Below are 51,112 nucleotides of genomic sequence, written 5' to 3' on the forward strand. Positions count from 1 at the left end.
GTATAGGAGTAAATTTCCAACATAAATTTAGTTGTACCATAGAGATGGAGAGAAATGGGTCCGGTTTCGAAATCGTCTCGGAAAATAACGCCTCCCTTCTGGTTGACGCCTGATAACGTCACGCTCTCGGCTTCAAGTTCGTCTAGCAACGTGATAACGTTATATTTTTTTCAAATTTCATATACTCTACAAGGAATAACGTCAATTTTGCGTGCCACAATACCAGTTGCTGGACATAGGTGATAAATCCGCTGGACCTTCAATACAAGGGTTTCTTGTCTTGTAAACGTTCCTCTAAGTAAACGCGAAACCGTAAGAATGAAATAATGTAGTCACGCTAACTACGGCTAATAATAGTTCGGCAAATGTGTGAATTTGACAAAAGTGTTATAGTGAAATGTTAAAATCAGGTACGCGAAATGAACGCAGCCCATGTCTTCGGGTGGTGCCATCCAACGGAATTCGATTCTCCGTTCGTCCGTCGGTTGCCGTTTTGCATACGAGTGCAAAATTGTGCACATTTTCCGCTGCTGGTACTACGTGGCAAAAAAAAAAACGAGAAAATGTGTCGTAGATTTGATAGGATAAACTGAAGCTGGTTCGTTTACTTGTTTGCCGGCCGAGCCACTCGTAGTAGAATAGACTCCCTTGATAAGCGCTGAATCGAAATCTTCAGTCAATCGCACAGTGACTACGCGAAACGAGATCACAATTACAACAAGCAATATTATGCAATACACCAATATGAAAAACTGAAACTTTTGGGAGTATACAAAAAAAAATTGTATGAAGTGCCTTGTGACAAAAAAAGGTGCTTAAAAGAATGCTGTCGATAAAAGCAAATCTTATTTTACCTTTATACACTTGGCCACCGGTGTAAAACCGTGGATTTCCGGACGGTCCTACCTGAGCTATTTGCGTTGTCGGTTGGCTTGCATCCCAAACGTCTGGCTACCGGGCAAACTGTTTGCAGGGGAAGAAAAACGGTGATGAATCAACAGCGTTGGATTGTAGGCTGTTGATTCTGTTCGAGACCTAACAAAATAAAAACCAACAAGCTAAGGCTTCGACATATTGCCGTCATAGCTGAAGCCGACGGCTCTGCGTAAACCGCAGATATATTCGAACCAAATGTTCTACTCAACTTCTGAAACACGAATAACACTGAACAGCATTCGTAAGAGTTTATTTGGTACAATGTTATTCATGAAAATAATTTCTTGGTAGTCGGGACTGATATAAATTAGGAGGGCGGATGAGTGTTTTATCCGATATCTGGGGGTCCAGTCCCTACCGGTTAATGGAGTTGTCTAATAGGATTGATCGGTTAAAGTAAAACTAACCTTTGACTCTTCCGTCGGAGCGGCTCTCAAATGTCAGCTGGTACGCACACCCAAATATTACGATTCAATAAGCATTCTTTCAACACAGAGAATTCTGTTGAAAAGGTAATGTCTTTGGTTTGAATGAAATCCAGTGTTATCAGGAATGTTGGTAAATTTCAACATTCGATGATGGCTTATGGCAAGCTTAGTGTACCCATAGGTATGCTTTATTACGGTACCGTCTGGACAAGTGTCTGTGCTCTCGTTACAGGCCCTAGACGTTTTTCCTTATGTAAGGTTCGAAATCTATTCCTTACTTATAATTATTGGATAGCGATGATGAACTGTATTGTTGCACTGTGTTCGAGTATTTTACAAAGACCAAATTGATAATTGACGAAAGGAGACTTACGGAGACAGTCTGACCGAGATGGCAACTGAAGCTTGGAATTAGACTGAAGCTAGAAACACACTGACTGAAAGTTAAAGGTGGACTCGCTGGTGGCTAGAAGTAGACTGACTCAAAGCTTAAAACACACTGCCTGAAAGTTAAAAGTACACTACTGACAATCTGGAAACAGGGCAACATTTATACGGAGAAGCAAGGTCATTTAGGATTAGGTGTCCCAACGGGAATAAATATTCTGCGTGTAAATGTAACACCTATGCGAAGAATTGGCAAGTTTGAAGGCCAGAGCCATCGGCAGATGACCTGTTGGCGGAAGAGAGGGGAGGAGGGTTGCAAGCGTGAGAACGAGAGGGGAAGGTAAGGAGTACGGTTGGCCGTTCCTTACATAGTATCCCAGGCCGAAAGATTGCGTCCCGCAATCTATAAAAGAGGAATATTTGGTCAATGTTGGATCGGGCAAACAAAGGTGCGATATTTTAAATTTTTTTTTTTTTTTTTTAGAGAACGTGTTTTCCGCAGCAGGCGAGAATCCAGAGGTCCATGAATGCGAACATCTACCCGGTAGCCGTAATGCCAGAAACGTCTGTAATATAACCAGTCCAGGGTTGAGAAGTCCGTAGTTGCTTGAGCGTTGAACTCGGCGTGGTCTCTTCGGATTCAGACGTCTTCTTTAGTTCGTTAGCTCTTGTGGCTGACAGGGGGGTGTCTAAACCTTGAACACCTTGCCTATCAGAAAGGGGAGATTTGTGACTGGGACAGCGTCTATTTCTTAGCACACTGTCGCGGCAGTCCATAGAGGGATGCGCTCCGGCTGGCGGAGGATAATATAATATTTAGTTCATTTTTTTTTGGCGCGCACCGATAATAACCAAATGCGATATTAGACCTGTAAAGTTGGCTTGAGGGAAGGATAAAGAAATTAGGAAAAAGAATGTGTAGGTATTATCAGAGTCTTCTAAAACAGTAAGTGCAATATTCCACCGGCCATGGATAAATCTTCTTTCGTTGATGGGTCTTCAGTTACTTGTGCAGATGAAAAGTGTGGGCGCTAGTAAGTTATGTTGAGTTGTGCGATGAGGGTGTCGAATAATTGGTCAGGAATCGGCTGTTGGAGAGGGCTGGTGAAGTCATACGAGTATTTAGTGTAGAAAAAAGGTATAATAAAGATAATCTGTTAGTTTCATCTTCGCATTGGGCCTCGGGCGGGTTAGTGGATCATTGAATTGCTGAGTGCTGTAGCAGTTTTGTGTTTTTGTGAACCTTGTTTCTGGTTTCTTGAATTTAGAGCAATATTTTTGTATGATAGAATTCATGGAGACATTGCCAGGAATATCGTCGGCTTGGTTAGCAATGAATTTGGTTGAAAGAATGTGAGGTGGTTCAAAATTCTCGGCAGATGGCGTGGTTGTTGCAGTAGAACGAACAGCCGTAGGTTCGAATGAAGAGTTTTTCTGTGAAGAGGTAGTTTCTTCGATATTGCTACGTCGTCGGTTGCACTGTGTTTGAAAATCTTCGGTTGAAGAAATGGCAATATTACTCTTGATGTTCTTGGGGCAGGCTTGATCTTCGTTTTGGCAGTAGGACAGGGCTGTTAAATCTTTTTGATTACGCGATACGGTAGCGCATTTAATGAATGATTCGTCTTCCTGCAGTGCTAAGACGTCATTTGAGGGTTGATCTCCTATCGTTTTTGGAAGTTCAGGTGTAATTGTTGGAATGAAAAGAGCTTCAGTGGTAGTAATATTGGGATCTTCTGGAGTTAGTCTCTCGCTGAGTATGGAATTTCCATGAATTTTTGCTGGTACTTCAACGTCAGCCTGCCGTGCAGAAATGTCTCTCAAAATTTGTCCAAATTTCTTCAATTGACGTGTAATTTTTTCGTTCCATACTGTTTTAATCAACGTCGCATTTATCTTGATAGATTTCTGCATTCTGTGAATAAATTAGCGTTTTCCGACTAGATGGCGCTATAGAATTGCTAAACGTTAAGGATGGCACTGGTAAAAGTCTCTTCAGGCGTTCGGGGTTCGAGGTTCACTGTCACCAAATGTAAGGTTCGAATGATCTATCCCTTCACTGTCACCAAATGTAAGGTTCGAAATCTATTCCTTACTTTTAATTGTTAGATAGTGATGAGTGAATTGTATTGTTGCACTGTGTTCGAGTATTCTACAAAGACCAAATTGACAATTGACGAAAGGAGACTTACGGAGACAGTCTGACCGAGATGGCAACTGAAGCTTGGAATTAGACTGAAGCTAGAAACACACTGACTGAAAGTTAAAGGTAGACTCGCTGGTGGCTAGAAGTAGACTGACTCAAAGCTTAAAACACACTGCCTGAAAGTTAAAAGTACACTACTGACAATCTGGAAACAGGGCAACATTTATACGGAGAAGCAAAGTCATTTAGGATTAGGTGTCCCAACGGGAATAAATATTCTGCGTGTAAATGTAACACCTATGCGAAGAATTGGCAAGTTTGAAGGCCAGACCCGTACGAAACGGTAAGCTTGCGTTTTGGCGATGCCAAAATCCTAGCTTCATCAAGCTTCCCGGTCGCTAGCTTGCAGATATCAAGCTAGGGATACGTCTAGGTTAGCTTGAGTTTTGGGGGGTGGCTTCGGCGCCTTAAAATTAAACTAGCGCAAGCTGTGAATTCGCAGGCTTGCCTTTTAGCTTACAAAAATGAAGCTACTGAAATAAGTGAAAGCTAGAAAAATGGTAGTTAGGAAAATTTATATTATTTAGCATAAGAAATGCTTAAAACAAGCATGAGTTATGATAGGACTTTAATCTCAAATAATAAATTTTCTTTAAAAAAATTAAGAAATAATACTTAAGTTTGAAAATAAAAAACATTTAGCATAATTGGTGTACTTATTTTTGAGGGAACGAAAGTTGAACTTAATTTCGACTTTATCTTTATGTTTTTTTCAATTCTGTTTGTGATCTATTGTCGAAAAAATTCTAAGTATTTTTCTAGATTCTTATTGTATTGTTCGGAAATATAATTATAGAATGTATAGAATGGTCCAGTGGATAGAACATCCGACTGTGGTGAGGGAGACTCGAGTAAGATCCCAGCCAGGGGCTTCCTTTTTTCGCTTTGCCTAATCTAAGCTAGCGACGCGCGGGCCTAGGTTAATTTGAATTTCCAGGCTTAAATCGTAAAAAATTTAAGCTTGGAATCGTTAGCTTGGAGGGGTTTGGAGCGGTCTCAATCTAAGCTAACTCTAGGCTTGGGTAAGCTTAACGTTTTGTGCGGGGAGCCATCGGCAGATGACCTGTTGGCGGAAGAGAGGGGAAAAGGGTTGCAAGCGTGAGAACGAGAGGGGAAGGTAAGGAGTACGGTTGGCCGTTCCTTACACTTAGATGTGCACATCAACTCTTATATACTGAAAATTTGGGGCCTAAACACCGTTAGTAACGTGAGAAGAGGGCGTGGTTTTCTGGCGCATATGATAAGTGACGTAATGCATTACTTAACTGTACAATATTTAGTGCTCCAGAAATAATGCACATAGCCGAAGCTTCACAGGCAATGCCCGCGCCTTTCAACCTTAAGTGTTAAGCGCTAAAAACTTGAGAAGATAACACATTAGATTAGCAATACAATTCTATCATGTTTCAGGGGCAAATGCTACGTTCATGTCGAGTATACGGATTTCCGCCTTAGGGTCCTTCTGAAGAGAAAAAGAACAGAACACGAGCACGCATTGAAACGTGATTTAGAGCCATAATTAAATAAAAATTGCAAGCGTTCAGTTATATTGGAGACGTAGTATTTGAGGGTATTTTCTCGCTCCGAGAAGACGAACCGCCTTTGCTTGCATGAATGATCAACTTTACTTTGTTTAAATAGAAAACCTTCCATAGTTCCGCGAGTACATCGCTATTTTTCGGCATGAATAAATTCTTCCCTTTGGTATTTGTCCCTAATCCATTGTTCTCTAAGAATCCTGTTATCAATTAAAAATTAGCTAACCTGAGTAAAAAGCAGAAAGATTTTTCTTACTGTGGATCATTTTCTGAAGGTCTGTAACACACCGGTACTGTTCCTCATATTTCCTTTTGGCAACAATATTTACCACTTCTTCTAAATGTTTTATTTGGGATTCTTCCCATTTGTCTAATCTCAGGTGCTTTATCTTGGATATATGGGTTCCCAAGGTACGATGGATCCCAGCAACTGTGTAATAAAACAGTTTTTACAAACCTTATTACTTGCTGCAAACCTGAACGTAAAGAAATACTCCAATATTGAAAGATGCACATTCTGCCACTGCATTAAAAAATAGTAGTCAGGAAGTTGTTTCAGTGGTTGAAACTGGTTATTTCAAACTGGCCTTGACAATTACAGTCAGCACAAACACTGTTACCAGCTTTGTTTACTAACTCCAGAACTCATCTCCCATTGCTGTCAGCCATTTTTCAGCAACATGAACAACAACACTAACATGAATTTGGTGAAAATATAGATGGTGATGCAATACCCTAGAATACCCTGGGCTATTCGTTATTATAACAAATGACGTGGTGTAATCATCGGAAACAATCGATTTGTTCTTTCTGGTGTATGCGTCGTCACCACACTAACAACCACAATTGCCGCGTCAACTGAGATATCCATATTCGGTGGAAAGACTAACGGAAACGCGGATCGTTTCGTACTTCGTTCACATATACACGGTCACACTATTTATTATTCTTGAGATGGCAACCTGAGGACGTCAAAGTCAGATGCATCAGTGCGTCTGCAAAGTTAAGGGTTTGTTGACAGAGGGTCCCAAAGCCACTCCTCTACCTATGGGCGTGCTTATCGTACTCTGGGCGGTACTTGAAGAAACTCGGGAAAAAAAAATTACCTATTAGTACATTACATTCATCAGAAAGTTATTAGTTTTTAAATTTCAATTAACGGTAAGTTAAAACATAATGTTTTGTAAACTTCAACAATCAACAAGTATATTAAGTTGGCCGGTATATCTCAAAGTTTCACAACACAGCGAAGAAATGGGGGGTGGGGGGATTCACCTATAAAGGACCCAATGTCAAGGTGACCATAGCATTATAATATTACACGGAAAGCAACAGGAATTGCTTATATTCTTTTTCTTGTTGTCCTGACATGAAGCGTCAGGTTTTATTTGGGCGTTGCCGCATTGCATAGTTTGCCCAGTTGGTGGGTTGCCTGCCGGTGTCGTCTACTTTGCCGTTGAGTCCTTATATGGATTGTGCATGATATAACGGAATGGTGCACTATAAAGAGGAACGAGATATCTAAGCAAGGATAGTTAAGGATTCGCGATTCAAACCTTTTGTTACAATATCAGACAAATCATGTTTCCTATATCTATGTCTAAGTCTAAGTAACATCCCCTTGGTTACGCTGTTAACTAGAAACATGTTCACCTGTAACCGTTTTTTAAGATAAGGTTTAATTAATTTCAACAATCATACCTTGATACGTGAAATGGGGTAGTTATATTTCTCAGGAACAGTCCGTGATTTCGTTGTTGAATGGAATGCTTAATCCCACCACCTTATCAGTTTTCTGTCAACGAAAATGAGGTGTTTCATGCCCACGGGGAGCGACGAAAAACTTTATTCTTGATGCAATGAAAAAGATTGTAAAAAAATGCAGAGTAATGTAGACGTGATGCAAATAGAATTGCCGCCTTGTTTTCCACACGATGCAGTAAACGGTGGGCGTGAGAAGAGTTGTTTAGTCGAGATTCATGTTGAAGACCTGCGCGTACTGATCTTTGAATAAAAAATCGTAGATCAGACTTGTTCATTTGATTTTCACAATCTTGTGGCATTCGATTTTTGAATTTTTCTTGGTTCCTGTCAAATTTTAAATTATTAAACCTAGAGCAAGTTACGTCTAGTACAAAAACCAGGACAACGCAATGGGAAGTTGTAAAAATACTTAAATTATTTTTGTTTATTTAGGCTATTCCCAAAAACGAATTGAAATCGTGTTTCATAAGCCACATTGTTTTCACTGGTAGCCCTATGTGGTAGGACCATTGAAACTCCTCTTACAAAGTAGACTTGTGCGTTTAGTTCCTTCCCCCCGGTTTTCCTTTTTTAATTTTTTAATTTTATTTGTTTCCCACTTAAGCATTTCTGATGACTATTACTTGCTACTTTGTATACGTTAACTTGCGAGCTAACAAAGCAATTTCCCAAAGTAGTGAGACTTTGAAAACGTATTTTGTTTCGAGCAATCGTAATTATCTATTAAGAACTGAAACACTAGAGTTCGTTGGAAGCATTTTTTAAAACATTTTTATTTCCAAAATCCAAGTTATTTACCGAAATGGCAGCCAATCTGAATTAACCAAAGATTGAGTTTAGGGAAGAAATCGAATGAAAATAGAAGCTGGAGAGGTATAACCATGAAAATGTAAGGATGCTCAGAAACTTGCGTAGTTTGAGAGTAATTGATTCAAATCGCGTCTCATCTAAATGAAGGTACAAATTTCACATCATCCGATATCGCAGCTATTGCGATTTAAAAGACCAGTTTACAGTGTCTGCAATGATCTCTTATTTTCATTAGTTACAAATAGGCGGCATCATGATAAGAATGAAACGTAAGTGACAGATGAAAAACGGATCATTTTTGTGTAAGAAAACCTGTCCACTTAAACAGCACTAAAGTACTCAAACAGCGAAGAGGTTTACAAAGTATCAAAAATGATCCTTGTCATCAATTCTTCCTTCCGTTCGATAGAATCTTGTGAAACCAAATACATGGGCTACAAATTTGGAGGCATCGTGATAACCGAATGAAAGTGGGGGTTGGAGAGAGGTGACAATGGCCATAACGATTAAAAAACTTTTCAACTTTAACAGCATAGTTATTTCTCAACCAATTATGTCATTGCGGTCTCTCTTCACTCGCTAACGTTCACTGTATCATAATCCTACTAACCTGTAGCCAATGCATATCAATTTCCAAAGAAACAATCAAACGGAAATGAAAAATCGATCATTAGCTACAAATAGGCGGCATCATGATAAGAACGAAACGTAAGTGACAGATGAAAAACGGATCATTTCTGTGTAAGAAAACCTGTCCACTTAAACAGCACCAAAGTACTCAAACAGCGAACAGGTTTACCAAGTATCAAAAATGATCCTTGTCATCAATTCTTCCTTCCGTCCGATAGAATCTTGGGAAACCAAATACATGGGCTACAAATTTGGAGGCATCGTGATAACCGAATGAAAGTGGGGGAGGGAAAGAGGTGACAATGGCCATAACGATTAAAAAAATTTTCTACTTTAACAGCAAACTTATTTCCTAACCAATTACGTCATTCTGGGTTACGTCGAGCGCCCTATAGACACCGCGAAAGAGGATCTTGAAATATGAAATTTAACCTCTCCCAGATCAGGTACAATATCAATTGGATCCGATTCAATTTTGGTGACGTCAAGTACACTAGACACCGCAAGAGAGGATGTTGACTGTTCAAATTTAACCTCTCCTAGATCAGGTACAATATCAATTGGATCCGATTCAATTTTGGTGACGTCAAGTACACTAGACACCGCAAGAGAGGATGTTGACTGTTCAAATTTAACCTCTCCTAGATCAGGTACAATATCAATTGGATCCGATTCATCTTTGGTGACGTCAAGTACACTAGACACCGCAAGAGAGGATGTTGACTGTTCAAATTTAACCTCTCCCAGATCAGGTACAATATCAATTGGATCCGATTCATTTTTGGTGACGTCAAGTACACTAGACACCGCAAGAGAGGATGTTGACTGTTCAAATTTAACCTCTTCCAGATCAGGTACAATATCAATTGGATCCGATTCATTTTTGTTGTTGTCAAGTGCACTAGACACCACAGGAGAGGATGTTGACTGTTCAAATTTAACCTCTCCCAGATCAGGTACAATATCAATTGGATCCGATTCATTTTTGGTGACGTCAAGTACACTAGACACCGAAGGAGAGGATGTTGACTGTTCAAATTTAACCTCTCCCAGATCAGGTACAATATCAATTGGATCCGATTCATTATTGGTGACGACAAGTGAACTAGACACAGCACGAGAGGATGTTGGCTGTTCAAATTTAACCTCTCCCAGATCAGGTACAATATCAATTGGATCCGATTCATTCTTGGTGACGTCAAGTGCACTAGACACCGTAGGAGAGGATGTTGACTGTTCAAATTTGACCTCTCCCAGATCAGGTACAATATCAATTGGATCCGATTCATTATTGGTGACGTCAAGTGCACTAGACACCGCAGGAGAGGATGTTGACTGTTCAAATTTAACCTCTCCCAGATCAGGTACAATATCAATTGGATCCGATTCATTTTTGGTGTCGTCAAGTGCACTAGACACCGCAGGAGAGGATGTTGACTGTTCAAATTTAACCTCTCCCAGATCAGGTACAATATCAATTGGATCCGATTCATTTTTGGTGACGTCAAGTGCACTAGACACCGCAGGAGAGGATGTTGACTGTTCAAATTTAACCGCTCCCAGATCAGGTACAATATCAATTGGATCCGATTCATTTTTGGTGACGTCAAGTGCACTAGACACCGCAGGAGAGGATGTTGACTGTTCAAATTTAACCGCTCCCAGATCAGGTACAATATCAATTGGATCCGATTCATTTTTGGTGACGTCAAGTGCACTAGACACCGCAGGAGAGGATGTTGACTGTTCAAATTTAACCGCTCCCAGATCAGGTACAATATCAATTGGATCCGATTCATTATTTGGTGACGTCAAGTGCACTAGACACCGCAGGAGAGGATGTTGGCTGTTCAAATTTAACCTCTCCCAGATCAGGTACAATATCAATTGGATCCGATTCATTTTTGGTGTCGTCAAGTGCACTAGACACCGCAGGAGAGGATGTTGACTGTTCAAATTTAACCTCTCCCAGATCAGGTACAATATCAATTGGATCCGATTCATTCTTGGTGACGTCAAGTGCACTAGACACCGCAGGAGAGGATGTTGACTGTTCAAATTTGACCTCTCCCAGATCAGGTACAATATCAATTGGATCCGATTCATTCTTGGTGACGTCAAGTGCACTAGACACCGCAGGAGAGGATGTTGACTGTTCAAATTTAACCGCTCCTAGATCAGGTACAATATCAATTGGGTCCGATTCATTTTTGGTGTCGTCAAGTGCACTAGAAACCGCAGGAGAGGATGTTGACTGTTCAAATTTAACCGCTCCTAGATCAGGTACAATATCAATTGGATCCGATTCATTTTTGGTGTCGTCAAGTGCACTAGAAACCGCAGGAGAGGATGTTGCCTGTTCAAATTTAATTTCTCCCAGATCTGGTAGAATCTTAATTGGACATTTCACAAATACAGGATTCCCTATACACGGGGAGTTCTTATACCTGCGGGGATCGCTGATCATACCAATCAAAGCCGTCACGCAAATGAATGCAATAGTCATGGAACAAAAACAAACGTAATGGGAAGGCTTAAGTTTTTTGTTTTTCCAGCTTTTCCTTGGGAAATCCATTTCGTAGATTTTGATAGATGGCCAAACTAAATTAAACTATTCATGGCTCCGAAATCTTATGGGAAAACGCCCTATCGACTTCATATTGCAAAGGCACAAACACCGGTGTATCCACAAAATTATTATTAGTTGATAGTTAATCCTAATTTTTTTCCACTCAAGTCGATTTCAGCCTAATTTTCGCACAAAATTCAATCATTGTTTTCGTTTTTTTTTAAGTTTCCAATTGAGCGATTGGATATTTCAACGTGTGGCCACAATATAGCGTCAACTTCGCACGATGGACAAATACGATTCTGGAATATTTCTTACTTTGAGAATCCCGACCTGAAACTGATGGAATCAACAACAAAGAAATCCGTGCGGAACAAGAAACGTTCTTTCCGAAAAGAGAAATTACGGTTTCAGCACCCATCTTCAAAGAGACGGAACAAATGAGGCTTTTTGCTGGATTTGCTGAACCTGAGCCTGAAGCCGGACCTGCAGAGGAAACTGAAAATGATTCAGTATCAGAGTCTGATACCGAAAGCAGTTCCGACAGCGATTAGTATTGATTATTTCTCCTTTCCATTTCCTTAAGCTTGACTACGTGGTGTTTACATCCAATGAATCTGGACTAATACAATCGAAAACTTACGATAAAATGATTTTGTAGGAAGGCTGTTGCTGTAAAATTTCAGTTTTGCACAGCTGCCGGGATTCCTATGCAATAAGCAACTGAATAGATAAGAAACAATTTTAGAAGATTAATAAAACTTTAAAGAAATCCCAGTAGTAATAAAAAAAAACATGTAGAAAAAAATTTTTATTGTTTTTTGTTTCTTCTTTGTTTTTGGATCTTAACGTGGATGACGCATTGATGAATCGAAGAATGCTTCTCAACGGCCAAGCAGTCTAAACCATATTGAAATTATGCTGAAAAAATTCGTTGCAATGGATGGGTGTAAAAAGGTAGTAATGTGATTGGGAACTGATTGCATAACATAAGGTAACCAGCTCGTAGATTAAAAGCCAAGTTTGAGAGGAGGAACCTATTATAGCCGGGAAGGACATAAATACGTAAATCGAGAAGAATATCACTCTAATGCTGTTCTATTGTCGGTAGATAATAGTGACCCTGGTTCGCTGCTAACGAGTAGTGTATGGGGGGCTGAAAACAACGTACATGCTCCACGGGCTGCGAATCAACATCACCCGAACTTGTTTCCAGGTATTTGTTGAGAGTGGCAAATATTTGTGAGTTCAGGACTTGGAATCTGCGGATGCGATCAACCAATCACTTCAGCTGGATGCCTTTGACAGTTTCATCCTTATTGTCGACACGCTGGACGCGTAAGATATGATAACAGAAGTCCAATGCCTCGAATCTAACAACGAAGGTGCTAACGAAATAAAAATTCTTTGAAGTTTTAAAAATTATCATCTAACCTTCGCTGTTGTCCCAACAAGGCAATCATGGTGCATCCGGCACAATGGAGGCCTTCACCGAAAAGCTGTTCAACTGTGAATTCGTTCTCACCAACGGGAATACAATACACAACTGCAACGCTGACCAGAGTCGATGAAATTCTGTGCACTCGGCGACCGTTAACACGCCATTGACAGGCGCAGGGCCAGTCCAAATGGGATCGTCTAGAAAAGTGCGGATGCGATTAAGCACCATTTCAAAAACCGAAAAGCCACAGCAACGACGCTTCCTAGTTAAAAGATCTCCTTCTCAGGCAATCAAAGTCTGCTTGGCCGTACCCAATTTTTCAATATTGGTGACCATTTGCAAAGTCGCGTACTTGTTCTCCAACGTTTTCTGCTTAGCTTCCAACTTTTCTCCTTCTTTGACGAACGGTCTGCGGGGTTCAACAAGTAAAACGCATCGCAATAGAAAATAATCGATGTAAAGAAATTCATAGAGAAGTTCCGGCATGCAAAATAATACACAACTTGGGTGAATATTTTGAAAAGGCACTGCCTGAAGCAGATCGCAGACTTCTTCCTGTGACATTGCTTGTTCAATCAAAAGACAAAATATCAGTGCGTTTCCGAACTCCCTCAAACTGTGAAATAACTCTGTTCGTGCATCAGGATATTGCACTATGTCGTTCAATTGCGCCTGCGAGAGAAACACGGAAATACATAAGTGAAAATATTTGTCAGCGAGCAAAAAAGGGATATAAAGTGTACCTGGTAATATCCTAAGACACCAGTCGACCCTTAATCGTAACGAGGCATTTTGCATTGTTTCGGCATCGCTTGCATCAGGGTTTTCGTGAACTGTAGCATATTACCCTGTACTAGAGAATTAATGATCTTAAGAATCTCCTCCATGACGACAGCGATTCCCTGATAACCCAGAAGATTGGAGATAGCATTGAAATGCGGTGCCCCTACGAATCCTGAATACTGATTGAAGATGTTCGCTTTGGCAATGTTCAATGCCTTACTTCCTCAAAGGTAGTGATCGGGAGTTTGGGGAGGTTTGTCTCGTTGGACGGGTCGACTAAAAAGCAAGTCACGGCACTTAATGAAGTGGCCCGTGGCGGCGTTGTAGCAATAAGTGGTGCAAAAAATCATAGTTAAGCTCCCAAAAGACATGCAACGTCACACGGCCATGCGGAGCCAAGACGTTATGATTGGCTTCCCTCCACATGGCATCAAAATCGTCCATTGCCAAATTTCTACTCAACAACTTATGAGTCAGACGATTCACTTCTAGGAGACCACTTAACTCCTGCAACAATAGAATTTTATTACGATTTCAACTAGGAAATTATAATTGGTAATTTATTTTAATTCCTTACCACTACGTCGGTGATATCGCCACCTTCAAAACGTGCGACAGATAACTCCAGGGCTTTGAAAAGCGCTGCATTAACTCTTTGAGATATCAATCGATTCAAATCAATGGAACGACCCAACAGTTGAACATGGCGCTGTTTCATCAACGTCTCGTAGCGGCTGGCAGGCGGGCAGGTAAAGCGCGTGCCCAATGCGGCGCATTCAGCTCGAAAACGATTATCTAACATGATGCTACAACAACAAGCTTTAGAGGCTAAGCAAAAGATAATAATATACAGATAATGTAATACGTACCTTCCAGCTAAATGCTTTTTGTACTCGAAAATTTGTCAAAATACAACACGCGCCATTCTCTACTTCAACCTTTTCAGGTCAAGTAGGCTGGTAAAGCGTGCCTGCGTTGTCGTTTCGTAAGCCAAAGAGCCAAGCCTTTCCACCACCGAATTTTGAACGGACAGAAAACCTGATTAAAATTCGTTTTCTTACCTGAATTCTTTTGCCCATTGTCATTTCGAGATAGAACTGTCGGTACCATAGTTGTGAAAGATCACACGATTGCTGTAGGGTTTCTGTAAACAAATGCAGCTTTAAAAAATCAGATATAACTACAGACATGTGAAGGAGATGTACCGCTGAAGTTGAGCAGGTAATTCCAGAAAAAATGAATTCTCATGGAATTGGTCAATCGCCATGAGGTAAGATCCATCGATGTCTTTGCGTAGTGTACGTTTACCTCCAGATTTATCCGCTATTAGCGACTCCAACATGGTTCGGACCATGTAGAGTTGGGTCGAAGATCGACCTACATGACAGATGACTAAAAGCTGGTAAAGAAAAAAATAAACTTGTATAGTCATATATCGACATATCAACATTCCTACGTGGGACTTGAACATCAAATCCATTATCAGGATCCTTTTTGCCTTTGGTAGCTGGGTCATCCTGAGGTTCTGTGCCTCGAATCCAATCAGAACAACTTTCCCCTACTGAAATTATTATGCTGAAATGGTTTCAGCCATTAATGGTCTGCACTCACTTAGATTGGTGCACAAACATACCTGCGAATCAAGTCTTTCTTGATCTTTATTGACTCTCGTAGGGGTTCATGCAAACTAAGTTGAACAAAATCTTGCAATTCGGCATAGACATGCCGGCTATAGCATCCGCGAATATTGTCTCTATTCTTGCCACAAGAACTTGTAATACCTTTATCATGGCAATGATATCGATATGAGGAAATTTTTCCTCTTTCGTGTAGTTATACCGCGCCGCCTAGACATAAATGAACTCGCAAAAAGGAACGCGTTTCTATTTTTCCAGGGAAGACGACGAAGGGTTTACCCTTTCGTACGGCTTCAGCAGGGCAGTCTATGTTTCGATGATGATCTGTGGGATGTAAAAGTTTCCACTAAGCGGAAAAGGGCAAAATTAGCAGTTGAAACAAAATTCCGATAAATTTAGAAAACCTACAGAATAAAGCTCTGTAACTATACTTATCCATTCAGACAAAAGTTGTAATCCACGAAGTGCAAGTTCCATCATTTCTTTCATCTCCTCTAGGGAACGCGTTTCTTTGTACGTAGTAGTGACCTACTTTAGATACGGGCAACGATTTTCAGTGATTAAACAATCGGATGTTAGCTTGAATGTTTCCAAATGGTTCTACCTCATTGCTATAGCGCGCTAGTTCGCTGGTGAATTTGACGTGATCTTCACGGATCTGTGGCAAATGAACCATTAAATCGGCCTGAGCGGAAGGTAGAGTTGCGCCACACAAAGGCCATCGGGATGCATCGTAGGTTGTTGAACTCTTTATATAGTTAAATGGGCCAATCTGCATGCCGGCGAAGACAGGGACAACTTCCAAATTCTGCTAAGGAAGAAACATATTTACAACATGTTTGAGGATAAAATATGAAACGAAATAGCAACTTTAAAGATTTGGTCGATTTTGTCGAGTCTAATACTCTTTTTGTGATCCAACTTGGAAATGTTTATCTGGCATATTTCTGAATCCATTAGGAACAATCCGAGCCCAAAACCTTGACTAGCATATGTTTCTCTTCCGGATGAAGATACATGCGGGTTTCGAGCATGTGAACTGCTAAATTGATGACATCAGCGAGCAATTCTTCATAACTAGATTTAGTACCACATAGGGCCACATTAATATTTATACTGGCTGGGGTGCCAGTTTGCTACAAAAGAGAGAGCTTACGATGGAATTTTTTCAAGAGTTTCGTTAAGTGAGTCACGGATTTTTTTCTGGGTAGCCAAAAACATCGATAGGTTTTGCGATTCTTGAAGCGCCTGCTAATCTGTCATCACCTTAAGGAACTGGGAGTTCTAAAACTTACCCGCGATATGCAGAGTAGTCGTTTTTTACACTTGATTTTGTTCTTCAGTTCATCTAGAACAGCAAACATACTAATGAACTTACTGCTTTCCCATAGTGGCGATGGGTTAATGAGGTCGTCAAAATGATCCATTATAGGTAGTGATGAAGCGACCAATACTGCCTTGGAACTCGAGCAACTGTTTGAATAAAAATGTCAAACGAACGTATTTTGGAGGTAGGAACTTCAATCCATACCTCACGCCTTCATAGCCATTATCGCAGTGGCAACGCCCACGGATACAGTCTCCGTGATCGTGGCAATGCGACGGACACATTCCACCAATGTAAACATCTTTCCAACGCCTAAGTGTTTTTTTTCCCCTTTTCCTATTCCATTTTTTCTGAGTCATCCAACGAAACTGCCACGTGCTAGAAAATAACTCTTTCATTTATGTACGTTAGCCTAATGTTCCCCTTTAGTGCTGCCTGGCTTTTGATATCCACATCAACATGGAACAAAAGCACATGGTGCTACTGCAACATTGTGAAACTTAATTGACTTACTTGGCGAAGGGAATCGATTTGAGTGGGATATTGACCCGCTCCCAAGTCGGGAAGTTGCCGAATGCTAATGCAAAGAACTATGATACATCTGAGGATCGCACAACGAGTCCGTTGAACTTGGCAAACAGTTTGGTTTTTCTAAGGACCACGAAGGCTGTTCGTATCCTTGCCTCATTTCGAATCTTACTTGGCTTCTGTTATTGCTAGCATGACACGACGTTATTCCACATGATGTTCTGATCTGAAAAACATTATAATAAGAAAATGAATGGTTAGGATTTTTGGCTGACTTTTTACTTGCTGGGATTCATTTATATACTGTAAATATAACGAGACCTTAAAATAAGCAGCGTAGTTATCTTTCACTATAATGTGTCTGCTTGTGATTCCGGCAAATCGACTATTTTCACTAGAGACAAAATTCATCGAGCTTTCCGTTTCTGGTACGCCACAAAGGTTGTTTGAAATGACGCCATTGGGACGAAACTGCCATTGACTTTGATCAAGTGATTCATCCCTTGAAGAGGATGCAAAATTAAAAAAAAATAACGAGCACGGTTTTGGCAGGTTGATAAGATTGGATTCCACTTACACGAAATCGTCGTAGACTTCAGACAAATGTTCTCTCGAATATTCGATGGCAATATTGTCGATAAGCCACAGCGAATGTTTCTTCGCTGCCTCTGAGCTCGCTTCGGGAACAACAGGTTGCCACCAGCGTAAAATCGAGTGCGGATTTTAGCAGTCTTCCGGTATAACTGCATGAACTTGAGAAGGATGTATGTAATGCTGAGGACTGTAGTCTTGAATTAGAATCCACGTGAAACCTTATGAGAAAAGTCGAAGAACAATAATTTAACATTCTATGAAGAAATACACAACACACTAGGGTAATTGAAATTCTAACTACCATTACCAGCTGTACACTGTAAGAATACGTTTTGTGCCACATCTTCAAGGTCTCTCCTTCCTTTGCTCAGCTGAAAATTGAGAATGAATTCCACGTTTCTGCCCAATGTCAAATCCAGCGGCATGGTTTGTAATAGTTTTATCCCAGGCCCTTGAAACAGTCCTGCTGCCCCTTCACCAAGTCGTTCATTCGGCTTGGCTATTTTTCCACCACTAAAACATTTCCAATGGGGTTTTACGGTGGAGCCATCATTGAAATCATCCGCCAAAAGTATCCTATCGATTCGGTACAAGCAGCGATTATTTTCGAAACCAATTTAAATTGGATGTGTTGAAACTACCAGGCCGACCAAGGGCGAGTCATTGATTGGAGGTCCCAAATCAAATTCATTGACGGCCCAAGAAACGCAGGCAGACGATTTCGGATGCCTCCAACGAAATCGAGCAAATCTAAGATATTTACAAAAATCTGAACATCAAAGTATACTCCAACAAAAAATTCTTTTAAAGCACTTTACCTTGCACCTGATATAATTTCAAGTGAGTATTGATACGTTTGCCATTTATCAAGTTTCTGATAAACGCTTGGTATTTGCGGCCCAGGAGCTTTTTCACCTCACACTTTCATTGGATGAAATAGCTTCCAGGTAATACCGTGATCATACGAAATATCTAGCCGGACAGGCAATTTGATTGGGACTGCAGCCAGTTCTACAGAATCAAATCCTTGGCCACAATCACCGACGAGCATTTCGAAGGAGAGAATGCGACCTTTGGCGCTCACAACTAAAAAGTCAGACGTTTCGAGGACTGATTCTACGGCGGTGTTCGATCTTCCCCGTATAATAGGACCACGTCGCCCACAACACGAATCGTGTTGATCGACATTGACTTTCCTCCACCACAACTTTTGTCCAAACAGACTATTCAAGAATTGTTTTGAGTGTGTAGAATCCACAGATTCTTCGGCTTGGTAATCAGGAAAGCGTTGACGCGGATGAATATTTCGCTGTTTGGGTGCATTCGAAGCAGCGGACACATCCAAAGGACGACCGATTATGAAACTGTCGATTGCCCAGTCTTCTGACTTTCGACCAGAGTGTCCCAGTTGCCACCACCGGAGCTTTACGTCACTTTTTCGGGTTTCTTCCGGAACAAGAAAGTTAACCAGCCTGTTTCGATTAAACAAATTCACGTTTTCAAAAAGGCTGTCTGAATGGTTATTGTAGTTAGGCCGCAAATATTCACCTGGAGTCCTAGAAGTGATCGAGAGATAGCGACAGACCGGTATGCCATTTCACACCTCCATTTAAAGAATACTGGAAGAGTAATATTCCTTGGTTTGGACTATTTGGCACTTGTCCACAGCCAGATCTCAAATGAAACTGGATGACAGTTCCTTGATACAGGTCCAGCTCACGTGTTTCAGCATAACGACCGCACGACTTTTCCCCAATTTTAACAATTAGTATAACAAACAATACACAAAGATGTTCTTTGGTAACAGGCACAAACGACTTACATCGTGAAAATGAAGGGCTGGTCCGGAGTCACGAGTTCCGCAGAGAGACGATACTGACCGCCATTAATTCTGCACCACACGCTTGAGTTCCAGCCATTACTGAACGTCTCCCGTACGCTTGACAAAAGTTCAGTTGAAGATATTTCGCAATTGCCTCCTACAAAACAAACAATAAAAAATCTTTTGCGCAATACTGGTTGACATTTTCGCCAAACTAACCAGTCCAGTTGGGATCACATTGGCAGGATCCTTCCCAACAACGCCCTCGTCCGTTGCAATGACCACAGGAAGCTCCGACACATAAACCCAATGTACAGACCAATCGATTGATTCGTCATCGCTTGTCCATCGCAAACGCACCACTCTGCCGTTTTGACAATGAAATGTTAACGATGTAATTGCTATTTGACCAGCAGTTGGCTGGTGTTGCGCAATAGATGGTAAAATACAGTCATTTATAATACCCTTTGTTGAGTGGGATAGGCGCTGTTATGGCACGTCGGTAACCGGTGACTTGCGATAAAAGCTCTGAATGAAATTCAAAAGCGTCACAATCGACTGCTTCTCCAGGTAGGCATTCATCAGGTAGATTTCGCCAGACCAGTCCACAATTACCAGAATATTCTAATCGCACCTGCATAGCATCGCAACGACTATTGTAAATTGAGGATTAGCATTGCGGAGCCAACAAAAGCCACGCTTACGGCTGCAAGAATTGGGATGATCACATCCTGATGAAATAGCGTATTGCAAAAACATCTGATCCAATATACTAATATCCTTTATCCTTCGTTATGACCATACTTTTCCCGTTTGGATCTGTTAGTTGAAATGATAAAAAATAAATCCAAAGAATCAATGCATTCAATAAATTTAACCATACTAGTAAAATGAAGAGTCGAATTAGATGAACCCCAAGGTGGTTCCAATGAACCTCCGGAAATGAAGAGCCAATTATCCTTTGTCGTTTCTAATGATGTGAATTCATCTTCAATGGCACTCTTGGCGTAAAATTCGCCTCCAACGTAAAACTGGTGTTACACTTTATCTCGCTTATTCACCTATTTCTTTGAGAGCACACCGATATTTTGACCATTCCTCGTCTACAGATCACACGGTATGCAGATTTCCATTATTTCCACCAAGTTCAGACCATTTCAGTCTGGGTCCTAGCCTCAGCGCTCGTCTAGGAAGAGGCACTTGGCGAAGTTGTTGAGATGACAGGCCATTTAGAGGAATAACTTCAAAAGTAGTCCACTCAATTCCACCATTAATGGAATATTCGACATTGACGAAAATCTCGTCGTCGGACAGTGCTGAATCCGACGAGTCAAGATGAAACTGGACAAAACTATAAAGAATTTGAGTTATTATCTAATGATTGGCGCAATATAATTTTTGGCATTTTTTTTCTTCTTTACTTTGCATTCGATAAATCGAGCTCGCGCGTTTCCAACATTCTGACTCCTAAACGATCCAATACGAAAGCTCCTCCTATGCCAATTTTACTCGAGGGTTGAGCTCTTAGTTCTCCACCTATCCGAAGCAGCCATAGCGAGTTCTCTGGAGCATCATCTACGAACACGAGAAAGAAAACATCAAAAAATAATTTTATTTAAAAAACATTGATCCATTTTTGGTTCTTACCTTGGGCAAACGACTCGTGAATGTTTTGAGGGTTCAGCGTGAAAATTTTTACCGTTTCGCACGCCTCGCCTTGGTAACCCTCGTAAACATTCGCAGGATCCTTCGACTGTACATCTTCCATGTCCGTTGCAAAGTTCCGGGCATTGCGGACTCAAGATAACGTTTCGTATGGCCCGTTGAGGAGCCAGATGCCCGTCTGTCCTGTTTCAAAATCCCTGATACCATCGGAATCGAATTGCGGTCTGCAATTCAAGAAAGTTAATATTACTGTAAGATACATTTTGATTGTTGGAGGGGTACGCTAAAGTAGATTTTGGTGACTCACTTGCTTGTCTCCAAATGCGAAAGCATTATAGTTTCCCTTTTCCATGCATTGGTTGTTTTCGAAGAATAAACTGTGGATGGTTGATGTGGCATTCGGTCGTAAGGATTTCGACCAGAATCGTTTACCACCAAATGCCAATGGCGCCCTCCGTCAATGGAATAGTCTAGCCGAACACGGTGTTCTAAGCTAAGATCGGTTGTTCCACATCCAACGTTAACCTAAAAATTGTACTCTTCAGTTATAATATGGATTTGAGTTTAACCGAATCTGATAGGTAACGTGCCTCAAACTGAAGAACAGTTTCGGATGTAATCATGAAATCTCCCGTAAACGCTTGTTGCTCTCCTAGTTCACCTTGAAAAACTAACACATCATCTCTGGATGAAACGAAAATGCCAATATTAAACGAAAAGGTACATAAAATGGCAAATAATTTCTTATTAAGAATTGGTGAAGACCTGGAACAAAACGAGTGAAGTTGGCCACCGAACCAAGTTAGCTAAAAAGAATCTTGATCGTTGAGTTGTCGAGAGTCGTTAGTTAGAATTATACCCAATGGCATTGTGCTATGAAGAACCAAGTCGTCAATAGCCCAAGTATCCAAACCTTCACCTATTAATTACAAGTTTCAGGGTCATAACAAAATGATGTACAGTATGTAAAAGCAACTTGTGTTATACCAGCGTGAACAGGTTGCCCCAGACGCAGCCGTGCACAATTTGTAAGATCTGGAATCCGCATTAGGTTGACAATCACGAGGTGGGGCTCGTGCTGGGTGAGTATTTTGATTTCCTTTTTACGTGCGTAAGGCGCATTAATAGACGTTAAGAAACCCTAGACATAATATTACTAACAAATTTACTGTTTAGCTTAGCCTTAAATTTTACCTGAATGAGAATAAAAGTAATACCGCCGTTAACAGAGTACTGCCAAAGGAATCGCTGATGTAACGGTTCTAGTGAGTTGACGTAGCTTTCAGCTTCGGCCCAGCAATCGAATTTGATAGTCATTTGGGCATAAGATGCTAATGTTAGGTCCAAGTCTATTGATTCAAAGTGGCGAAGGCCGTCCTGTGCAGATAAGTAACACACGACAAGGTTGAAAGATTGGAATTTCAATTTTGCACCACTACACAAGTCTTTTGTGGACCTTGTGGGAGCATAGCAGCAGGGACTGTCATTAATACTCCACATCCAGTAGATAGATCTCCACCAGAAAGGCGGGCTAAGTTGGAATCTTTGTCGAAATGGCTCAGAAGGCCTCGAGGAAGAGGATTGATTGGGACACAATCAACATTACCGTATGCTGCATCGCAACTGTAACATAAACACAAGTAATAAATTCGTCATTTTCAACTAAAGCTTGTAAAATTAAATATTCAAAGGCGTACTCGCATTGCCCATTCTGGCATGTTCCATGGCCAGAACACATCCACGGACATGTACCACCGATATAGACTCGCGCAACACCCCACACCATCGGTCCACGGTCTTGTCCATTTTCGCTGATCCAGCAGAATCGTGTCGATCCCATTCTATATGAGATGAGAAACATTAGTTTTCAGTTTATTGCTAATCCAACTTGTGTTTTTTAGTCTTACATGGAGCGTCTGGGTAGATGTACGGTAATCCGAGTGGAATTATTCTTGCTATTTATTAAATATCTACTAGGCGGATGGAGGTATTCACATTGTTGGCTCAGTTGATACAAACTGTAACATTCCTCTTCGACCATATTCCAGCGGCGACCCATATCTGTCGAATATTCAAAACGGACCTCTGCTGTTCCTGAATGAATGCCTACTGGTAATATTGGCTGGAACTGAACAAAGGTCGCTAATTTCCATGTCCCATGTTTCCGCATACGACAATGAAAATCCATCTTCCAAACCAGCTTGTCCCAGTAATGTGTCGTCAGGATCAAGCTGTTCACGAAATATCAAGCCCTGCCCTCCCATCCAACCCATAATTGTTCCATCGGTGCTATTAACAATATCAGCCATGTCGTTCAATTGTTGGTCTTCGACAGGTTCATCCGATTGAATCTCATATTCGGAAAGGATTGGGTTCCTAAGTTCAAGTTGACCAATACATCGTCCAAGTACCACTGAAGCCTATCTGTGTCATGGAACCATAAATCAGTATAGCACAGCATCAGTAGCAGTATAGCACCTTATAAACTAAATGTGACAATGAATACCTTGATGATTGGCGTTCGGATAGGTAAGTTGCCACCATCTAACAATAGTTCTGGCGAAATCGGGTAAATTACAGCCTAGCCTTATTTCGTCGACTTCCGTGTTCAAAGGCCAGGCTTCCAACACGTTCCAGGTCAGTCCATTATCGTTACTATAGTTGAGAACAAGAAGGCTAGCAGCGGGAATCTCTGTGGACAACAATTTATGTTTCGCAGCCAGACAACAGCTTTCTATGTAAATGGGTAAGCTTGTTACAGGAGGGTGAACTGCAACATCCTGTCCCGGATGCAATTCATGATATTAACTTAATATCATTATTTCAGCCACATTTGTGCGAAAAATTACCTCAAATTCCTGGTGTCGATTTCTATTGTTTGCAACGAACGTGGTCCTCGGCCTTCGAAGAAGACCACACCATCAGTGGAGCCATCTGATCCAGCCATGGGCATCTGACGTTAATTGGATTCGAATCACTTGAGTTGATTCTTCTTTTGTCTGCTGTGGTTGAATAAGTTTAAGCAGAGACCACGTAATGCCTCCGTTACAAGAAGAATGTACGTACGTAAATGATTTCTAGTGGCCTGTCAGGTCCTGGACAGTGATGTCGATGTTGACGTCTAGGCCCATTCATTCTAATGGCGAATCGTAAAACGTGACTTTCACTTGTGTTGAGATCAAATGTCACCAGTTGTCGATCACCAGACTAATCAAAGATGGCCGCCATACCAGCTCCAACTTGAACACATCTTGTACCCAATTTCTCTCCAGTAAATCGAGCAAATTTGATCTTAAGATCAGCAGCGTCTTGTTGAAATTCTCCCGAAAAATGGATGGAAGTGGCTGTGCGGGAGATCGGTACCATTCGCCGTGGTATCCATCATCACAAGTAGATCAGTGACCTTTCTCTACACAAGTCCCAGGACCACTGCAGCCCAAATAACAGTCTTCAAGATAAATGTCATCCAATGCCCAGTGTCTACGGATGTCAATTTTAGACAAACCACGACCGTTTTGGATGAAACGAAAACGCACAGGATCGGCAAAAGAAGCAAATGGAAACGGAAGTGTGATACGTTCCCACGGATGTGCTGTCATCTATGACTAGACCATGTCGTCTAGAAATCATGAGTATTTATTTAAACTCATCTTCTCGTTTAAGAATAAGAGGTTGATCACCTGGATTACGTTAGAAGAAGCACCGATGCATGTTGGAGGTAAACAGAGACCATGAAGATTGTTCCAGTTGCTTCCATAATCGTTTGAATATTGCACCATGACACGGAAAGCGTCGTTTTCTTTCAAGGGCAAACTGACCGACGTGTTGGCATTTTTTTTCAGGTAAATCGCAGGCCATATTCAAACGAAATTGAAGCATGTATTGAATGGGTGATGGAAGCGCTGGATGCAAAAGAATGTCATTCACGGACCAAAGTGAGGCTTCTTCGTTGGAGAGATTTTCACCCAACAACTACCAGCAAATCCTTGCATCTTTTTCTTGTGCTTCACTTGGTATTGCAAGTGAAGGCTTAACAGGTACCTTCAGAATTAATTAATGGCAGCTGTATAATTTATTATTGAATCATGTAATTAATTTATTTATTATACTTTTTCAAGGAAAAGTCCAGACAGAATGGTGACGAGCCTCATTTTACTGCCATCATTACATTCCATCCATACATTCAACTTGGATGGAAAACGTTGGGAAGTCTTTTTAGTGGGCTTGGTATTTTTGGTTTATTTTTTGCATGGATTAGATGGCTCAAGATGAAATCGTAGGTTACCAGCTGAAGACAAATCCAACTGGGAAGAACAAGCCGAAAAAAAAGAGCTGTCGAATGTTTGCTGAAGAACCAAATGTCTTGAATCACTTTTACAGTTGGCTTCAACCCGTGCGTTCTGAAATTGGCAACTATGAAACATGTTATAAATTATTTTTTATCCTGTGGCATTGTTAAAAATCGAAGTACTGCTCGTCCGGAAAAAGTGGATTGAAATCAAGTCTCCATAAATTTGGTCAGACCTTGGGCTAGACATAAGCTGAAAATTTCTGGTCGATGCCCAAATTGGGGCCGATATGGTTGTAATTGAACATGAGCGCTTGCACCTGTACTCCTTTTACAACCACTCTGCATTTCGTGCGAGACGTGTTGGCAAATAAGGTACCGTAAGATGTTATAAATCAATGTGAAAGTAATACATGTATCTATCCGCCAGGCAAGGATAGCCAATCGGCTGTGCTGAGAGGGTCGAAGTCAGTATGTAATTCTAGAGGTCGATCGTCAGCTGTTTTGGTTACAGCCACATCGTCAATTGCAAAGCATACATGGCTATCTTCACCGGGCAATTGGACGGACCACCGGGCAGTTGGACGGACCACCGGACACACGTTTCCAGTTGCCGGATTGCCGACGACAACGGTATCACATAGGAAGCCGATTCACTGTTCCCCGATAAGCTAACAACAGAGAGACGATCTAAAGCTGTCGCTGCATAGGTAATAAACGCAAGAATTACCTGGTAATAGTTCGAAACGGAGACCAGTTAGAGCACGCTGTGTCATAAGGTGAGATTAATCGACCATAAAATATGGTAATGTTAGCGTTGAAACTCGTTGTGATTGTTGTGTTTTGCTTTTCAGCTGAGTCGGACGTCTGACCGATTGGGAACTGAAGAGTTCCAGCGCTGGGCAAACTTAACGCGACGCTGGACAATTGAAGGACAGTTGCAGTTGAATGATCTTCGTTGATTGAAGACATTTCCTCCATTCTGCAGCATAGCGTAGCCGAAAGTCCATGAAAAATTGGTTGACAACTATTGCTGACATGAAATCCTTCGGATTCACTCCTAATTCGCGAGAATTATATGCAGATTTATTTGCCTCATTCCGTTTGCAGTATAGGAGTAAATTTCCAACATAAATTTAGTTGTTCCATAGAGATGGAGAGAAATGGGTCCGGTTTCGAAATCGTCTCGGAAAATAACGCCTCCCTTCTGGTTGACGCCTGATAACGTCACGCTCTCGGCTTCAAGTTCGTCTAGCAACGTGATAACGTTATATTTTTTTCAAATTTCATATACTCTACAAGGAATAACGTCAATTTTGCGTGCCACAATACCAGTTGCTGGACATAGGTGATAAATCCGCTGGACCTTCAATACAAGGGTTTCTTGTCTTGTAAACGTTCCTCTAAGTAAACGCGAAACCGTAAGAATGAAATAATGTAGTCACGCTAACTACGGCTAATAATAGTTCGGCAAATGTGTGAATTTGACAAAAGTGTTATAGTGAAATGTTAAAATCAGGTACGCGAAATGAACGCAGCCCATGTCTTCGGGTGGTGCCATCCAACGGAATTCGATTCTCCGTTCGTCCGTCGGTTGCCGTTTTGCATACGAGTGCAAAATTGTGCACATTTTCCGCTGCCGGTACTACGTGGCAAAAAAAAAAAAAAAACGAGAAAATGTGTCGTAGATTTGATAGGATAAACTGAAACTGGTTCGTTTACTTGTTTGCCGGCCGAGCCACTCGTAGTAGAATAGACTCCCTTGATAAGCGCTGAATCGAAATCTTCAGTCAATCGCACAGTGACTACGCGAAACGAGATCACAATTACAACAAGCAATATTATGCAATACACCAATATGAAAAACTGAAACTTTTGGGAGTATACAAAAAAAAATTGTATGAAGTGCCTTGTGACAAAAAAAGGTGCTTAAAAGAATGCTGTCGATAAAAGCAAATCTTATTTTACCTTTATACACTTGGCCACCGGTGTAAAACCGTGGATTTCCGGACGGTCCTACCTGAGCTATTTGCGTTGTCGGTTGGCTTGCATCCCAAACGTCTGGCTACCGGGCAAACTGTTTGCAGGGGAAGAAAAACGGTGATGAATCAACAGCGTTGGATTGTTGGCTGTTGATTCTGTTCGAGACCTAACAAAATAAAAACCAACAAGCTAAGGCTTCGATATATTGCCGTCATAGCTGAAGCCGACGGCTCTGCGTAAACCGCAGATATATTCGAACCAAATGTTTGACTCAACTTCTGAAACACGAATAACACTGAACAGCATTCGTAAGAGTTTATTTGGTACAATGTTATTCATGAAAATAATTTCTTGGTAGTCGGGACTGATATAAATTAGGAGGGCGGATGAGTGTTTTATCCGATATCTGGGGGTCCAGTCCCTACCGGTTAATGGAGTTGTCTAATAGGATTGATCGGTTAAAGTAAAACTAACCTTTGACTCTTCCGTCGGAGCGGCTCTCAAATGTCGGCTGGTACGCACACCCAAATATTACGATTCAATAAGCATTCTTTCAACACAGAGAATTCTGTTGAAAAGGTAATGTCTTTGGTTTGAATGAAATCCAGTGTTATCAGGAATGTTGGTAAATTTCAACATTCGATGATGGCTTATGGCAAGCTTAGTGTACCCATAGGTATGCTTTATTACGGTACCGTCTGGACAAGTGTCTGTGCTCTCGTTACAGGCCCTAGACGTTTTTCCTTAGATGTGCACATCAACTCTTATATACTGAAAATTTGGGGCCTAAACACCGTTAGTAACGTGAGAAGAGGACGTGGTTTTCTGGCGCATATGATAAGTGACGTAATGCATTACTTAACTGTACAATATTTAGTGCTCCAGAAATAATGCACATAGCCGAAGCTTCACAGGCAATGCCCGCGCCTTTCAACCTTAAGTGTTAAGCGCTAAAAACTTGAGAAGATAACACATTAGATTAGCAATACAATTCTATCATGTTTCAGGGGCAAATGCTACGTTCATGTCGGAGGATAATATAATATTTAGTTCATTTTTTTTTGGCGCGCACGATAATAACCAAATGCGATATTAGACCTGTAAAGTTGGCTTGAGGGAAGGATAAAGAAATTAGGAAAAAGAATGTGTAGGTATTATTTTCTTAAGTGCAATATTCCACCGGCCATGGATAAATCTTCTTTCGTTGATGGGTCTTCAATTATAATAAGTGTGGGCGCAGTATACGGATTTCCGCCTTAGGGTCCTTCTGAAGAGAAAAAGAACAGAACACGAGCCGCCTTAGGGTCCTTCTGAAAGAAAAAGAACAGAACACGAGCACGCATTGAAACGTGATTTAGAGCCATAATTAAATAAAAATTGCAAGCGTTCAGTTATATTGGAGACGTAGTATTTGAGGGTATTTTCTCGCTCCGAGAAGACGAACCGCCTTTGCTTGCATGAATGATCAACTTTACTTTGTTTGAATAGAAAACCTTCCATAGTTCCGCGAGTACATCGCTATTTTTCGGCATGAATAAATTCTTCCCTTTGGTATTTGGCCCTAATCCATTGTTCTCTAAGAATCCTGTTATCAATTAAAAATTAGCTAACCTGAGTAAAAAGCAGAAAGATTTTTCTTACTGTGGATCATTTTCTGAAGGTCTGTAACACACCGGTACTGTTCCTCATATTTCCTTTTGGCAACAATATTTACCACTTCTTCTAAATGTTTTATTTGGGATTCTTCCCATTTGTCTAATCTCAGGTGCTTTATCTTGGATATATGGGTTCCCAAGGTACGATGGATCCCAGCAACTGTGTAATAAAACAGTTTTTACAATATTAATCAAACCTACAAACCTTATTACTTGCTGCAAACCTGAACGTAAAGAAATACTCCAATATTGAAAGATGCACATTCTGCCACTGCATTAAAAAATAGTAGTCAGGAAGTTGTTTCAGTGGTTGAAACTGGTTATTTCAAACTGGCCTTGACAATTACAGTCAGCACAAACACTGTTACCAGCTTTGTTTACTAACTCCAGAACTCATCTCCCATTGCTGTCAGCCATTTTTCAGCAACATGAACAACAACACTAACATGAATTTGGTGAAAATATAGAGGGTGATGCAATACCCTAGAATACCCTGGGCTATTCGTTATTATAACAAATGACGTGGTGTAATCATCGGAAACAATCGATTTGTTCTTTCTGGTGTATGCGTCGTCACCACACCAACAACCACAATTGCCGCGTCAACTGAGATATCCATATTCGGTGGAAAGACTAACGGAAACGGGGATTGTGGTCGAGGCTTAGTAGCCTACATTATCAACAACACTAAATATTGGGGTTTCGTACTTCGTTCACATATACACGGTCACACTATTTATTATTCTTGAAATGGCAACCTGAGGACGTCAAAGTCAGATGCATCAGTGCGTCTGCAAAGTTAAGGGTTTGTTGACAGAGGGTCCCAAAGCCACTCCTCTACCTATGGGCGTGCTTATCGTACTCTGGGCGGTACTTGAAGAAACTCGGGAAAAAAAAATTACCTATTAGTACATTACATTCATCAGAAAGTTATTATTTTTTAAATTTCAATTAACGGTAAGTTAAAACATAATGTTTCGTAAACTTCAACAATCAACAAGTATATTAAGTTGGCCGGTATATCTCAAAGTTTCACAACACAGCGAAGAAATGGGGGGGGGATTCACCTATAAAGGACCCAATGTCAAGGTGACCATAGCATTATAATATTACGCGGAAAGCAACAGGAATTGCTTATATTCTTTTTCTTGTTGTCCTGACATGAAGCGTCAGGTTTTATTTGCGCGTTGCCGCATTGCATAGTTTGCCCGGTTGGTGGGTTGCCTGCCGGTGTCGTCTACTTTGCCGTTGAGTCCTTATATGGATTGTGCATGATATAACGGAATGGTGCACTATAAAGAGGAACGAGATATCTAAGCAAGGATAGTTAAGGATTCGCGATTCAAACCTTTTGTTACAATATCAGACAAATCATGTTTCCTATATCTATGTCTAAGTCTAAGTAACATCCCCTTGGTTACGCTGTTAACTAGAAACATGTTCACCTGTAACCGTTTTTTAGATAAGGTTTAATTAATTTCAACAATCATACCTTGATACGTGAAATGGGGTAGTTATATTTCTCAGGAACAGTCCGTGATTTCGTTGTTGAATGGAATGCTTAACCCCACCACCTTATCAGTTTTCTGTAAACGAAAATGAGGTGTTTCATGCCCACGGGGAGCGACGAAAAACTTTATTCTTGATGCAATGAAAAAGATTGTAAAAAAATGCAGAGTAATGTAGACGTGATGCGAATAGAATTGCCGCCTTGTTTTCCACACGATGCAGTAAACGGTGGGCGTGAGAAGAGTTTAGTCGAGATTCATGTTGAAGACCTGCGCGTACTGATCTTTGAATAAAAAATCGTAGATCAGACTTGTTCATTTGATTTTCACAATCTTGTGGCATTCGATTTTTGAATTTTTCTTGGTTCCTGTCAAATTTTTAATTATTAAACCTAGAGCAAGTTACGTCTAGTACAATCACCAGGTCAACGCAATGGGAAGTTGTAAAAATAGTTAAATTATTTTTGTTTATTTAGGCTATTCCCAAAAACGAATTGAAATCGTGTTTCATAAGCCAATTGCTTTCACTGGTAGGCCTATGTGGTAGGACCATTGAAACTCTTCTTACAAAGTAGACTTGTGCGTTTAGTTCCTTCCCCTCGGTCTTCCTTTTTTAATTTTTTAATTTTATTTGTTTCCCACTTAAGCATTTCTGATGACTATTACCTGCTACTTTGTATACGTTAATTTGCGAGCTAACAAAGCCATTTCCCAAAGTAGTCAGACTTTGAAAACGTATTTTGTTTCGAGCAATCGTAATTATCTACTAAGAACTGAAACACTAGAATTCGTTGGAAGCATTTTTTTAAAACATTTTAATTTCCAAAATCCAAGTTATTTACCGAAATGACAGGCAATCTGTGTTAACCAAAGATTGAGTTTAGGGAAGAAATCGAATGAAAATAGAAGCTGGAGAGGTATAACCATGAAAATGTAAGGATGCTCAGAAACATGTGTAGCCTAGTTTGAGAGTAATTGATTTAAATCGCGTCCCATCTAAATGAAGGTACAAATTTCACATCATCCGATATCGCAGCTATCGCAATTTAAAAGACCAGTTTACAGTGTCTGCAATGATTCTTATTTTCATTAGTTACAAATAGGCGGCATCATGATAAGAATAAAACGTAAGTGACAGATGAAAAACGGATCATTTCTGAGTAAGAAAACCTGTCCACTTAAACAGCACTAAAGTGCTCAAACAGCGAACAGGTTTACAAAGTATCAAAAATGATCCTTGTCATCAATTCTTCCTTCCGTTCGACAGAATCTTGTGAAACCAAATACATGGGCTACGAATTTGGAGGCATCGTGATAACCGAATGAAAGTCGGGGATAGAGAGAGGTGACAATGGCCATAACGATTAAAAAACTTTTCAACTTTAACAGCATAGTTATTTCTTAACCAATTATGTCATTGCGGTCTCTCTTCACTCGCTAACGTTCGCTGTATCATAATGCTACTAACCTGTAGCCAATGCATATCAATTTCCAAAGTGACAATCAAACGGAAATGAAAAATCGATCATTAGCTACAAATAGGCGGCATCATGATAAGAATGAAACGTAAGTGACAGATGAAAAACGGATCATTTCTGTGTAAGAAAACCTGTCCACTTAAACAGCACCAAAGTACTCAAACAGCGAACAGGTTTACCAAGTATCAAAAATGATCCTTGTCATCAATTCTTCCTTCCGTTAGATAGAATCTTGTGAAACCAAATACATGGGCTACAAATTTGGAGGCATCGTGATAACCGAATGAAAGTGGGGGATGGAGAGAGGTGACAATGGCCATAACGATTAAAAAACTTTTCAACTTTAACAGCATAGTTATTTCTTAACCAATTACGTCATTGCGGTCTCTCTTCACTCGCTAACGTTCGCTGTATCATAATGCCCCTAACCTGTAGCCAATGCATATCAATTTCCAAAGTTACAATCAAACGGAAATGAAAAATCGATGCTAATGACAATGACCATAATGAGATTGGGAAACCGCCTACTTTGACAGCAATGGGGTTTCCAAAGCGTCAAATATGGTCATTGTCATATGTTGAGATTCACTTCCGTCAAGTAGATCATAATGCTACCGATTTGCAGCCAACAGATCGAATCACATAATTTTTGCCCCTTCCTTCAAATGTTACGCAATTTGAACAGGAAAAAAAATCAAGCAAAAGCTTAACTTGCTTATTTGTCAATAGCACACAAAATTATCTAAAGATCAAAACCGTTACACCGTCGAGCGTTCGAAAAACGCTGTTTGAAAACTTTGGAAATACGACCACAGTCGTTGAGTTCAAACATCGTTTTCAGTCTTTTGAAGAATTTCTTCCCTTTTTTTTCTCCCGGTGGCTTCGGAAACATTTGCTTGGCGTAAGAAAGTGATGCCATTTTTTTCGCAGAATCGATATTTTCGTTTTTGATAACTAGTTGAAGGACTTTTTCTGTTTGTTTGGCAGTATCGGTCAGTTCCGCGCGCTCCGAGTCCGATGAGGCAGAACCAAGTTTCTTTTTTAAATCGTTCAGCTGGTCTTCTGCATCACGTATAACTTTGCGGGACGCCTTGTTGTCTTTTTCATAAAGCTTTTCAAGTTTAGAAATAGTTTTTCTAAGTTTGTCGTTACTGGTGGATTTTTTGGACACATTGGCTTCCGGTTCAGATTTTTTCTCGGAAGAGACGTTGTCGACACATTCGGGCGTTTCTGTCTGGCGCGCTGATATGGCCTCTGATATGCGCTGTTCATACTTTTCGCGCTTTTTTTCGGTCCTTCCTTTTTCCAACTCGATCCGTATGGTCAAGTAGGTACTCAAAGCATTCGTCAAGTCCAACGGAATTTTAGGTTCGGCATCCGAATGCACTGCTGCGTCAATCGCAGATTGATTCTGCGCATGCGAAGATGTAGTGTCGGCCGTTTCTGGAACTGTTTCTATTGGATGCGTTTTAGGAAGAGTTTCCTCTTCCGTTGTGCGTGTAATCTCGATTAAATGCGCATTTTCTCGATGTAAATGGAGATCGCAGAATAATCTACGACCGAGATAGTTAGTCTGATCTCCAGCACACACATAAATTGGGACTAGAACCAGTTTGCCTTGCAATCCAACAACGTTATAGAAAAATCCAACACACTCCTCCCATTTTACGTGCTTTTTGCACTTCCCTGTACGTTTAGACTTGACCAAATCGTCCTCCGTTAAAGGCTTTAACTTGGGCTCGCCTAATTTCTGCCATTGTTCTTGACTGATGATCGACTCGAAACAACCTCTGTCGATCACCATATCCACTTGGCGCTGGTTCATTGTTACCCGTACGGATGCCGTTTTGGTGGCATCAGATTCTCTGGGGAAGCCATATTTGACCAATAGCTTGTCTACTCGCTTGAGAAATATCGATAACTTTTCCGGTATCAAATCAGCTACAATTGCACCCTTCATGCCATCGGTGTCTGAAGTGCGATGAATTGGCTTCCTCACAAGCGGTACACGACAAGAGTTCAGACACTTTAGAGTTGACAACAATGTCCGAAAAAGCTTGGGACGAGAACGAGATTTTACTCAAGGTTTAAGTATGGAAACATTAACTAAGGCACAATACTACTCAATAAGGCAAGGAAGATAGGCTTAAGGCAACTACTTGGCACGGCTGCTACTACTTGTCTGATTTCAGTCAACTGCTATGTTCATCACGAAACTTTGCATGTTGCAAAAGTGGCGTGAGTGGGCGGAGCTTGTGCGTTCACGCGGCAGCCAATTAAAAGATGCCGTTCGACATGGCGTGATGTTGAGGGCGTATCGTCTGCGTGAGTCAGCTGCAGGTGTTCATTTGGGTCAACTGCACTGCGTATATTGTGTTGCAATTGACATGTCCAGACTCGTGTCCATTATTGAAGCAAAAGCGAGAAAGTTAAAGTAATGTATTCGGCTTCGTTACATCACTCCCGGCGGCGTGAGATTACGTCCCGTAATCAGAGTTGATGCATCGGAATCGATTCGGGAGCTGCAGGTCTTGGATCATCGGAAGGGCGGCAGCAAACAGCCCAGATGAAGGTAAAAAGACCGCAAGCGTAACATATGCGTAAGAAAAGTAGTACTAAAAGACATAATATGCCGATGAAGAAATAATTCGTGATGGTGTCCCACCAAGATGTAGAAGTTCCAACGCTAGTCGATGTCACCAAAACACTCGACGCACTGTATTTGTGGCGCAACGTAAATTCAGGTGGAGGATGTTCGTTTATTGCGGCGATTATATCGGCCATAATGTTCATATGGTTCAGCATATTGTCAGTGTAAGCCGGGTTACTTCGATGCTCATAATCGAAAAACTCAACATTCTCATACCGAAAAGAATGCGCAAGAGTCTGTTCCGGTAACACAATATTAGCTTCGATTGGCTTCCAGGTGTCGTTCCGGTACGCAAAGGGTTTGTCATTGAAATTAACAAAACCATTGGTCCAGTAACAAGGGGAATATTTCACAAGTTCCCATCCGTCGAGATTAATAGTATAATTTTGAAATTTTGGCTGCGGTCCGCAAGATGTCAGTACAGTTTCAAATGTAACATTTAAAGCCTTACATTGAATCAACACAACCGTTTTACCAAAAGCTTGTAATTTCGCGTACGGTGGTAAATTTAACTGCGAGGCGGCCAACCATCCGTTATATTTGGCAGTTGTAACAGCCCTTTCATGTTTGGCTTTGCGAGCTTCACATTGCACTAGTCTAATTTGTCTTGCCAATTCATTTTCATGATCAGTAAGTTGGTCTCGAATATATTGTATATTCGCGGGTACGTTTAAATTTCCGTCGCTAGATGGCTCTGGGGCCTCCAAAGGCGCTGTTAAATTTTCCATGATGGCCGCCGTCGAAACGGTGAGTTTTGATTGGCCGATGACCTCAAACGACGAAGTTCTATTGGTGCATTCGTTTTGCAGTGAGGCACAGCGTTTTATAGGAGTTAAATGAAAATCAAGTTGTTTGGCATCGTCTTGTAGTCTGAAAGTTGTGTCGTCTGCTGCTATTCGAACCAATGAGCCTATTCCATCTTCAACCAATCGAGTACTCATTTTAGTTTTTTGAGTGTAGGTTTTGTCCCAAATCAATGTCAAATGATTATGAGATAAATTTCCAGTGGTAGCAGAAGCCGTTCCGATAGGTGTCGAAAAGTCTCCGTCTTCATGTTCTTGAAAAAGTTGGATTTTCTCGAGAATACAATTTATAATTTCGGAATCAATTGTCTGCAACCAATATCCAAAAATCTCAGGTTCGCGATCAAAAACATATTTATCGTCCGAAAAAGTCATACGATAATCATCACATCGTTTATGGTTAATCATGTCGTTGCACACGGCGGGCGACGTATCAATTGGAATTTTATCCGGCACTATCACCAATTGACCGAAAAAGTTCATTGTGATGCGGCGTATATTCTTCCATCGGGCGCAAACATAACCGGGAAATTTAGCTGCGGCACGTTCTTCACTATAAATTGCATATTTCACCGTAACGGCCTTGTTATCAGGCGCAATTGGTTGACAATTAGCAGCGGAAAATTGTAGAATTCCCATTTTCGATGTTTCCGAACAGTCGCATACAGTCGTTTCAAATGCCTGCGGGTGTAACCCATAAAGGCATAATAACAGCATAAATGGAAGTAGCGACATTTTCTATAAATGGAAACATAGGGTGAACATCATGATCAAGTCAGCATCGGATAATAAAGATAAAAGCATAACATCACGTCGTGTGGGTTTCTTAAAACTAGATAGCGAAAAATAATAAAGAAGATAAAATAATAAGCAAAAGCGGGGAGTATATATGACGGCAAAGAGAAAGGTCAGCGATCTTCCGTCGGCTTTTCAACAATTGCCGATGGTCGCGAGCGAGCAAAAAGTACGCATATAGGGCATGGAAAATACGCTTCATTCGGAATAAAAAGTGAATATTTTTATGTAGTGATTGGTGTCATTAGAAAGAAGAAAGAATAACCTCAATGATGCAAAAGAAAAATCATGGATAGAATGTATCGTTTAGGCAGGAGAATAAGAAGATGCATGAAATAATTTCAACGACGGGAAAAACACATGGCCAATTTTCATTTTGAGGCACAACAAAGGGCGGATACAGATAGGGCAAAAGGCAAGTGAAACACGAGTAAGGGAAAAAGGGCGCGCTCGGTAGGCTTGAAGGGTGCAATTTCCCTAAGCTCAACACAAGACGTAACACAGGTGCTAATAGCTCAATGACAGAGCGCTCAGCTGTGGTGCTTGAGGTCTGAGGTTCAAATCCTCAGTGGGACTAGGTAATTCATCCCTCATAAGGGTGCTAAACTACGCAAAATTACGTTTTCATTTTAAAAAGAAATGGTGCAAAATCTAGCTTTATTTTCTAAGTCCTACGCATGAGAAAGGATGGTGAGGAGAAATAAAAGGGCGCGAGAAGGGAGCGAACGTATGGGAAAGAAAGAAAAAGCGGCTTGTGCGAGACAAGGGACATTTGTCGCAGACACAAGAGGTTGGGGTAAAATAGGCGTAAATTTCTTAGTGAAATATACGTAGGCTTATGGAGTATATGGACTAATGTTTTTCTTGTATATATATATTAGAGGGACCCAAGAGAGAAGGAAAATAGGGAAAAGGCTGTGTTTAAGAATTTCGAGAAAACCTACGTCAAGAAGGGAATATTGCGGCAAAAAGGGAAGGACAACTATTCGGACTTAGACAATTTACTGAAAAGTAGGGCATAGCGCTAACGCGGGAAGTTACTTTGTTATTTTTCTATTCTAAGTTTAAGTATATGTTTTTTTTGTATCAGCGTATAAGAGCTTTCTATCTTTCTGCTACTCCTACCCCTTCTCTTTCTTTTGCCTGACTCTAGCTAGTGGGTTAGTTCATATATAGAGATATATATGAACAAGGGCAAGTAACTAGTTTTTTTGTCTGATTTATTTGTTGAGGGCAAGAACGCATACAAACAGGCATGAGAGAATGAATCGAATATAAATGCAAAGGTTTCCTTTTTTTTCTCAATTTTCTTCTTGCGATGATGGGCGGCGATTTGCAGGGTCCAAATCGAGAATTGCTTCGAAGACTTCTGTGGCCCTCTGCCAGTCCTGTTGTTCGACTAGCTGGACGAGTTCCTCCGTCCGAGATTTTGTGAGCCGAGCTACTCTCCAGCGGTTCTGGAGATGGTGTTCCATATCCATCAGCCGCCTTCGGAACGGTCGTTGATTGTCGATGGAGTTTCTTCCGCAGGCTGCGCTTACGGCCCGGTCGACGTCTTCTTTTGTCGAAGTGGTGCTGGTAGCTTCTTGTATTACCATGTTGTCCCCGGTTTTAGGATTGTGGCGAACGCGTTCGATCTGGGGTATCTGTGGCCGACGGAAGTTGTTCGCAGCCATTTTGGATCGATTGTGGATCGGCTTTACTCTTTAGCTCCTGGTCTGTAGCGTTGACGAGTTGTGAGTGTGGTCCCGACGTTCTAGACGTATTGACTTTAAACAATCAAGCCTTCCATTTGTAGTTTCCAGCTTCCTCACTTCACTTCTCTTTTTTTTCTGTTAAAAGTTCGAGTTCAACACTAAGTCCCTCGAGGTGTCACTCGATTGTTTCAACAGGTGTCAGTTTTCTTTAGTGTTGTCAGGAGGGGAATTATTTATTGCTGTGTAGGGTCGGGTAGCCTTCTTCCAAGGGCGCCCAACGGTTCGTTTTTCTTTCGTTTCGTTTTAAATTTAGATTTCTACTTTTATCAAATGGAGACAGGGAAAGAAGAAAAAGTGAAAGAAGAAATAAAGGAGCGTAGCGTTTCTACCAGTGAGTTAATTGGGCATAAATTGTGTATATCAACTTGTGAGGGATTCGGTATATGGGCGTTGGCGGTGTGGCGTAATGCTATAGCTTCTGACTGTTACTCGGGAGCCTTAATTTCGAATCACGTCGTGACCTTGACTAAAAATTACTGGTAGATTCCTCAGGAGGTAGTGAGGTTAACTATTCCCTAATTACTATTCTGTGGGTTGATTGGCAATAGATATTAAAATTATTATTGATCCTGTTTTCTAATAATTCTGGGTATTGAATTTGATATTCCATATAGTTATATGGCTAGATGGTATAGCCCTCGACCACGGCTCGGAAGTGTCGGGTTCAAATCACGCTGTGATCTTAACTAAAAATTTTCTGGCAGATCCCTCAAGAGTAGGCGAGCTTATTATATTCGCAATTATGCTACTGTGATTGAATTATTATTAACTATTTTATGTTTTATTTCTGGTTGGGTTTGAAATGGCTTTGATATTTACGCTAGGGTAAATATCTATGTCTAGACGCCATAGCGACACAGCCTCCGACCATCACTCGGGAGTCTCGGGTTCGAAACCCGGCTCGGCTGCCGAAATTCCCTTCCTCGAAATGTTTTCTTTTTTCTGAACAATTAAAATTTATTATATACTCGCGGGGTCTTCTGTTCGAGCCTTGCCTCAGCTGTTTTTGAAATACCTTTAAAACGATCTGCTGGCTTTTCTATTCTTTTCCTATCTTATTTTTCCTTTACCTTAAACTTTTCTTTTCTTTTCTTTTGAATTTTATCTTACGTATAATGAAAAGCCGGCGGAGATTTTGTTTGCGTCCTACTGTGTTTATTTTATTGTTTGTTAAGGTAGAGAATATAATGCGAAGAGGAAAACAAAATGGTTTGGGATAGAGCTCTATTCTAAGGGGAATAAGCACATGTTCCTACTGGGTGAGAGTAACTAAAAGGGGGTTGTCGTTGTTGTCGGGGTCCTTTTTTTCGTTCCTTTTCTTCATGGTGTGTTCAACGAGAAGTGTTGGGTCCATCGCGCCTCTGACGTTTCCGGCCAGTGTCCCACTGGTCGGGCGACCAGTTGAAAAGAGGGGGGTGGCGCTTAGCTGGATCCAAGTCTAAAATCAGCTTTAGGGTGGTGACAGCGCCTCCCCAATCTTCGGCGAAGAGATCCGCGTTCAGCTGACGGTTGAGTGCGGCCGTACGTTCTTCCACACGGCGCTCGTAACGTTGACGCTCGAGCTCCCACGATTCCATGTCGTCGGGCTCCGGGGATTGAGGCGTCTGGCTAACAACGTTGGCAGGTTTCTCCGGTACTGGAGTCCAATCGTCGTAGATGGGGATGGCAACCATTGGTTCCATCACCTTGTCCGCTTGCTCGCCGGCACTTAGCCACTCGGAAACTGCCTGAGATTGTTGATTGGCAGAGTTGGCGAACGGGTCCATTTTTTCAGGGGATTTGAATGTGGAGCACGATTACGGGTGAACACGACTCAACAAGTGTCAAAAGCGTTGTGAAGTCGCTTTGAGATTTCTCTCTGTTAAATACACGATGGTTGTTATGTTACCATTGACTTTGTATCGAAGGGGGAAGGAAGGAATAAAAACTCCTTTAATTTCTATAACGCAATGGTAGTCTTCGATTTCTTTGTGGGCGTCCGGTAGCATGCTGGGGTGGCAAGTTTTCAGGCTGATTGATGGCTGGCGCCACCTGTCGGGCCTCAGATTCCAAATTTATGGCAACTACATTGTTTTCGGGAATCGGTGTTGGATTATGACCATTTAACACTATGTCAGCGTCGATTGGGTTATCGTCGTCTGAGCCGTGTATATCTTGAATTTCGTTGTCGGGGCATAATTGTTGTTTACTGTTAGCATTGGCGGCCATTTTCTTTTCCGCCGTCTCTAATTCCACTGTTTCCAATTCCACATTTTTCACAACCGCGTTTTCTGCGGCTCTTGCTTCCATATCCACATTCTCCAATTCCAAAGGTTCCAATTCCATGTTTTCCAATTCGCTTGTTGTTAGCTCCATATTTTCCATAGTTTCCATTGTTTGGGTGGAAATCGATTTACGAAATCGATTCTCGAACTTCGAAGGCGTCGATAGGGGGACAATGTTCGTCTTTCCATAACATTGTTTCGTACAGGGGTTTTAGACGGTTAACGTGAGTTCCTTGACAGATGTATGAATTATCAGCAATATCAACTGTATTATTGGAATAAACTTTTACAACTCTATAAGGACCTTTATATTTAGAGGTAAACTTCCTACTATCGCCCTCTTTAACTACCCTAATATCTAATAATACTCTATCACCTACCATATACTGTTTTACATTCGCTCTTTTATTATATTGTTCCCTCTGACGTTTCCTTGCTTTTTCGCTCTCCTCACGGACGCGCTGGAAACTGTAACGCAAGCGATCAGCCAAGTTACCTACGTAATCTGATGCGGAGGTAAATGTTTTTGGGGAAGCGTCAAGGAATTCATTAATAGGTATATTGGGATCTCTACCGTGCAGTAAATAATACGGGGTTTCACATGTCGAAGAATGGACAGAACTACGGTAAGCAAATAAAACATCGTCCAGCATATCTTCCCAGTTCTCATGTTCACCATCTTTTAATTCCTTTCTCAACATTGTTGTTAATGTTCGATTAAATCTTTCAGTTTCTCCATTGCCAGCTGGATTATAAGCAGTAGTTAATTTTTGATCAATTTTTAATTTTTTACAGAAATAACGAAATAGCTTCGATGTGAAATTGGTTCCACGATCAGAAAGAATAGCTTTAGGCATACCATGTCTAACTATAATTGTCTTATATACACATTCTGCTGTCGTCTGTGCTGTTTGATATTTTAACGCAACAGCTTCTACCCATCGGCTGAAATAATTGGTAATAACCAAAATATAACTATTTCCATTAGTGAAATTGGCGTAATGGGGCCCAAAAAGTCCATCCCAATGACTTGGAAAGGAGCTTTTGCTATTTCATGAGGATGCAACAATGCCCTATATGTTGAGGAAGTGTTGGCGGTGCACACCTCACAAGCCTGGCAGTATTCTTTAATTTCCTTTCTCATATTTGGCCAATATTAATGATTCTTTATTTTCAAATAGGTTTTATAAAAAGCTAAATGTCCGCCCATCGGTGCGTCATGTAATCCTTTGAGCACTAGATGGCGTAACGATGCAGGCAAGACTAACTGATGGTTAGTTTCGTTTCTTTTGCTATCGGCAGGTGGCAGCACGTGCCGGTAAAGTGTACCATCAATAACTTCGAAATAATCAATTTCTTTAACCCAATCTGGCTTAGATTGAAGAAAAGATTCCTCGAGTTCTCCGTTATCCAAATAATTACGAATGGCTATGCAAAGGTCGTCTTCCAATTGCTTCTCGAAATTAAGGTAATATTCCTACTCGTTTGTATACTAGCTACTTTTAAGCGTGACAAGCAATCTGCGTTTTGGTGAACACGTCCCGGCCTATATTTTAATTCATAATTCGTTGCGGCCAATAGTATAGCCCATCTTCCTAATCTACCATTATTATCCTTTTGTTCTTTAAGCCATTGCATTGTAGGTAATGCCTAAAATGCTTGATGGCATCTACGACTGCTAAGGCTTCCTTCTCTGTCGTACTATAATTCGATTTTGCTTTTGTTAACTGTCTACTGGAGTAGGCTTTGGGATGTTCCTGGCCATTTTGAATTTGGGATAGCACTGCTCCAATGCCGTAATCGCAGGCATCGGTGAAAAGGATAAATTTTCATTGAAATTGGGGTAAGCAAGAACTGGTGGCGTTACTAGAGAATTCCTTCCTACAGAAGTCCCCAACTAAAAGGCTTCCTGCTAAGATCTTTATGAGTTAAACGAGTTAACGGTTTGGCAATCGATCCAAAATCCTTAATAAATCTTCTGTAGTATCCAGCTAATCCGAGAAATGATCTGACTTCGTCGACTGAAGTCGGTGTTTTATAATTGACTATTTTGTCAATTTTGCTCGGATCAGGCTTAATACCGTCGGTCGATATTACGTGACCTAGATAATTTACTGAGCGTTTAATAAACTGGCATTTCTTGAGTTTCAATTTCAGATTGGCATCTCGTAATAATTCAAAAATTTCTCGAATATCTCGTAAATGATCTTCGAAAGTGTCGGAAAAGATTATAACATCATCCAAATAAACTAATGCTTTACTTCCCAAAACGTCTTTCAGTACGTAATTCATTAGCCGTTGGAATGTGGCAGGTGCATTGCACAAGCCAAATGCCATACGTTTAAATTCGTAGAGGTTGTTTTCCACTACAAACGCCGTTTTCTCAATAGCTGGACCATCAATTTGAATTTGCCAATAGCCTGAAGCTAAGTCAAGAGTTGTGAAAAATTTCTTCCCATATAATTTGTCTAATGTTTCGTCTATTCTAGGCATAGGGAATGAATCTTTTTTTGTAATACTATTTAATTTCCTATAATCAACACAAAATCTTACTTCTCCACACTTCTTTTCTACTAAAACCACGGGTGAAGCCCATGGAGAATGCGAATATTGGGGTAGCCGGTGAAATAGGACTGAAACGAAATAGGACTGGAGAAAAAGGACTGAAAATTTCTAGTCCTATTTCTACCGGAGAAATAGGACTGGGAGAAATAGGACTGACTTTTAAAAACTTTTAGGACAGTCCTATTTCTCCATGGCATCAGTCCTATTTCTCCTCGGCATCAGTCCTATTTCTCCTTAGAAATAGTTCTATTTCATTTACCTTGTTCCAAGGGGAACGATGAGCCTCCAATCCGGTAGGCAATGTATTACGTAAGAGCGGCGGCTTATATCCGTTTCCCTTTTTAAAAAACCGATGGTGTTAACTCATTAGATAAATGGTTCACAAAACTTTTTTTTCTTATCCTATTTTAATTTTAATTACAGGAGAACATTAACTATATTGTATTTAATAGAGTTCATTTAACAAACTACTATTAGACATACTACAGAAATGATTATTACTTATATCGCACATTATGTGGTCATAACCAACTTTTCCAATTGAACTAATGTTTTACTATTTCATACATCTTTCGTTATATACAGCTCTTACATATTCTGAATTTGCTCTAATAATATTTTATTAAATGAACTCCATTAGATTCAAAATAATTCATGTTCCCCAGCAATTAAAATAAAAATAGGATAAGAGATAAAACATTTGTGAACCATTTAAATAATGAGTAAACGCCATCGGTTTTTGAAAAAGAGAAATGGATATAAGCCGGCGCTCTTATGCAATACATTGCCTACCGGATTGGAGACTCATCGTTCCCCTCGGAACAAGGTAAATGAAAAAGAAATATTTCTAAGGAGTAACAGGACTGATGCCGAGGAGAAATAGGACTGATGCCATGGAGAAATAGGACTGTCCTAAAAGTTTTTAAAAGTCAGTCCTATTTCTCCCATTCCTATTTCTCCGGTAGAAATAGGACTGGAAATTTTCAGTCCTATTTGTCCAGTCCTATTTCGTTTCAGTCCTATTTCACCGCCAATCGTTTGAATGTAGATATTGAAACTGATTCTATAACACTATATTCACATTGAATACACGTATATTTGATGCTGTTTGAATGTAGATATTGAAACTCACTGTATTACACTATATTCACATTGAATACACGTATATTTGATGCTGTTTGAATGTAGATATTGAAACTCACTGTATTACACTATATTCACATTGAGTACACGTATATTTGATGCTGTTTGAATGTAGATATTGAAACTCACTGTATTACACTATATTCACATTGAATACACGTATATTTGATGCTGTTTGAATGTAGATATTGAAACTCACTGTATTACACTATATTCACATTGAATACACGTATATTTGATGCTGTTTGAATGTAGATATTGAAACTCACTGTATTACACTATATTCACATTGAATACACGTATATTTGATGCTGTTTGAATGTAGATATTGAAACTGATTCTATAACACTATTCACATTGAATACACGTATATTTGATGCTGTTTGAATGTAGATATTGAAACTGATTCTATAACACTATATTCACATTGAATACACGTATATTTGATGCTGTTTCAATGTAGATATTGAAACTCACTGTATTACACTATATTCACATTGAATATACGTATATTTGATGCTGTTTGAATGTAGATATTGAAACTGATTCTATAACACTATATTTACATTGAATACACGTATATTTGATGCTGTTTGAATGTAGATATTGAAACTGATTCTATAACACTATATTCACATTGAATACACGTTTATTTGATGCTGTTTGAATGTAGATACTGAAACTGATTCTATAACACTATATTCATATTGAATACACGTATTTTTGATGCTGTTTGAATGTAGATATTGAAACTGATTCTATAACACTATATTAACATTGAATACAAGTATATTTGATGCTGTTTGAATGTAGATATTGAAACTCACTGTATTACACTATATTCACATTGAATACACGTATATTTGATGCTGTTTGAATGTAGATACTGAAACTGATTCTATAACACTATAATCACATTGAATACACATATATTTAATGCTGTTTGAATGTGGATATTGAAACTGATTCTATAACACTACATTCACATTGAATACACGTATATTTGATGCTGTTTGAATGTAGATATTGAAACTGATTCTATAACACTATATTCACATTGAATCAAGTATATTTGATGCTGTTTGAATGTAGATATTGAAACTCACTGTATTACACTATATTCACATTGAATACACGTATATTTGATGCTGTTTGAATGTAGATACTGAAACTAATTCTATTAGATATTGAAACTCATTGTATAACACTATATTCACATTGAATACACGTATATTTGATGCTGTTTGAATGTAGATATTGAAACTGATTCTATAACACTATATTCACATTGAATACACGTATATTTGATGCTGTTTGAATGTAGATATTGAAACTGATTCTATAACACTATATTCACATTGAATACACGTATATTTGATGCTGTTTGAATGTAGATATTGAAACTGATTCTATAACACTATATTCACATTGAATACACGTATATTTGATGCTGTTTGAATGTAGATATTGAAACTGATTCTATAACACTATATTCACATTGAATACACGTATATTTGATGCTGTTTGAATGTAGATATTGAAACTGATTCTATAACACTATATTCACATTGAATACACGTATATTTGATGCTGTTTGAATGTAGATATTGAAACTCACTCTATAACACTATATTCACATTGAATACACGTATATTTGATGCTGTTTGAATGTAGATATTGAAACTGATTCTATAACACTATATTCACATTGAATACACGTATATTTGATGCTGTTTGAATGTAGATATTGAAACTGATTCTATAACACTATATTCACATTGAATACACGTATATTTGATGCTGTTTGAATGTAGATATTGAAACTCATTCTATAACACTATATTCACATTGAATACACGTATATTTGATGCTGTTTGAATGTAGATATTGAAACTGATTCTATAACACTATATTCACATTGAATACACGTATATTTGATGCTGTTTGAATGTAGATATTGAAACTGATTCTATAACACTATATTCACATTGAATACACGTATATTTGATGCTGTTTGAATGTAGATATTGAAAATAATTCTATAACACTATATTCACATTGAATACACGTATATTTGATGCTGTTTGAATGTAGATATTGAAACTGATTCTATAACACTATATTCACATTGAATACACGTATATTTGATGCTGTTTGAATGTAGATATTGAAACTGATTCTATAACACTATATTCACATTGAATACACGTATATTTGATGCTGTTTGAATGTAGATATTGAAACTGATTCTATAACACTATATTCACATTGAATACACGTATATTTGATGCTGTTTGAATGTAGATATTGAAACTGATTCTATAACACTATATTCACATTGAATACACGTATATTTGATGCTGTTTGAATGTAGATATTGAAACTGATTGTATAACACTATATTCACATTGAATACACGTATATTTGATGCTGTTTGAATGTAGATATTGAAACTGATTCTATAACACTATATTCACATTGAATACACGTATATTTGATGCTGTTTGAATGTAGATATTGAAACTGATTCTATAACACTATATTCACATTGAATACACGTATATTTGATGCTGTTTGAATGTAGATATTGAAACTGATTCTATAACACTATATTCACATTGAATACACGTATATTTGATGCTGTTTGAATGTAGATATTGAAACTGATTCTATAACACTATATTCACATTGAATACACGTATATTTGATGCTGTTTGAATGTAGATATTGAAACTGATTCTATAACACTATATTCACATTGAATACACGTATATTTGATGCTGTTTGAATGTAGATATTGAAACTGATTCTATAACACTATATTCACATTGAATACACGTATATTTGATGCTGTTTGAATGTAGATATTGAAACTGATTCTATAACACTATATTCACATTGAATACACGTATATTTGATGCTGTTTGAATGTAGATATTGAAACTGATTCTATAACACTATATTCACATTGAATACACGTATATTTGATGCTGTTTGAATGTAGATATTGAAACTGATTCTATAACACTATATTCACATTGAATACACGTATATTTGATGCTGTTTGAATGTAGATATTGAAACTGATTCTATAACACTATATTCACATTGAATACACGTATATTTGATGCTGTTTGAATGTAGATATTGAAACTGATTCTATAACACTATATTCACATTGAATACACGTATATTTGATGCTGTTTGAATGTAGATATTGAAACTGATTCTATAACACTATATTCACATTGAATACACGTATATTTGATGCTGTTTGAATGTAGATATTGAAACTGATTCTATAACACTATATTCACATTGAATACGTATATTTGATGCTGTTTGAATGTAGATATTGAAACTGATTCTATAACACTATATTCACATTGAATACACGTATATTTGATGCTGTTTGAATGTAGATATTGAAACTGATTCTATAACACTATATTCACATTGAATACACGTATATTTGATGCTGTTTGAATGTAGATATTGAAACTGATTCTATAACACTATATTCACATTGAATACACGTATATTTGATGCTGTTTGAATGTAGATATTGAAACTGATTCTATAACACTATATTCACATTGAATACACGTATATTTGATGCTGTTTGAATGTAGATATTGAAACTGATTCTATAACACTATATTCACATTGAATACACGTATATTTGATGCTGTTTGAATGTAGATATTGAAACTGATTCTATAACACTATATTCACATTGAATACACGTATATTTGATGCTGTTTGAATGTAGATATTGAAACTGATTCTATAACACTATATTCACATTGAATACACGTATATTTGATGCTGTTTGAATGTAGATATTGAAACTCATTGTATAACACTATATTCACATTGAATACACGTATATTTGATGCTGTTTGAATGTAGATATTGAAACTGATTCTATAACACTATATTCACATTGAATACACGTATATTTGATGCTGTTTGAATGTAGATATTGAAACTGATTCTATAACACTATATTCACATTGAATACACGTATATTTGATGCTGTTTGAATGTAGATATTGAAACTCATTGTATAACACTATATTCACATTGAATACACGTATATTTGATGCTGTTTGAATGTAGATATTGAAACTGATTCTATAACACTATATTCACATTGAATACACGTATATTTGATGCTGTTTGAATGTAGATATTGAAACTGATTCTATAACACTATATTCACATTGAATACACGTATATTTGATGCTGTTTGAATGTAGATATTGAAACTGATTCTATAACACTATATTCACATTGAATACACGTATATTTGATGCTGTTTGAATGTAGATATTGAAACTGATTCTATAACACTATATTCACATTGAATACACGTATATTTGATGCTGTTTGAATGTAGATATTGAAACTGATTCTATAACACTATATTCACATTGAATACACGTATATTTGATGCTGTTTGAATGTAGATATTGAAACTGATTCTATAACACTATATTCACATTGAATACACGTATATTTGATGCTGTTTGAATGTAGATATTGAAACTGATTCTATAACACTATATTCACATTGAATACACGTATATTTGATGCTGTTTGAATGTAGATATTGAAACTGATTCTATAACACTATATTCACATTGAATACACGTATATTTGATGCTGTTTGAATGTAGATATTGAAACTGATTCTATAACACTATATTCACATTGAATACACGTATATTTGATGCTGTTTGAATGTAGATATTGAAACTGATTCTATAACACTATATTCACATTGAATACACGTATATTTGATGCTGTTTGAATGTAGATATTGAAACTGATTCTATAACACTATATTCACATTGAATACACGTATATTTGATGCTGTTTGAATGTAGATATTGAAACTGATTCTATAACACTATATTCACATTGAATACACGTATATTTGATGCTGTTTGAATGTAGATATTGAAACTGATTCTATAACACTATATTCACATTGAATACACGTATATTTGATGCTGTTTGAATGTAGATATTGAAACTGATTCTATAACACTATATTCACATTGAATACACGTATATTTGATGCTGTTTGAATGTAGATATTGAAACTCATTCTGTATAACACTATATTCACATTGAATACACGTATATTTGATGCTGTTTGAATGTAGATATTGAAACTGATTCTATAACACTATATTCACATTGAATACACGTATATTTGATGCTGTTTGAATGTAGATATTGAAACTGATTCTATAACACTATATTCACATTGAATACACGTATATTTGATGCTGTTTGAATGTAGATATTGAAACTGATTCTATAACACTATATTCACATTGAATACACGTATATTTGATGCTGTTTGAATGTAGATATTGAAACTGATTCTATAACACTATATTCACATTGAATACACGTATATTTGATGCTGTTTGAATGTAGATATTGAAACTCATTCTATAACACTATATTCACATTGAATACACGTATATTTGATGCTGTTTGAATGTAGATATTGAAACTGATTCTATAACACTATATTCACATTGAATACACGTATATTTGATGCTGTTTGAATGTAGATATTGAAACTGATTCTATAACACTATATTCACATTGAATACACGTATATTTGATGCTGTTTGAATGTAGATATTGAAACTCATTGTATAACACTATATTCACATTGAATACACGTATATTTGATGCTGTTTGAATGTAGATATTGAAACTGATTCTATAACACTATATTCACATTGAATACACGTATATTTGATGCTGTTTGAATGTAGATATTGAAACTGATTCTATAACACTATATTCACATTGAATACACGTATATTTGATGCTGTTTGAATGTAGATATTGAAACTGATTCTATAACACTATATTCACATTGAATACACGTATATTTGATGCTGTTTGAATGTAGATATTGAAACTGATTGTATAACACTATATTCACATTGAATACACGTATATTTGATGCTGTTTGAATGTAGATATTGAAACTGATTCTATAACACTATATTCACATTGAATACACGTATATTTGATGCTGTTTGAATGTAGATATTGAAACTGATTCTATAACACTATATTCACATTGAATACACGTATATTTGATGCTGTTTGAATGTAGATATTGAAACTGATTCTATAACACTATATTCACATTGAATACACGTATATTTGATGCTGTTTGAATGTAGATATTGAAACTGATTCTATAACACTATATTCACATTGAATACACGTATATTTGATGCTGTTTGAATGTAGATATTGAAACTGATTCTATAACACTATATTCACATTGAATACACGTATATTTGATGCTGTTTGAATGTAGATATTGAAACTGATTCTATAACACTATATTCACATTGAATACACGTATATTTGATGCTGTTTGAATGTAGATATTGAAACTGATTCTATAACACTATATTCACATTGAATACACGTATATTTGATGCTGTTTGAATGTAGATATTGAAACTGATTCTATAACACTATATTCACATTGAATACACGTATATTTGATGCTGTTTGAATGTAGATATTGAAACTGATTCTATAACACTATATTCACATTGAATACACGTATATTTGATGCTGTTTGAATGTAGATATTGAAACTCATTGTATAACACTATATTCACATTGAATACACGTATATTTGATGCTGTTTGAATGTAGATATTGAAACTGATTCTGTAACACTATATTCACATTGAATACACGTATATTTGATGCTGTTTGAATGTAGATATTGAAACTGATTCTATAACACTATATTCACATTGAATACACGTATATTTGATGCTGTTTGAATGTAGATATTGAAACTGATTCTATAACACTATATTCACATTGAATACACGTATATTTGATGCTGTTTGAATGTAGATATTGAAACTAATTCTATAACACAAACTCACTATTACACTATATTCACATTGAATACACGTATATTTGATGCTGTTTGAATGTAGATATTGAAACTGATTCTATAACACTATATTCACATTGAATACACGTATATTTGATGCTGTTTGAATGTAGATATTGAAACTGATTCTATAACACTATATTCACATTGAATACACATATATTTGATGCTGTTTGAATGTAGATATTGAA

General features: G+C 38.8%; 2 protein-coding genes, 1 long non-coding RNA gene and 1 pseudogene across 3 annotated transcripts; all 4 read right to left on the minus strand.

The window, feature by feature from the left end:
• Nucleotides 1–49: 49 nt before the first annotated feature.
• LOC130690792 (uncharacterized) lies at nucleotides 50–513 on the minus strand. Its single transcript, XR_009001091.2, has 3 exons — nucleotides 415–513; nucleotides 224–294; nucleotides 50–142 (listed from the first exon to the last, which is right to left on the minus strand). It is a non-coding gene; the product is annotated as an uncharacterized LOC130690792 (long non-coding RNA).
• Nucleotides 514–5,152: 4,639 nt separating this feature from the next.
• On the minus strand, nucleotides 5,153–6,362 carry LOC130690793 (uncharacterized). The gene is made up of 3 exons (XM_057513669.2): nucleotides 5,972–6,362; nucleotides 5,752–5,925; nucleotides 5,153–5,695 (listed from the first exon to the last, which is right to left on the minus strand). The coding sequence occupies exons 1-3, from the start codon at nucleotides 6,009–6,011 to the stop codon at nucleotides 5,502–5,504; spliced, it is 408 nt and encodes a 135-aa protein (XP_057369652.1). The 5' UTR covers nucleotides 6,012–6,362; the 3' UTR covers nucleotides 5,153–5,501.
• A 6,033-nt stretch (nucleotides 6,363–12,395) lies between these two features.
• On the minus strand, nucleotides 12,396–26,699 carry LOC130690791 (reelin-like; annotated as a pseudogene).
• Nucleotides 26,700–28,727: 2,028 nt separating this feature from the next.
• On the minus strand, nucleotides 28,728–29,665 carry LOC130690790 (uncharacterized). Its single transcript, XM_057513668.2, has 3 exons — nucleotides 29,216–29,665; nucleotides 28,978–29,151; nucleotides 28,728–28,921 (listed from the first exon to the last, which is right to left on the minus strand). The coding sequence occupies exons 1-3, from the start codon at nucleotides 29,253–29,255 to the stop codon at nucleotides 28,728–28,730; spliced, it is 408 nt and encodes a 135-aa protein (XP_057369651.1). The 5' UTR covers nucleotides 29,256–29,665.
• Nucleotides 29,666–51,112: the final 21,447 nt, after the last annotated feature.

Source organism: Daphnia carinata, unplaced genomic scaffold (genome assembly GCF_022539665.2).
Source record: "Daphnia carinata strain CSIRO-1 unplaced genomic scaffold, CSIRO_AGI_Dcar_HiC_V3 NW_026453001.1, whole genome shotgun sequence".
Taxonomy (NCBI): domain Eukaryota; kingdom Metazoa; phylum Arthropoda; class Branchiopoda; order Diplostraca; family Daphniidae; genus Daphnia; species Daphnia carinata.

What these genes read in the sequence shown, in the direction of transcription:
- LOC130690793 (XM_057513669.2), bottom strand. Translation starts at nt 6,011, where the DNA reads ATGTGCATCTTTCAATATTGGAGTATTTCTTTACGTTCAG. An exon ending in GAGTATTTCTTTACGTTCAG is followed by an intron (nt 5,926 to 5,971) that starts GTTTGCAGCAAG and finishes TTTATTACACAG; the next exon opens with TTGCTGGGATCCATCGTACC. An exon ending in CCTTCAGAAAATGATCCACA is followed by an intron (nt 5,696 to 5,751) that starts GTAAGAAAAATC and finishes AATTGATAACAG; the next exon opens with GATTCTTAGAGAACAATGGA.
- LOC130690790 (XM_057513668.2), bottom strand. Translation starts at nt 29,255, where the DNA reads ATGTGCATCTTTCAATATTGGAGTATTTCTTTACGTTCAG. An exon ending in GAGTATTTCTTTACGTTCAG is followed by an intron (nt 29,152 to 29,215) that starts GTTTGCAGCAAG and finishes TTTATTACACAG; the next exon opens with TTGCTGGGATCCATCGTACC. An exon ending in CCTTCAGAAAATGATCCACA is followed by an intron (nt 28,922 to 28,977) that starts GTAAGAAAAATC and finishes AATTGATAACAG; the next exon opens with GATTCTTAGAGAACAATGGA.